At 44.6% G+C, this 72,089-nt stretch overlaps 1 protein-coding gene across 1 annotated transcript; it reads right to left on the minus strand.

Annotated features, from left to right (window-relative positions):
• Window positions 1-19,138: 19,138 nt before the first annotated feature.
• Window positions 19,139-51,899, minus strand: STARD7 (StAR related lipid transfer domain containing 7). The gene is made up of 9 exons (XM_073622058.1): window positions 51,570-51,899; window positions 46,613-46,773; window positions 40,625-40,674; window positions 40,434-40,544; window positions 39,121-39,202; window positions 38,270-38,272; window positions 34,751-34,848; window positions 32,635-32,719; window positions 19,139-26,559 (listed from the first exon to the last, which is right to left on the minus strand). Exons 1-9 carry the CDS (start codon window positions 51,794-51,796, stop codon window positions 26,384-26,386), a joined length of 993 nt encoding a protein of 330 aa, XP_073478159.1. The 5' UTR covers window positions 51,797-51,899; the 3' UTR covers window positions 19,139-26,383.
• Window positions 51,900-72,089: the final 20,190 nt, after the last annotated feature.

Below are 72,089 nucleotides of genomic sequence, written 5' to 3' on the forward strand. Positions count from 1 at the left end.
TCTATACTTCTCATGTGTGTCACTACACTACTCACAAGTTTTGTTTAATTTATCACTTTTTGATTTGAGATCTAAGGGGAAGAATTTCTCCACTCACTTCTTCACATTATTTATAGCGAGTTGATCCCACCATTGTTGACCTCTAATGCAAACTTTTTCGATCAATTTATTCACACATTTTTCAATTCATTTATATATTACTTTCATTAGTATATTACACAAGCTATTTGGTGTTTCATTAAATACACTTTATTGAGCTGTTGTCCTCACGGATTTCCATTCTGTCAGGCTTTGCCCAATAACGCACATAACTATTTAGCGCCACACTTATTTATCCTATATTCCCATCACAATTAGTCTGATTGTTGTGTCGGCAGCTCTTTTCTGTTTTAGTCGGCGCATTATTATTTTATTTTTATTGTTCTAGTTATTGTCTTGTATGGCTGCCAAATATTGGTCTTTTAAAGTATACCCGGCTGCCCCGTAGAGGATGTTGAGCGGTATAGACAATTGATGACTCAAGCCCCTGCCAGCACTGAGAAAGCAATTTCTTGTAGCTACATGCTCAATGTAAGTCGCACTTGTTTGCTTCTACCTGATGCGGTCTTTAGATACAGATGATAAGTATGTATGCATATGTATATACAACCAGTAATTCTGTTATTATTCTTTGAAATTTTAGAATGTGATGCAATCCTTCCCTGAGGAAGACTTTGCTATGACAATAAAAAGTTGAAACGCGTTGGAAATCTGCCATTGGACGCCATCGTATCAACTTGGGTGGTGGTTACAATTAGCAGTAGGATGCATCACTTATTTTCATGTTCTTTAATGCTTTTGTTTTAATTACGCGACTTTTTGTATTTTGTATATTCACTTGTATTTTTTTCTATGAATAAAAACTATTTTTTTTAAAAACATTTTTTCATTAATACATTGCCTTAAAAATCCCATACTGAGGTATATTTGGTTTTCTTAGGGTTTTTTAACAAACTGTCACGGAACGTCCCACACTCCGCTTGAGTGCTTCCGTCATATACTACTTCCTCCCAGTCTGTATACAGATATCAGATATTCCAACCTCTCTGAGCACAAAACAAGGCGACACTTGCTTGTTGCTAACATGAACTCACTTTATTCAGAACCAAAATACAGTCTTATATACAGGAGAAGATGAGGTTCCACCCTTCTGCTCATATTACTCTAACAATACAAACGTAACCTAATTAACCTAATTAACATGAGCTAATTAACTAAACCTTTATACAGCCTAGATGACTGAGACATGACCTTTTGCCCAGACTGAGTTAATTATCACAGGACATTTTCTCACAATAGCAGCAGCTCCAATAGGAGTCGTCCCGTCTCCTACATTGTATAGAGGACAATGTGATCAGCTCATTCAATTAACATAAACACAGGTAGTTGGAGTTGATGACACCAGCATCTCCTCACAGTATGTGTCCCAACAGTATAATTCAGTCTTATCAGCAGGGGGCTGCTGGAGGAATCCCCCCTCCCTCTTCAGGGACACAAATCCCAAATGACCACAGCAAGGAGTCCCCAACAGAATCAAACAACATACAATATATACATATATACACGACTGAGTCCAATTGGTACAGTTCAGACTGGATTTCTAATTCACCTCACAAAGAGTATTGTTCCATTGAAAATCCAGGGCCCATAATCAAAAGGCAAGAGGCGTGGATCAGGATGTTTGTGGCTCCAGGCTTTTGTCGTTGCTGCTGTCTTCATGCACTTGTTCTTTCTCCACCATGTGCTCTCCCACTGCGCCGAAAGAGAAGGGGCAGGGAAAATACTAGAAAGAAGGTCAGGGGTGGGCGGAGTTTAACGCATGAGCAGTGTATATAAAGCGTAACACGCGTGCGTCGTACGTATGATCTGTGAGCAGAGGAAAGAGTAGTGGAAGTGCCGATCGTCTATTTATTTACAAAAATCATTGGCTATGTGTTTTAATTAAAAAAGGACAGTTTGTTTGTGAGTAGGCAGGTACATTTCAAAAATACAATGTCAAATTAACAAGGGACACCATCACCAACCAATTTCCTTGAGGTTAAAAAATACAAGATAATAATGGTGTTGTGGTAACTTGACAAACAAAATGACAATAAATATTATGGAGATCAATAGAAAAAGAAAGGAGATCTTGATAAAAATTAATTAAAAAAAGATTACAATAAAAATAAAACCAAAACATTATTATGGAGATCTGACGAAAAAAATAAAAAATATTATTCAGGAGATCACGAGAAATAATAAAGAAATCAGTTTGTGAGAACTCTGTGTGAATATGAGCAGCAAAACAACTTCATTATTCTAGCATTATAAAGAAGAAGAGAATGCCCTGCATTAAAAGATTATTAAATTTGCAGCGTGACGAATGTGCTATCTCCATTACAAACGCTAGTTTTACCAGACCGACTGCTTCTGTCTCGTACTTGATTCAGAGCATGCATGGAATTTGGTGCCTCAAAATTGTCAACGCACGCTCGGAATTTCCAACAACGGATTTTGTTGTCGGAAAATTTGAGATCCAGCTCCCAAATTTTTGTTGTTGGAAATTCCGACAAAAAATGTCCGATGGAGCCTATACACAGTCGGAATTTCCGACAACAAGCTCCCATCGAACATTTGTTGCCGGAAATTCCGATCGTGTGAACACGGCTTTAGAGTGCAGTCAGATGTGGAGGCTCCATCCAACAGGTCTTGGCCTACAAAATATTCAGAGTGCTCCATAAACATGTAAGTTCAGCTCTGCCAGGCCTGCAAGTCTAAATTGTACCCAAAGCCTAAACTTTTTGTCTTTTTGTTTGAATACAATTTGATTTTGTCTTTTGTTTGAATATAATGTGCAAGTATAAAAGTTTTTTTTTTTATTGATGTCTGTGTCCCTACTGGGAAGATTACCCTATTTCTGGTGACCATTGACACAGGACATATACTTTACAGATATCCTGGTAACAAGAGATGAGGAAAACCTTTTGATGGGGGCACTTACAATAGCGTCTCGGGACAGGAAGTGAAGGGAAATCTTTTTATTGGGAACATTGCAGTAATACAGTTTATGGATGTGAGGCCTTCTTAAAAGGCTGTATATAGCTTAAGCTGGCCATATGTTATACAATTTTCTCATTCAATTTCCTTTAGATTTACCTTCAACTATGCAGTGCAAGGGCCTGCCTGATTGCATACAGCTTGAAAGTGTTTAGGTTTGACCTCATATTATATGGTTTTGGTAAATCTAAGACCCCTTTCACACTGAGGGTGTTTTGAAGGCGCTATAGCGTTAAAAATAGTGCCTGCAAAATGCCCTAAAACAGCTGCTCTATGCACTCCAGTGTGAAAGCCCGAGGGCTCTTACACTGGAGCGGTGCGCTGGCAGGGCGTCAGAAAAAGTCCTGCCAGCAACTTCTTGGAGCAGTGAAGGAGCGGTGAATTGAACGCTCCTCCACCGCTGCTCCCCATTGAAATCAATGGGGCAGTGCTGCGATTCTGGTGGCGTTTTGCGGGCGGACTTAACCCCTTTTGGCTGCTAGCTAAAACGAACGGAAAAGCGGCGCTAAAAATAGCGCCACTTTAACGCTGACGCCCTAGGCGGCACGGTGTGAAAGGGCTCTTAAAGTCAGTTACTTTGTACATTGATAGGAAAGAAACAGGAACATAAAACAAATATTCACAACTTTAACCACTTCAGCCCTGGAAGGATTTACCCCCTTCCTGACCAGAGCACGTTTTACAATTTGGCACTGCGTCGCTTTAACTGCTAATTGCGCGGTCATGCAATGCTGTACCCAAACGAAATTTGCGTCCTTTTCTTCCCACAAATAGAGCTTTCTTTTGATGTTATTTGATCACCTCTGCGGTTTTTATTTTTTGCGCTATAAACGGAAAAAGACCGAAAATTTTGAAAAAAATGACATTTTCTACTTTTTGTTAGAAAAAACCCCAATAAACTCAATTTTAGTCATACATTTAGGCCAAAATGTATTCGGCCACATGTCTTTGGTAAAAAAAATGTCAATAAGCGTATATTTATTGGTTTGCGCAAAAGTTATAGCGTCTACAAACTAGGGTCCATTTTCTGTAATTTACACAGCTTTTAGTTTATGACTGCCTATGTCATTTCTTGAGGTGCTAAAATGGCAGGGCAGTACAACCCCCCCCCCCCAAATGACCCCATTTTGGAAAGTAGACACCCCAAGGAAATTGCTAAGAGGCATGTTGAGCCCATTGAATATTCATTTTTTTTTGTCCCAAGTGATTGAATAATGACTAAAAAAAAAAATTACAAAAAGTTGTCACTAAATGATATATTGCTCACACAGGCCATGGGCATATGTGGAATTGCACCCCAAAATACATTCAGCTGCTTCTCCTGAGTACGGGGATACCACATGTGTGGGACTTTTTGGGAGCCTAGCCGTGTACGGGGCACCGAAAACCAATCACCGCCTTCAGGATTTCTAAGGGCGTAAATTTTTGATTTCACTCTTCACTGCCTATCACAGTTTTGAAGGCCATAAAATGCCCAGATGGCACAACCCCCCCCCCCCCCCAAATGACCCCATTTTGGAAAGTAGACACCCCAAGCTATTTGCTGAGAGGCATGGTGAGTATTTTGCAGCTCTCATTTGTTTTTGAAAATGAAGACAGACAAGAAAAAACATTTTTATTTCTTTTTTCAATTTTCAAAACTTTGTGACAAAAAGTGAGGTCTGCAAAATACTCACTATACCTCTCAGCAAATAGCTTGGGGTGTCTACTTTCCAAAATAGGGTCATTTGGGGGGTTTTGTGCCTCCTGGGCATTCCATGGCCTCCGAAACTGTGATAGGCAGTGAAGAGTGAAATCAAAAATTTACGCCCTTAGAAAGCCTGAAGGCGGTGCTTGTTTTTCAGGGTCCCGTGCGTGGCTAGGCTTCCAAAAAGTCTCACACATGTGGTATCCCCATACTCAGGAGAAGCAACAGAATGTATTTCGGGGTGTAATTTCACATATTCCCATGGCATGTTTGAGCAATATATCATTTAGTGACAACTTTGTGCAAAAAAAAAAATTTGTATTTTTCCCGCAACTTGTGTCACAATATAAAATATTCCGGGGACTCGACATGCCTCTCGCAAATAGCTTGGGGTGTCTACTTTCCAAAACGGGGTCATTTGGGGGGGTTTTGAACTGTCCTGGCATTTTATGCACAACATTTAGAAGCTTATGTCACACATTACCCACTCTTCTAACCACTTGAAGACAAAGCCCTTTCTGACACTTTTTGTTTACGTGAAAAAATTATTTTTTTTTGCAAGAAAATTACTTTGAACCCCCAAACATTATATATTTTTTAAAGCAAATGTCCTACAGATTAAAATGGTGGGTGTTTCATTTTTTTTTTTCACACAGTATTTGCACAGCGATTTTTCAAACGCATTTCTTGGGGAAAAAACACACTTTTTTCAATTTTAATGCACTAAAACACACTATATTGCCCAAATGTTTGATGAAATAAAAAAAGATGATCTTAGGCCGAGCACATGGATACCAAACATGACATGCTTTAAAATTGCGCACAAACGTGCAGTGGCAACAAAATAAATACATTTTAAAAAACGCCTTTAAAAGTCTTTACAGGTTACCACTTTAGATTTACAGAGGAGGTCTACTGCTAAAATTACTGCCCTCGATCTAACCTTCGCGGTGATACCTCACATGCATGGTGCAATTGCTGTTTACATTTGACAGCAGACTGACGCTTGCGTTCGCCTTAGCGCAAGAGCAGGGGGGGGGACAGGGGTGCTTTTTTTTTTTTTTTTTCCTTTATTATTTTTTTGCTTTTTTATCTTATTTTTAAACTATTCTTTTCATTTTTTTTTTTAATCATTTTTATTGTTATCCCAGGGAATGTAAATATCCCCTATGATAGCAATAGGTAGTGACAGGTACTCTTTTTTGAAAAAATTTATTAGATAGTATATGGGGGTCCCTGTCGCTATAAAACGCTGACGGCGAACCTAAATATTTACCTCCCTAACTAGCGTAACCAGTGACACTAATACAGCGATCAGAAAAATGATCGCTTAGCGACACTGGCGACGGGGGGTGATCAAGGGTTTAAAACTTTATTAGAGGGGGTTAGGGGGTTACCCTAGACCTAAAGGGGGCTAACACTAACTGCCCTACCATACTAACTGTCACAAACTGACACCATGCAGTAATCAGAAAAAAAACCAAAAAACTGCTTGGTGTCAGTGTGACAGGGGGGGGGAGGGGTGATCGGGGGTGATCGGGGGGTGATGGGGGGTGTAAAGTGTGCCTGGCATGTTCTACTGTGTGTGTAGTGTTTTACACTCACATTGTAGTCTTCTCTCCTCGGCGCCGGAACGGAACATACAGAGCCGAGGAGAGATGACATCATTTCCTTTGCTGCTGTTTAGCATACAGCAGCAGAGGAATGATTCTCATTGGCTGGGAGCGATCGCGAGGGGGGATGTCTCCCCCTCATCTCTCATCGCTCCCAGACCAAAGCCGACCGCCTCGGGCACCGGGGGGGTCCGATCGGACCCCCCACCCGCGGGACGCAGATCACGTACAGGTACGTGATTCTGCCTGCCCGTGCCATTCTGCTGACGTATATCAGAGTGAGGCGGTCGGCAAGTGGTTAATAAGAATAGTGTGATGAAAAAGGTAGCTTCAAATGATTCAAGGTGTAGCTCATGGCAAAAATATATATATATATATATATATATATATATATATATATATACAGTGTCTCACAAAAGTGAGTATGCCCTTCACATTTTTGTAAATATTTTATTATATCTTTTCACGTGACAACACTGAAGAAATTACACTTTGCTACAATGTAAAGTAGTGAGTGTACAGCTTGTATAACAGTGTAAATTTGTTGTCCCCTCAAAATAACTCAACTCAACACATTAATGTCTAAACCGCTGGCAACAAAAGGGAGTACACCCCTAAGGCCGGGTTCATACTGGTGCGACACGACAGGCGTCCTACTTTGGATCCGACTTTGCCCTGCGGCTAGAAGCCGACATACGTCCAACTTTCAGTGAACGGGGATCCTGCCAATACCAGGCACTGTGTTTGGTATGAATCTTGAGGGGGAACTCCACACCAAATTTTAAATTAAAAAAACGGCATGGGTTCCCCCTCCAAGAGCATACCAGGCCCTTGGGTCTGGTATGGATTTTAAGGGGAACCCCCTATACCGAAAAAACGCCTGGGCCGGTCAGGAAAGGGGGTGGGGACAAGCGAGCGCCCCCCCCTCCTGAACCGCACCAGGCTGCATGCCCTCAACATGGGGGGGTGGGTAGTTTGGGGCAGGGGGGTGCCCTGTGACCCTCCCAAAGCACCTTGTCCCCATGTTGATGACAAGGGCCTTTTCCCGACAACCCTTGCTGTTGGTTGTCGGGGTCTGTGGTTGGGGGCTTATCGGAATCCCCCTCACCCTATGTGAATGAGTATGGGGTACATCGTACCCCTACCCATTCACCTAGGAAAAAAAGTGTCAATAAAAAAAAACACACTAGACAGGTTTTTAAAGTAATTTATTAGGCAGCTCCGGGGGTCTTCTTCCGACTTCGGGGGTCTCTTCCTTCTTATCCGCGCTCTCTGGTTCATAACCAAATTAAAGTTCATCAACCCAAGTGGCATATTCCTTCTGGTGTCAAAAAGGAAGAGCATGTGTGATAGATACACTTAAATCGCATGAGTGGTCTTCATGTATTGAAAATCCACCGGAAAAATGGAAGGAGCAAATACGCTTACCAGAAAAGGTGGACACCTTCACCATATGGCTAAGTGTCATTCAGGCTTGTGGATCCACTGATCCAGATAGGTGCTTGCGGAGAAACGTTAGTAGTACCATTGGTGAGTGCACAGGGGAGACACCTAGGAGGGGAGACACTAGGAGACACTTGGGACTGTGCACTCACCAATGGCTCGGGCTCCTCAGACAGTGAAAGCTACACTCTCCAGCCATCCATATGTTGTGAAGGTGAACCTATCCATCCTTTGAAAATCAGATGTTCCCTATGCCTGTCCACGGTTGCCTTACAAGGAACCATTCAAATCTACTACTAACGTTTCTCCGCAAGCACCTATCTGGATCGGTGGATCCACAAGCCTGAATGACACTTAGCCATATGGTGAACGTGTCTGGTAAGCGTATTTGCTCCTTCCATTTTTCCGGTGGATTTTCAATACATGAAGACCACTCATGCGATTTAAGTGTATCTATCACACATGCTCTTCCTTTTTGACACCAGAAGGAATATGCCACTTGGGTTGATGAACTTTAATTTGGTTATGAACATTATTTTTAGCCAATGAGGTTTACCCCTCCCACTTTTTTTCACTGTGGTTATTATTTTTATCACGTTGAAGGATTAGTTGTCACATATATGTTACTAATATGTACCGTGTTAGTTAATTTTTGAATTTTTGTTTAGCGCTGCATATATATTTTTTCAGTATTTCAACATAATGACACCAAACATACCTCCAAGATGACCACTGTCTTGCTAAAGAAGCTGAGGGTAAAGGTGATGGACTGGCCAAGCATGTCTCCAGACCTAAACCCTATTGAGCATCTGTGGGGCATCCTCAAACGGAAGGTGGAGGAGCGCAAGGTCTCTAACATCCACCAGATCCCTGATGTCGTTATGGAGGAGTGGAAGAGGACTCCAGTGGCAACCTGTGAAGCTCTGGTGAACTCCATGCCCAAAAGGGTTAAGGCAGTGCTGGAAAATAATGGTGGCCACATAAAGTATTGACACTTTTAGCCCAATTTGGACATTTTCATTTAGGGGTGTACTCACGTTTGTTGCCAGTGGTTTAGACATTAATGGCTGTGTGTTGAGTTATTTTGAGGGGACAGTAAATTTACACTGTTATACAAGCTGTACACTCACTACTTTACATTGTAGCAAAGTGTCATTTCTTCAGTGTTGTCACATGAAAAGATACAATAAAATATTTACAAAAATGTGAGGGGTGCACTCACTTTTGTGAGATACTAATATATATATATATATATACACAAACACTGCTCAAAAAAAATTAAAGGAACACTTTTAATTCAGAGTATAGCATCAAGTCAATTAAACTTCTGTGATATTGATCTGCTCAGTTAAGTAGCAGAGAGGGTTGTTAATCAGTTTCTGCTTTGGTGTTAATGAAATTAACAATAGGTGCACTAGATGGGCAACAATGAGATGACCTCCAAAACAGGGTTGGTTTTACAGGTAGAGGCCACTGACATTTTTTTTGCCTACTCATCTTTTCTGATTGTTTTTCACTAGTTCTAGGGTCAGGGTCACTACTGGTAGCATGAGGCGATACCTGTATCCTATAGCGTTTGCACAACCAGCCCAACTCCTCCAGGATGGCACATCAATAAGTGCTATTGCCAAAAGGTTTTCTGTGTCTCCCAGCACAGTCTCAGGAGCATGGAGGAGATTCTAGGAGACAGGCAGTTACTCTAGGAGAGCTGGACTGGGATATAGAAGATCCTTAACCCATCAGCATGACCTGTATCTGCTCCTTTGTACAAGGGGGATGAGCATTGCCAGAGCCCTACAAAATAAGCAGGCCACTGGCGTGAATGAGTCTTAACAACCAATCTAGTGGGCCCTTTGCTCACTGCCCGGCACTGTGGAGCTCGTTTGGCATTTGCTATTGAACCCCAGAATTAGCAGGGCTGCTAATGGCACCATGTGCTTTTCACAGATGAGAGCAGGTTCACCCTGAGCACTTGTGACAGAGGTGAAAGGATCTAGAGAAGCCGTGAAAAACGTTATGCTGCCTGTAAAATCGTTCAGCATGACCGGTTCGGTGGTGGGTCAGTGATGGTCTGGGAAGGCATATCCATGGAGGGACACAGAGACCTCTACAGGTTAGACAATGGCACCCTGACTGCCATTCGGTATCGGGATGAAATCCTTGGACCCATTGTCAGACCCTACGCTGGTGCAGTAGGTCCTGGCTTCCTCCTGGTGCACGACCATGCCCAGCCTCATGTGGCGAGAGTATGCAGTCAGTTCCTGAAGGATTTGAAATTGATATCATTGAATGGCCCTCACGCTCGCCTGACCTAAATCCAATAGATCACCTCTGGGACATTATGTTTCGGTCCATCCGACGCCACCAGGTTGCACCTCAGTCTGTTCAGGAGCTTGGTGATACCCTGATCCAGATCTGGGAGGAAATCTGTCAGGACACCATCTGTTTTCCCATTAGGAGCATGCCCTGACATTGTCAGGTATGCATACAAGCATGTGGGGCCATACAATCTACCATGTACCATTTTACTAGCTTGCTGCATCATTTTTTTACTTTGATTTTCAGGGTGTCTTTAAATTTAGCCCTCTGTAGGTTGATAACTCCCAGGCCTGTGCCACCAAGCCAAGCTTCCTGGGCTCCGCTATCCCAACTATGGGCCTGGGACCCGCATGCTGGGCGGGGAGATTGAGATCTCCCTTAGCTACAAAGGAACCTGAAGGTCTAATTCCACAGATATGATTTAAATCTGCTCTTGTTCTTTGTGCTTGGCTTACATTGCTATAACCTTTACTAAAGGACAGTGGCTCACTTCATTTTCCTAGGAGAAAAAATCATGTGTAGCACATATGTCAAACACAAGGCCCGTGGGCCAAATTTGGACCACCAGGCTATTTCATATGGCCCTCGCACCTCTCCTGCAGCTGTGTCCCCTCCTCTGCCCCCACCTTGTCTCAGCAGTAGGCAGCAGCGAGGAGGACAGAACGTCACCAGATCCTATGCTTCTCTGTGCATTGGAGACTGCTCAGATAGAACACCATGGCAGAACTATGTTCTGTCTGAGCAGTCTCCAATAAAGTTTCTTGTGGATAATACCAGCAGTGTGTGACCTACTCTTCACAGTTTAAGGCTGGGTTCACACTTATGTGAATTGGATGTGGGTTTCCCCGCATTCAATTTGCATGACAGGAGAGTGTGACCGGCTCTCAATAAAGCCGGTTCACACATCTTCAAGGCGGCCGATTAATGCACAGCAGAAGGGTCCTGTGCGTCTTTGGCTCTGTTTCAAGTTCAAATTCAGGCAAAGAAAAAAAATCGGACCTGAAACAGTGAACAGGGACGCACCGGACCCCCTGCTGTGCCATGCACATAGTGTGAACCCAGCTCTCTATGGATCTCCGATGCAAATTTGCACAGGAGCCCTATGAGTCTTTTTGTCCATTTCAGGTCCAAATTCAGCCCAAAATTCAGGCTGAAATGGTGAACCAGAAAGCGCAGGACCCCTGCTAGGGCCTGCAATGAAATCGAGTTTGATACTCTTAATGTGTAGGGATCTGCTGTCCTCTACTGTCTGTATTTGTAAATAACTATTGCTTGTTAAAGTGGTTCTAAAGTAAGAAGTTTTTTTTTTAAATCTTATTGCATTCTATGCATTAAGATAAAAAACCTTCAGTGTGCAGCAGCTCCCCTAACACTTACCTGAGCCCATCTCGATCCAGCAATGTTCACGAGTGCCTCGGCCATCCAGGACTCTCCCTCCTGATTGGCTAAGACACAGCATTGGCGCCATCATCAAAGTCAGTTTGCCAATCGAGAGAGAGGAGGCGGGGCCAAACCGTGGCTCCATGTCTGAACGGACACACATCGAGCTGCAGTTTGCAGCTTGCTGTGGGGCCAAGAGAGCCGGTGAGGGACCCGAGAAGAGGAGGATCTGGGCTGCTCTGTGCAAAACCAAAAGTATAACATGTTTTTTTTTTTTTTTTCTTTAAAAATACCAGAGACTTTAGTATCACTTTAAGGCCTCATGCACACTGGATGTCAGGCCATCTCACCTAGACACCTTTCCTCCTGGCAGAAGCGTTTTGGCAAAAAAAAAACACCTGATGCTTGTAAACACGCCCAGTCAAGCACTTGGGCAGTAATTCATTTTATTGGACAGAGTAATCATTTATTCTGTACATTAAAAAGAATGAACACTGAAGTGCTAAACGTGCCTAGGGTTAACATATGTTTAGATGCATTTACACGTGTCAAGAGACTTTATAATTTATATTACCTATTCTGTAAAAGGAAGAGGCTTATACTTACCTATTCTGAGAGCACTCCGGTCCGGTCCCGGAGAGGACAGATCACCGACAACCGATGGAATGTCTGGGCAGTGACGTCACCGACAGGCTTGCTATGGGATATATTGCTGTCGACTGTCCCTCCTCTCCGATAAAACCGCCACTAGGAGGCGATCATGTGACCGTACCAGAGCACCCTCAGAACAGGTAAGTATACAAGTCTTCCTTTCACAGGGTAGTTAGAATGGGGGTGGGAGCAGGTTTAAACTTGGTTAAGAATAGCCTGTACCTCCACTTTAAAGCTCTCAACAGAGACTGCACATTGCTTATTCAAAGTATCTACATATTAGCCGAGTTATTTTAATATTGCTTTTGAACCATAATATATCTGCCCATACCAGCTAAGCCTGTTGCCAGTTTCACAGTTTACGCATCCAGACCTGCCCTGGGGATGAATGCAAGTGTATACTGTACTACACCAAGCCTCTAATTTTAGAAACCATTGTGTCACATGGCTACCTTTACATTCTTTTTATTCCAGATACTTTCACATGGATCAGTACTGTAATTATAAACTAAATAGAGGCTTACTGGTGTGCATTTGCTGTATTGGAATTCTGGGTTTGCTTTATGTCGGGAGGACACTATACTCAAGGTTGGAAATAACGGAATCGCACTGAAAGGGACTAGTAACCATGCATGTGATCATCAGTCCACAATGATAATCAATATGTGAATAAACACAGTGTGATAAAATAAAACACACTTAAAAATATAAAACAAATAAGCAATTGATACTCCATCATAAGTGCATTACTGGTTTACAACAGTGAAAGCAAAAATGCGTGTGTATATAGTTCATATAAATCACCCAAGTGAAAACATCAAAATAATCTGGATGTCCTGCTGTAAGAGGTAAACGTGCTCGATCCACCACCATGAATAAAGACTGGCCGCTTACCAGAAATTCATGACCCCCCACTACAGAGGGTCAAAAGAAGCTTGTTGATACATAGTGATCCGGATCACAATCAATGGATAAGAAGCCTTGCATTGGGATGAGACGTCAAAAACCTTGGTGCCGTGATGGAAATAGTCACGCTGACAGATAATAGGGCATCAGCCCACAGCAGAGCGGATATGGCAGGAAAGATAAAAAGGCTCCGATAGTGTAAAATCATTAAACTTTATTAAAATAATCAAAAGTGTGGCACTCACATGTTGGTAATCGATAATAAGCGCCTAGAAACAGTCTGGAGCACTGACCGGAGGCTCACAGACAACCCCGTCCTACTGGTAACCACATCAACCTTGATCTCTACTGTGTTTGTGTTACATAGAGGAATTGCAGCTTCATATTTCACATTGTCTTATTTCACCTATGCGCAGTTATTTTCTCCCCTTTTTTCTGGACACTATACTTAAACCCAAAAATATACAGTCTTTTTTTTTTTTTTTTTTTTAAAGATACTTCTATTTTTGGAATTAGAGTTAAAGCAGTTATAAAGGCTTTTTTTCCCCCTAAAATAACAAACATGATATACTTAAAGCCGAGTTCCACCCTAGAGTGGAACTTCCGCTCATCGGATTCCTCCCCCCCTCCGGTGCCACAATTGGCACCTTTCAGGGGGGAGGGGGGTACAGATACCTGTCTAATACAGGTATCTGCAGCCACTTCCGGTCTTAGATAGCCGCAGAATGTCCACAGATGCCCCCGCCCCGCCCCCCCCCGTTGTGTTCTGGGAAACACATAGTTCCCAGAACACAACGGGGACCAGTGCAGAGGCGCAGCGCGACTCGTGCATGCGCCGTAGGGAACCAGGCAGTGAAGCCGCAACGCTTCACTTCCCGATTCCCTGACCGGGGATGGCGGTGGGGGCAGCCGAGAGCCGAGTGATTGATCGGCTTCCGACATCGCTGCTCCCTGGGACAGGTAAGTGTCCATTTATTAACCCCTTCCCGCCGACCGTACACATATCTGCGTACTCGGCTTTCGGGGGTTATACCGGGATGATGCCTGCAGCTGCAGGCATCATCCCGGTACCGTTGTTTAGAGCGGGCGATCGGCTACCCGTATATAACAACCGATGCGGCTAAAAGCCGCTCGGCTGTTATACCGGAGGAGTGGGAGGGGACATCCCCCCCCTCCCGCCGCCCCCCGCCGCTCCCCGCCGCTCTTACCGGGCCTCCCGTGCGATCGGGAGGCCCGGTGTCCAATCGGGTACCTTCGGCAGCTGGGGGCGGGCTGGAACGAAGCTGTGGGCGGCTTCGTTCCAGCCTTCTCAATGTAAACGCGGAAGCGACGTCATGACGTCAATTCCCGTTTACTCGGCTGCCGATTGCGCCGAATTTTAAAAAATACATAGTATTCAGAATCGCCGTTTTCGGCGATCTGAATACTTTTAAGTGTAAAGGAGGGATGGGGGCCCCCGACCCTCCATAAAGAGTACCTGTCACCACCTATTACTGTCACAAGGGATGTTTACATTCCTTGTGACAGCAATAAAAGTAAAAAAAAAAACTTTTTTTTTTTAAACACCATTTATTAGTATAAAAATAAATAAAATAAATTAAAAAAAATTTTTTTTTTAAAGCGCCCCCGTCCCCGCGAGCTTGCGCAGCGAAGAAAACGCATACGGAAGTCGCGCCCGCATATGTAAACGGTGTTCACATCACACATGTGAGGTATCGCCGTAATCGTCAGAGCGAGAGCAATAATTCTAGTCCTAGACCTCCTCTGTAACTCTAACCTGGTAACCGTAAAAAAAAATTAAAGCGTCGCCTATGGAAATTCATAGCTACCATAGTTTGTCGCCATTCCACGAGTGCGTGCAATTATAAAGCGTGACATGTTTGGTATCTATTTACTCGGCGTAACATCATCTTTCACATTATACAAAAAAAATTGGGGTAACTTTACTGTTTGGATTTTTTAAAATTCATGGAAGTGTCCCTTTTCCAAAAATTTGCGTTTAAAACACTGCTGCACAAATACCGTGTGATATAAAATATTGCAACAATCTCCATTTTATTCTCTAGATTCTCTGCTAAAAAAATATATATAATGTTTGGGGGTTCTAAGTAATTTTCTAGCAAAAAATATGGATTTTAACTTGTAAACACCAAATTTCAAAAATAGGCTTAGTCATGAAAGGGTTAAAAGTCAGCAGCTGCAGTATTTGTAGCTGCTGGCTTTTAATAATTTTTTTTTTTAAGGTGGAGCTCCTCTTTAACTGTTCTGTGGTTTAAAAAAAAAAAAAAAGTGTAGCACAGAGTGGCCCTGAACCTTTTCTTGTCCGCTTCACCTCTTGTGTGTCTGCCGTCATAACAAGCTGCTTGCTATGGGACAATCATGAGGGCTCACAACCGAGCTAAGTGCATCTACAGACACACACATGGCTCAGCCCCTGCTATCTGCTCACAGGACGTGATTGACAGTAGCAGGATTTAATGGCTCCTGCTGTTGCCTCTGTCCTGTGAATGCAGGGAGAGATAAGAGAGCCACTACAGATGGTCACAGTGCTGAATAGAGTGAGGATTCACTTAAGTATTTAGGAAGGGAGAGATATTGCAACTGGGACACTTTTTTACCTTAAAGAATATGTCAACCCAGAAAATCATATTCCTGATATGCGCCTGCTGTACCATGTACTTGTATGAAAAAGTATCATTTTTGCTCATTTCTTCCTTTGTATGAAATACCTGGTGTTCCTGCCAGTTAATCTGGTTCCCTATTTAAAACTGATCCCACTAGGCAAGAGAGCACAGTACGGTCAGTTCTCTAGCTGTGCTGAGAACAAAGCCTGCTCTCCTCCAATGATCAGACTTCTGACATACCTCCAACTGCTCAGCCATTCATTGGAAAGACCAGTGTGCAGCTTCTCCTCCACCAGCTCTCTAAAAATCCTTATGCAGCTGAAAACTGAGGTTATGCGACTTATTCAAAAAAAAAAAAAAAAAAAGCGGGGGTGGAGTGTGGGGGAGAAATAGGTAACATACGTTACAAATAGGTATTTGTAACGTATGTGCACACGTTTTGGCTTTCATTTCTATTTTAAACTGAATAACTTGTTTTACAAGGTGAGGGTTTACATATGATTTAATGCAGGAAATACATTAAGATAAAATATGTATTGGCTTTAGAACCAGTTCCTGCCTGATCTTTAAAACAATGAAGGCTGGGTGGGACCACTCCAGTTATGGGTGGACATCATATGAAGTCATACCCTGAATGCACTGTGAGCTATCACCTGCTGTGTCATGACAGATCAGTGTAGCGGGCTGCTGATGATACCATGTAATCACAGCAGATCACATGAAAATTGTATACAATGGATGGCTTCCATTCATTGTGTTGATCTCTGATTGGTCACATGGTACAGAGAGGGCTAATCACAGCCCATCTGTACCATGCAATTAGCTGTGGCTTATCACAATGGAAACCACAGAATGAATCAATTTCATTCAGTAAAAATGGCCATTTATACCAGTGAATATCAGTTATAAGCAATCAGTGAGCAAAAAAAAAAAAAAAAAATTCTGGTCACCTCCCCAGAGTAGTACAGTGTTACTATGGTAACACTTGGTAAAAAGTAAAAAAAAAAAGAAAAGAAAAATATAATAAAAGACAAAAAATAAAAAAGTTAAAATGTTTTTTTTTTTTTTTTTTTTTACTTCCTTCTTTCGTTTTCCAAAAATTGTGACAAAAAAAATATTATCTCAAAAAACTCCCCATGCCTCTTACTAAATACCTTGGACTGTCCACTTTCCAAAAAGGGGCCATTTGGGGGATATTTGTACTGTCCTGGCATTTTTGTTTAAGATTTTCTTTTCCCCTTTCCTTTGGTGATCCTGCAAGTAACACCTCTAGTTCTAAAGGTGACAACCCTCACTCACTGCACTCTCTGGAGGAGTAATGTTGTCACTATAGGCAGAGCACCTCATTTTAGACTACAACAATTTTCTCCAGGAAGAGTTTTGTAGTCCATGCAAGATAGCTGGAAAATCAAGCTATCAAACATTTGACATTTGACATTTTAGACTGCATAGTTACAAGGACACTGGAATTCTGGTAAAACTGATACATATTTTAGAAAGAATTACCGTAGCCAGAAAAAAATACTAAATAAAAAAAAAAAAAACAATGCAGTCACTACATTTAATGCTGAACTCTAGTCAGTTAAAATCACCAGTTATTGCTTCTCTGTAGTCATTAATATTTCATTAAATTATTATTTTATATTGCAGTAGCCTGCAAGCAGGCAGCAAGTACCTGAACTGGAACTCTTGCAGGGCTGGGGAGTGTTAGAAAGAAGCAGCTCAAGTAGCCAATCTGAGCAGAGTGACAGAGAAATGAGCTAAATCCATAACCCCACTTAAGACTCGTTCCTCTTATCATACATGAACAATCCAGGTGCTGGCTACTGTAGCCCATCTCCACTCCCCAACAAAAAGATATGAAAAAATGTCAGCCACACTCCAAATTTAGCTCCTCTTGCCATATTATCAGCCAAATGACTGCACACATGTGTACATCCAAAAACCAACCATCCTTGATGCATTTAACCACTCCTGGCTTGTTCATATAGGATAGAGGAAGCAAGCCAGGAATGGTGAAATGCGTCAAGGAAGATTTGTTTTTGGGTGTCTCTCGCGCTACTGAGAGTAACTGGTAAAATGTAGCTAGTGACAGAACTCAGGTGATACAATAGTGTATCTGATGCAGCAAAACCTAAAAGTGTATCACAAAACACTAAAACAAATAAATCTGGATAAAGTGATCTAGCGCAAAAGATAAATATCGCTGTAAGGAGCACTGCGATAGGATAACCAGCAAGTAAACACTAAAAAAGGAAGAACATCTCCATGTGGAGTAAATATAAAAACAATGTGCAAAAATTGCAGTAAAAGTGTCCAAAATGTGCAAATAATTGAATGTAGATGTGCAAAGTAGCAATAAAGTGTCCAAAAGATTTCTACAATAAAAAGTGTAGTAATACATAACATGGATGTGAACGAATCCCAAAAAATAAGGCAAAATAGTCCTCTAGATAAGCGAATAAAGAATTTAAACTTCTGTTGTCTTCACAGCCTAATGGATCCGGTATAAGTGATGTTGGATAAATGTCAACACTTAGAAGTGTTCATGCATGTTTCCTGAATAGTCTCCAAATGCTCAAACCTCTCAAAACTCTCACCTTAATAATAGAAGTAAAAGACATCCATAAAGGATCAAAAATCTCCACTGTTGTATATGGGCACTCCTTTAGGGAGTATACACTGCAGATGGACTCTCACGTATTCATCCAATGGACAAGGTGATCCGCTCAGTTACCCCAATTAGTTCATAGAAAGTGCCTCACGCAGCAGCAATTAGCAGCCTGTAGCCTGATTTCTGGAAGCCTCTGGCACTCTCTAGCCACCCCCTGCCCTTTCCTTGACGTCACTTCCGCCTGTTGTATGCAGTCATTTTGCTGACAAACATAACAAGGAGGAGCCAAGCTTGGAGTGCGGCTGACATTTTGTCATATCTGCGATTACTGTGCTGCTTTACTTTGTTCAGCCACAGGCTGGGGGACGTGTCCAGGATTGCCTGGCCTTAGAGGAAGTGCAATAAATTTAATGGTTCATGTAACGCTAGCCAAAGGCCAGCCATAGACTGAGTAATTTTCTTTCCTGCAACCACAGGTTGCAGGAGAGAATCGCTTTATCCCCCCCCCCGCCCAGTCAGTCAGTCATCCTCCCCCCCATCTGGAGCCATTGTGTTCTCCCGGTGGGGGGGCAGGGGAAGCCGTCCCTGCCGGGAGAACACCGCAATTATCAGCCGAAATTCAGTCTATGGCTGGCTGAAGACCAGTGAGGACAGAATATCCTTGTTCGCATAAAGAAGGTTTTCCTATGCAAAACCCCCTGATGGCAACCCTGTACTTTAAACCCCTCTCTCACCACATTTTTGCCAAATATGTTTGCAATGCAGGATAATCCCTGCCAGTGCACCCTTAAAAGAAAAAAGGAATCAGACACAGGACATGCAATTTAGAACCAATTTGTACATTTAATTACATTTACTAGTTGAAAAGGAAAAAAACAAAAACAAACAAAAACAAATGTAACATCACAGCAATGGGAGCTCCCAACTCTATAGGAGCAGTGCAAATTCAAAAGAGGAAATGATTTGTAATACATCATGCTCTTGTTACCGATTTAATCCATAGAATATGTAACAGCAGATTTGCGATTAAAGTCTACGTTTTATAAAGGACACAACACATGATTATTTTTCTCTCCCAGGAAAAAAAAAAAAAAAAAAAAAAAAAAAAAAAAAAGCTGCAAACCAGTAGACGTTACAATATTAACTTATGCTGTGTAGCCAAAATTGGACATTTCTTGGTGAAGAAAGGCTGGCTGCAAAGTCTTAAGGGACTAACTAGACAGGAAGTCAGCTTTAGGTAGGAAACCCAATAGGAGTGAAATCCACACTTGTTGACTATGCTGTCCTATTCGCGTGGGCACTTTTAGAGCTACTGACCCAAAGCAATACCTTCTTATTCAGGAAAAAAACATTGCACGTCCGATTTTTGGTTATGGTGCATCGGCAGCCAAATTCAAGTACAAACACACTGCATCGGACAGGATAGCTGTGAATAAGTCCCTTAAACAGCAATATACCAGAAACATTTCAGTGCAGCCCCAAAGAGCCCTCTAGGTTTCAGCATTTAATGGTCATTACCAAAAATCTCTAAGTGTATAGATCTATTATTTCATCCAGTTTGTGTTTCAGATTAAAAACGAAACTCGGCAGAGTTTATTCTAATCGCTATTGAATAGCGGAAAAATGTTTGCAGTTGGACTGATTTCTTTTTTTTAATGCTGAACTGACTCTGGACCCATCCGCTCACCTCTACTTTTACTAGTGTAGAGATAAATGTGGTCCTAACAATCAGGATTTGCATCATTCAGATTCCAAAATACACAAGTCATAAAGCATATTTTTAAAATATTGCTCATTACCAAATTACAAGTGTCCACATGCTCAGAGCTTGATATAGGGCCTAAACCTCTAATATAGGGTACCTACCTCATATTTGTAAAAGTCATTTGAAAGTAGTTCCGAGATTTTGCTTCCCTTTAACATTCAATTTTGAAATGAATGGATGGATGGACTTCACTGAACAAAAACCATATCCAGCCCAGATTCACACTGAGCTGCGGTAATGAAGCCGTGTGAGCTCAGCTGAACTCGTACGATTTCACTCCCGCATGCAAGTTCCGATTTCAGCAGCGATTTCACAGACATCTGTGCGGGTTTCTGCACAGATGTCAATGGAAATCGCAAAAAGTAATACAGGAACGACTTTTTGAAATTGGCGTGGCGTCGCACCAATTAGGACTGTGCCATTGCTGGCAAATGCCACCGATTTGACATGTCAAATCGCACCAGTGTGAACCAGAACTCACTGTTTATTTGAAATGTGTACATTTAATGAGAAACTCCACTTTTGAGAAAAAAAAGATTTCCCTCTGGGTGATCAATGTACATTGCAAGGATTAACGTTTGTTGCAGATTCCTACCTTTTGTTATTCTGAAAGAATAGCTGTGTGTGCCATGTCCATGAGTGAAACTAATGGGAGTGGTTTCATAATTATCAGTTGCTGCACCTGCAGGGCTCCAACGAGGAAAACTGCAGGGTCTGCATCCCTTTAGACATGATTTCCCTTTGGGAGTAGCTCACTAAAAATGACATTTTTGTTGCAGGAGATGCTCAAAATCTGACTTGAATCTTAGTGCAGACTTCTGGGAAAATCAGTGAGCCAATCATACAAGCAGGAAATGACATTTCTGGGGGGTGTTCTGTACACCATCTGTCTACAGAATGCCTCCAGGTGTCCACATTGCATTTTACAGAAATTACAGATTGAAAAGGAAAGATCATTTTAATAACATTCAAATTACAATACGACTTGTGTCGCAATTGTATACCCTATTTTTTTTCCCCAACAAAAGTGGAGCCACCCTTTAAAGCGGTTGTATGCCCTGACCAGAAAAAAAAATACATCTGGAAGGCAAAGGCAAAATGAGCTAGTATGCACCGCATACTAGCTCATTATGAAAAACTTACCTTAGAACCAAGCTCCTGCACCGCCTCCCAGTCACCGCTGAGGGAGCCGACATGTTACCTTGGCGTTTCTTCAGGTTCGCGGCTTCGGCGCTGAGAGTGGTCGGAGCCGCGATGACGTCCTCAATTCCGGCAAGGAGCTGTGATTTTCCGGCAGCATCTGCCTGACCTTCAGAGGGCGTCAGCGGCTGCATGCAAGGTGAATATCTCCTAAACCATACAGGTTTAGGAGATATTCATTTTACCTTTAGGTAAGCCTTATCATAGGCTTACCTGTAGGTTAAATTTGCAAGAGGATACAACCACTTTAAGAAAAATTTTCAATCCCGCTCCTTCAAATTCTGTCACTGCAGCCAGAAATGAAATTCAATTTTATTAGAAAAAAAAATGAACTGTCTTACAATGAAAAATTACACATTTTTAGCGCATACCTAGCTTTAAGCCTAGTACACACGGGCCGAATGTCGGGCAGCATCGGCCGGTTCAATAGAAACTGGCCGATATTCAGCCGGTGGGTACGGCAGCTGGTTCAACAGAAACTGTTCGGCCAGCTTCTGTCCAAGGCTTGTGACTGGAAAAGGTCTGCCAACCGGCTCGGCTTCCTATCAGTGCTCTTAACCAATGGCTGAGAGCGCTAACCAGTGCTCTGGGGAGGGGGGCATCCCCCCATCAGAACGCAATAGAACTGCAGGGGAGATTGCTGTACTAACATTGGATTGTTAGTATAGCGGCTTTGACCTGAGCTGTCAGTTTGTACTAGGCTTTAGTCATATCAAGATAGAATAAAATTAACCTGATAGGCAGTAATAAAGTGTTAAATTGAATATTCTGATTCTTACATAACCATAAGCTGTTCTTTTGAAATAGGAACTAAGGTAAGCACTGTTTGCATGTAAACTGACATGAAAAAAAAACAAATAAAAAGGGAGCACGCAACTATACAATTTGAGGTTTTCATAGTTTTAACAGTCAGAACACACAGGGAAGCAACCATAAATATAAGAGCTGTTTGTGGTCACCCCTTCTCCTGTGCATGAATAATTTTATAGTGCACAGACTAAGCATGCCCCCCACACTGGCTCAAAAATCTTAAGTGTATTTCCACTTTTGCATTTAAATTTGAAAGAAATAAAAAATGTGTATGTATATAAAAATAAATTACCCTGAACAATTTGATTTTGTGAGCAGTGATTATGTCTCAGCACGGATTGGGGACCCTGAGCTTCTCCTCATTAACATACAATAAAAGGAGCCAAGCTTCTAGATCTTTAGCCTTTTGCTAGGACTTGAAACTGAAATCGAGTTTACAACTGATAATGAGATCTGCCAGCACAACACCGACAGGAAACATTTTCTCCCCAGCCCCCTTTAAACATTAAAAAAGGATGGAAAGCTAGGTGTGTTTTTTTTTTTTTTTTTGGTCAAGGAGTTTTCAGAAAAGAGCATTTAAAAAAAGATAAACAGCTATTTTTATTCTTTTTCAAGTTATGCTTTGTGAATGGGAACAAGTTTAAAGTATGTCTTATCCCAATTCGGCTGCAATAGCGGATACACACTTTAAAGAATAAAAAGAGACAAAATATTACAAGAGAATGGTTTAGACCAGTTGTTCTCAACCTCAGTCCTCAAGTACCCCCAACAGGCCATGTTTTAGGAATTTCTCTTAGATAAAATAGCTGTCCAAAATACGGAAGCCAATGACTCCAATTTAAAGCACCTGTGAAAGATAAAGGAAAACCTCCAAACCTGGCCTATTGGGGGTACTTGAGGACGGAGGTTGAGAACCACTGGTTTAGACCAATGTTTCTCAACTCTAGTCCTCAAGTACCCCCAACAGGTCATGTTTTCAGGCTTTTCTTCAGATGAAACGGCTGTGGTAATTACTAAGGCAGTGAAACAGATCAAATCACCTGTGCAAAATAATGGAGAGCCTGAAAACGTGACCTGTTGGGGGTACTTGAGGACTGGAGTTGAGAAACCTTGGTTTAGAGACGACCAGTTAAATTTGCATATCGGCTTCAGAAACTAAGACACAACATTTGGTAATAAGCTTTAGAGATCTAAAGAGCTCTTCCGATAGAAAATATACAAAAGCTTCTGATCAGATAAAAATTCTATGAATCCCTAATTTCTCAAAGCAAATAACTCTGAAATGGACATTCTTCTATCACCCTTGCGTGTAGGAATACCTAAAGGGGTTGTAAACCCTTGTGTTTTTTCACCTTAATACATGCTATGCATTCAGGTGAAAAAACACCTGGCAGTCACCAGGCCCCCCCAGCCCCCCATTTTACTTACCCGAGCCCCTCATCTCTTCGGCGGGGACGCGCTGTCCCTCTCTCCACTGGGTCCCGGGTCTGGATTGGATAGATTGATAGCAGCGCAGCCATTGGCTCCCACTGCCGTCATTCAAATCCAATGAGTTGGGGGGCGGTGCCGAGTCCAGCATTCATGTCTGTGGACACAAATGCTGGACTCGGGAGCGCACCCGCAAGGTAACCCCCTCGGGAGACTGCTTTTCCTAGGGGGGTTATCTGATGCGGGGGAGGAGCCGCCGAGGGACCCCAGAAGATGATGTTCGGGGCCACGCTGTGCAAAACAAGCTGCACAGTGGAGGCAAGTATGACATGTTAGTTATTTTAAAAAAAATAAAAAACGATCCATTGCAATCACTTTAACATTCGTTTTACACTGGCCTGTGAGCTACACTGCGACAGTCAACCACACATCTAAACAGAGGGGTGCAAAAAGTGGAACACCCCCTTAAACATAACCTGGAACACTCACGTAAGTGTATGCTCCTTTAGGTTGGTCCATTACAAATTATTACTGGCTGTGCAGGAAGTAAGTGGCTTACCTGTCTTAGAATGTACTTTTAATAATTTGAAACTTATAGAGTGAGAGAGCTAAAAGCCTGAATTTAAGTGCTGTGATTTCCCATGTTTTCTGTCTTCTTGAATTATTATTATTATTGTGTTCTCTTAAAATGCTTTTTGGAAGAAAATTGCACCTTTTAGTAAAATTGTTTTACTCGCTGCCTGAAAGTGATGCTCCCCTGGTTCTGGCAGATACAGCTGGAGAAAGTGCTAAGTTTCAGCGGAGCCTCTGGAGAAAATCTTTCATTTTGGAGTGATTTGAAAATCAAGTCGTGTTTTAGGAAGAACACCATCTCCACTGCACCAGCTCTGCGGCTCAGGGGGTTAGGATGTAAACTGACTACCCTTTACCCAAGGATTATTAGTTCTCTACCTACTGTGCAGGCAGAATAAGTGCCTTCTGCAAATCCACCCACTGATACAAAAAAGACAATTCAGGCAGCTATGGTATAGAAAAAAGCCCTTTGTACGGCACTATCAGCTGTCATGTATATCAGCTCAACACATGGCTTAGCTTACAGGACAACAGACTGACTAGTTCCTCCCTTCTAAGCATCAACTACATTCTTTAGAACATAGGTCTGTTACAGATATGACTACAGGGTGGGAATGCCACCATTATCTGAATTTGGAGTGCATGTTTTTACTTATTTGCAAGGTAAGACACCAATAGGAGTAGGAAAAAAAAAAAAGGGTGACACCGATACTGAGTATTTTTAAAAGTACTCATGAAAACGCTCTCAATACCCAAAACTGATACTTTGCACATAGAAATGCATGGATTACTGTATAAATGGCACTGGCAGGGAAGGGGTGAACACTAGGGGGCGATCAAGGGGTCCTTACCTGAAAAAAAAAAAAAAAAAAAAAAAAAGCGCATTTAGAAAAGCATCCAAAAGGGATCTGGATGACTTTTGTGGTGTGAACTAGCCCTGAGGGAATTGTGTGGAACTGTGGGAAACATTTTTGTTAGAGCTGGAGACCCCTCAGCAAATTGCTGCAATACATTGCAGTAAATAATAAGAACATCTTTCAGACTGCTTGCTGTCATTTCTGCTTCTTTCAGTGCCATACTAATACATGTAACAGAAAAATGTCACAAAGACTTCTATGGGTGCTGGCCTACAGTCCTACTGCCATGGGGCAACCCTGGTTGTTTACAACCAAAGGGATTGCTCTGTGTGTTGACTTTACTGAACGATTCCGTAAGGGTCAACGTGCTGCTGTCCAGGACCCCAAATGAACACAGTGGATCAAAAGGTCACTGGACCATCCAGCCAGCAACTGCAGCCTATAAAAACGTGTCCCAGTCATTCAATAGCTACCAGTCAGGTCACGCAGAAAGGCCTGGATAAGTCCAGTAAGGCAGCGTGTTCACAGCGTAATCATCAAGTGTCAGCAAATGAGGGTGCAGCTATTCCACTATTTGCATTAGAGACCTATACTTCTTAGCCAGGTAGAAAAAGCCCCAAAAAACAAAAACGTGACAAAATTTCCTGTTTCACAAATTAATTTTAAGCAAAGATTTTTTTTTTTTTTTAAAAGCATTAAGCAAATTTTACCAACAAAAATCTGAAATCCTCATCTGTTTTTGTGAATGCAGAAAAAAAAAAAAAAAATGTGGGTGATCAACAGCACTTAAACTTTGCCTTGCACCATAAAACCAAAAGATCACAAAGTACTTTATCCATGTTAATTAAAACATGCAAGTGGAAATAGTCACATTCCCTGCAGAATCTGGAAATCAAAGCAATGGGATTCCTTCATATCAACACAGGGTGGGAGCTCAGCCAAGGTCTCTCTCACACACTGATCAGAGAGGCGGATAATGAAATGTCCAGCCAAAAGACCCGATGAAGCAATATCCTGGTTCTCCATAACAAAGTATAAATCCATTCCCAAGGCTAAACGCGCTAGACTCTGCTGCTGGAGATGCCAACTGTTAGACAGGAATCCAATGCTGGGGACAAACATGCAGTTGGAGAACTGATAACCAATGTCACATAGCTTTCTAACAAGATGGACACGATCAAAAAAGTTTAATTTGCATTCTGTAATGCCCACTATCTCATCACCTCATAAAAGTTCTTAAAGTAGCAACTCTGAAGGAAACGCCTGGCATGAGCAGAGCGTCCACTGATCTTTTAAACTGGCTGGCAGAAATTCAGTACTGATTGGCAGTTATCACTTATTCAGGATCTGCACAGCTGGTCTTCACTCATTGTTCGAGCAGCTCTTGCCCCTCATGCTAGCCTGTACAAGTAACTTGGTTTTCTTGCTACTCCTATTACGCATAATCCATTTGTTGTGTACTGTGCGCAGCTGCAGGTTTCCGCTCAGGGCTGGCACGTCCTTCGCTGCTGCAGTCTTGAGGACGGGCAGATATGTAATCTCGCACTTTGATCTCCATGTTCTTGGCACGGAGTGTCGCTAAATGAAGCTTGTCCAGGAAATCAGGCATCCCTGTAACAATAAACATGTGTTAATATTAGCAAATATCTCTCAGTAGAGAAAGTGGCACAAAGCAAAAAGATACAAAAATAGCATTGGCAATGCTAGGACTGGTGAACATTAGATTTTTTGTTTTTGGGTTTAGATATCTTTAACCACTTCTGTTCCGCCCACCGTGGATTAACGTTGCTACTTTGATATTAAATACCGAAGTTATGGAAGCAGCTAGCTGCCATAACCTCAGTATATTGTTACACAGTGGGCGATCTGCTTTCACATAAAAGTAGTCCCAGCAGCGGATTCACCACGGGATTACTTTTATGGGCGGCCCCCCGCAGCTTCCTGGAGAGATCAGCAGCGGCGGAAATTATCTGATCCCAGAGACTGATGGGCAGGAAGTCAAGTGAGGGCAAGGTTTTAAAGAAAGAAGAAAGTTCCCCGTGGTGTGTTAAAGCAGCAATTGAGAGTCACAAAGAGTATGTTGTAAAAAATATGGGTATTTTTATTAACAAGGGACAATACTATACAAAAGCTAAAACATGAGCTCTGGTTTACACTGTGCAATACTACTAGATTGGGGGAAAAAAGGGTAGACAATACCAAGAGAGTAAAAATACAAAATAGTTGACTTGCAATGGTGAAATTATGGTTGTGCTGTCCAATGTACAGGAGAAAAAAAAAAAAAAGACTTTTCTCCTGTACATTGGACAGCACAATCATAATTTCACCACTACAAGTCAACTATTTTGTATTTTTACTCTCTTGGTATTGTCTACCCTTTTTTCCCCCCAATCTAGTAGTATTGCACAGTGTAAAGCAGAGCTCATGTTTTTTTTTTTTTTTTCAAATATAAAGTTTATTAAACTCCATACATGGGCGGGAAAAAAAAAACCCCACCAATACAGACAGTCACATTTGAGAAAAACCGTGTTACAGTTGTAATACATGGAGAAAAGGTATACAGTGTAAAAGAGTACCGGTTTGTACCCGTAAAGTTTACAGACATATGCATTAATTAACATCAAAGTATATTCTATGGCAATCCTCATCTCGTATTGAAAATATCTATTCCCGGTGGTCCCCACCCGATTTTCCATTTTACTTAAAAAGAAAAAAAAAAAAAAAAAAAAGGGAAAAACCGTAGGTATCTATAAGGTGGTTGAGAGATGTAGAAAAAAGAGGGAAGAGGAAATGGGAGAGGAAACAGAAAGAAAAGAGATGAGTGGGAAAAGGGTAGGGGGGGGCAGAAGGTACGCAAGGAGAAGAGGGAAGAAGATAAAGAGGGATGGGGGGGGGAAGGAAGACACGGTGGCGGATGGATATCCTCACTATTGCCGCCCAAATGGTCACATCCAACCGAGTCAGGTCAAAAGGCGTTGACCCTCATCAGAAAATATAAACATATTCCAATTGTCCCAAGTCTGCTTAAACATCTCTTGCTTATGTTGCGCTGTCAGTATCAAATCCTCCATCCGCTTAATTTCCTCCACTCTTTGAAGCCAGAATTTTATAGGAGGAGGGAGGGTCTGTTTCCAAAAAAATGGGGATGCAACCCTTCGCTGCATTAAGAAGATGTCGAACCAGTGACTTTTTATATGTCTTAATGGGCACTGAGGAGAGGTGGAGAAGGAAAAACGCAGGATCCTCTGGTACCACGTAATCCGTGAATTTTTGTGTAATTCGCCTAACTTCGTCCCAGAAGGTCTGTATCTTAGGGCATGTCCAAAAGACATGGAAGAGAGTTCCCTCCTCCTCCTCGCACCGCCAGCACAACCCGGAGGAGTCCGGGTAACATTTTTTTAGTCTAGAGGGTGTCATGTACCACCTAGTGAGGAGTTTAAAATTAGATTCTTCTATTTTAGCGCAGAGCGAGGATTTGAGGGAGAGGGAAATGATCCGAGCCTTCTGTGAGGGAGAAAAGGTGCAGTGTAGATCTTTTTCCCAACTGGCTAGACAAGCCAGATGAGGTTGCGTCGTTGGTGTATTCAGTAAGAGGTACATTTGTGATAAGATATGGGCCATCGGGGTGTCTTCAGAGCAGAGTGTTTCGAATGGCGTTAGTTCCCTAGTAAAATTGTGTGGTTCTGGAAGTGAGTGAAGAAAGTGATGTAATTGTAATGCATTCCAGAAGGTTAGACGGTAAGGACCTGCTGGGTTACAAAGATCCTCCAATGTTGGCCACCTTCCCCCACTGACGAACTTAATTGCACAGTCCCTTCCCGTTTCTCTAAGGGATGTTAAATTCGGTGCTTCCATGCCTGGTTCAAATTTTGGGTTGCCCAGAATGGGGAATAGGGGAGATACCTTTGAGGTAAGATTTGTGTGGAAGGTGGTTTGGTGGCTATTCCTCAGGGTGGTACCTATGAGGGTGATTTTTCAGGGGACTTGGGAGATCGTTAACACACCACAGCGCCCCCCCCAGCGGTACACCCGACTGAGATTGTTCCAGTTTTATCCACAGTTTGGATGAGCTATTTCTTCTCCAATCGAGTATACGCCCTAGGTGTGAGGCCATATAGTATGAGCAAATATCGGGCATTGCCAGTCCCCCACAATGTTTGGGTAGGGTCAGCTGTGAGCGTCGTAATCGCGGCCTTTTATGTGCCCAGATGAATCTGGTAAAGAGTGCTTGGGTCTGCCTAAAAAAGGAGGGTGGGATATGGATCGGTAGAGCTTGGATCAGGTAGATAAATTTCGGTAGAATACTCATTTTAAGCAGGTTGCATCTCCCGAACCAGGAATGAAAGCCCGAGTGCCATCTGCCTAACAATGCCCTGGTCTTCGTCAACAGTGGGGGGAAGTTTAGGTCAAATGTCTGCGTTATATCTGGGGGGATAAACGTGCCTAAGTATTTAAGTGCTGATGAGGGCCATTTAAATTTAAAGTTTGATTGGAGATCAGTTAAAATATTAGGGGGGACCGAAACTCCCATTGCTTCGGACTTAGTGAAGTTTATTTTCAGATTCGAGATTTCTCCATAGATTTTGAACTCTCGCATTAGATTAGGGAGGGAAATTTTGGGGTTTGTTAGGGAGAACAGAAGATCGTCAGCATATGCTGAAATTTTGCAGTGCGTGTTACCTACTTGAAGGCCTGTTATGTCCGGATGCGACCTGATCTTACAAAGGAAGGGTTCTAGGGAAAGGGCAAAGAGCAGGGGGGACAGAGGGCACCCCTGTCTCGTACCATTCCTGATGGGAAAGGGACTTGAGAGTATACCATTGACCTTTACTTGTGCTGAAGGAGACGAGTAAATGCTACCAATCCATTTCAGCATCCTGTCACCTAGGCCGACATGGCGGAGTACCGAGAACATATAGTTCCAATGCACCCTATCGAAGGCCTTCTCCGCGTCTGTACTAACAAAAATGTTGGGGATTTTCTTAGTCTTTGCTACATGGACGAGGTTAAGGACTTTAATGGTATTGTCCCTGGCTTCTCTAGAGGGGATGAACCCCACTTGATCTAGGTGGATCAGGGAATCGAGGTGTGTTACTAATCTAGTTGCTATAATTTTAGAGAATATTTTAAGATCGACATTTAAAAGAGATATGGGACGATAGCTCCCGCATGAGGATGGGTCTTTCCCCTCCTTGTGGATTAAGGAGATATGAGCTTTGAGAGTTTCATTGGGGAAGCTGGAAACTGTTCCTAGTGTGTTAAAAAAAAAGTCACGAGTCTTGGGCCTAAAATCGGTAGGAAAGTCCTATAATACTGGACTGTATAGCCATCTGGGCCTGGTGCCTTGCCAATTTTCATGGATTTTACAGCGATTTGTAGTTCTTCTAATGTGATCAGAGCTCATGTTTTAACTTTTGTATAGTATTGTCCAATTGTCCCTGGTTAATAAAAAATACTCATATTTTTTTACAACATATTCTTTGCTCAGGCACTTTTCTCCCAATACTCCAACTTCTACCATTCTTTTATTGTTGTTTGTCTTTGTTTTATGTAGCTTTTGGGAAATAATTCTTCTCTTTGGGATTGGATATTGTGTAGTACTATTTTAGGCCCTTCCAGGCTTACCATTGCTCACTAGTTATCTGCTGCCATATTTTTTCCGCTCAAGAATAATATGCAAGTTTTCCAACTCTGCCCATACACATGTATGAAGATACTGACATTCCATTCTGCTGTTATGCTTATAAATGCATATGTTTGATGCTGTCTCCCAAGATCTGCCCTGAAATGTTGCCTCCAAGAGACAGAAGTAAAATCGCTACGTATGTGGCTCCACCCCCTTCTTAAGCTGCCCAATCATTGGCTGGTGTTGATAGCCGCTTGGTCCCGCCCATTCCAGACATCGCGCCTGAGTTGCGACAGCTCCTCTCTCTCCCTGCAAGTACCGTATTTATCGGCGTATAACACGCACCCCAAGTTTAGGAGAGAATTTTAAGGAAAAAAAAACTTTTAGGAGGGAAGTTTAAGGAAAAAAAAAAAACAAAAAAAAAAAAAAAAAAAAACTTACATTAAAATGCCCATCAATGCAGCCTCATCAGTGTTCATCTGCAGCCTTGTCAGTGCAGCTTTGCCCCAGTGCAGCCTTGTCAGTGCAGCTTTGCCCTAGTGGTCAGTGCAACCTTGTCAGTGCAGCTTTGCCCTAGTGGTCAGTGCAGCCTTGCCCCCAGTGTCCATGCTCACCGCTGACATACACATAGCTGCATTTAGTTTTAAATATGGCGCCGTGGAGTTCGGAGAGACTCGGCGGAGCTGAACGAGCGCCGCCGAAATCACAGTGAGCCGAGATACACAGTCGAGTGTATTCGGCTCTTTCCGGCGCCGCTCACAGTCTCGCCCAGTCCCGCCCTATGATGGGCATAACACAGGTCCAATGGCGGGACTGGGCGTGACTGTGAGCGGCGCTGGAAAGAGCCGAATACACTCGACTATGTATCTCGGCTCACTGTGATTTCGGCGGCGCTCGTTCAGCTCCGCCGAGTCCCTCCAAACTCCGCGGCGCCATATTTAAAACTACTCGCCATGTGAATGTCGGCGGCTATCGCCGCCGATAGTTCACGATTAGCAGGGATCGGCGTATAACACGCACCCACGATTTCCCCCTGATTTTAAGGGGAAAAAAGTGCGTGTTATACGCCGATAAATACGGTAGTTACATTAGCTGATAGTTTCACACACCGAGCGGCTCTGGCAAGTCTCTCTGCTGCGTGTGAAACTCCTCCTCTCCCCTGCCAGTGCAAATCAATGCCGCCCATGAGTGTCAAATGGGGGCAGCTATTAGTGCACATCATTGCTGCCAGTGCCACCTATCAGTGCTGCCAATCAGTGCACCAAGTGCAGGAACAGGGAAATGAACTCCGCAGCCAGGCACATTGTTCATGGGGGGGGCCTTGTGGGGCACAACTGAAATCCATTGATGTTTATTAATGTCACACGCTGATCTTTTGTATAATAGATAATCACCACACTACTATTTACAATAAACCAGCGAACATTTACAACAGTCACAACAACAATAGACAAACACAATGTGCTTAAGCTAATAACACAAACAATTCTAATTTCTCACATCTTTATTAAAAACACCCATTAAACATTCTGGTGGAAGTAGTAAGTGAACCCATAGACTAATTACTTCAACGAAAGCTTGAGGTCAGTCATTTGCATATCTGTAGTCCAATTGATGAAATGAGTTTGGAGGTGTGGTTTAGAGCTACTTTGATTGATAAAAGGCACTTAAACATTTTAAGATTGATGTTCATAAGAAATAGTAGCTGATGTGAACCATGCCTCGCAAAAAAGAGCTCTATGAACACGTATGATCAAAAAAAAGTTGATCTGCATAAGGCTGGAAAGGGATACAAAGCAATTTACTGCAGAAAAACAGTTAATTCTAAGGGGTTCACATACTTGTTCTTGCCACTGTACAGATCCTACTTAGTAGGTGATGCCCCTGAATCACTTTATCAATTCTGGCTATTTATAAAATGTTGTGGCTCAAAAAAAAGTTTTGGAATTTGAATCGGGAAATGTTTGAGATGATCAGGTAGTATAAGCCAAACATAAGGGGGGGGGGGGGGGAATCTGGTATGTGGGTTAATACATGATAAAATATCTAAATTAACTTACCACTGGATACCATCCAATTTACACAATAGCGAGGAAACACAGTCTGTGGGTTGTCGCTATATGTCAACAAGTAATCAAAGCCATTCTAAAAGAAAAATTAGAAACAACTATTAGCAACACAAAAATGAATACTCTGAGTACTTCCCCACATTTACGGCTATGGGTATCCTTTACACAACACAGCAAAATCCCAGAACAAAAACATCCAACCCCAATGGGCTTTAAAAGGTATGACAACTGGATTATGGAGTATGCTCAAGGCCTTGCTACTAAAATGTGCCTATGAATGTTACCAGTTGTCATGTGGTTTAACAGTATACGTACTTATTTGAAATTAAATAATTTTTTACATAAATTATTACAATATTTTATTAATAAGTGAGGGTTGTGTTTTTTTTTTTTTTTTTTTGTTTCTTTTTTAATACGAAAAAAAAATACACAATAAAAAAGAAAAAACACAACAACTAAACGGGAGGGGGGGTTGTTTGGATTACCCAAAGTTTTTTTAATTTTGTTATTGTAAGTCTTTAACTGACTAAGTGCCAATATTTGCACAAAACGCGTCTACCTCTTTGTCCCCTGCTCCATCTGTTAACCACCTGTCACATGAAGCTTCAATAAAGAGGATTTTTGGAAGTGCAGCCATCCAGAGTCTTTGCTTTACGATACTTCCAAAAAACTGATGTCATATGCAGATCTATACATGAAATGATTAGTAAATACAATGAAACCACACACTGTATTTACTAAATTACACTTGCTGACTGTCATTTTAAACTGCTGTGCGATGCAAAGCAATTCCCAGCTGTCATTTGGGCAGCCAGTAATAGCGGCAGCAGGAGAAGTGCTCAACGCAAGATCTAAAACAAATTGCTGCGCTATACAATATTTACCTTTTAGATATCTTTACACCATTTGTTCTGTTGTGGTATTGCCAGGAGCCTTTTTTTGTTGCATATTTATTTACTCTAATAATTTTCTCTCACCTGCGAAATAATTTCTTCTATACACACACACACCTCAATGTAGAAGATGCATCCTAGAAACTTTGCTGGAAGCTTTCTTTAGGATGTAACCCTTATGCTTTAACTACCCAAATGGCTGAGGTAGATCTGAACTAAAAGTGAGGATCGTCTATATTCTAGGAACATTTAGAAATGTTAATTATGCCTACAAACATACCCCTGAAAAAAAAAAAAAAAAAAAAAAAAAAAAAAAAACACACCCTTTGTCTTGAATTCTTCCTGCAAAACAGCAATGTACTTCCAGGTATGTGAGTATACCTGTAGCCTGAAAGCTGTAGTATATCTGCAGTGTAAGATTTAAAGCAGCCTTAGACTGCTAGACTTAGAACATTTGCTGATGTCACTACAGTTCTGCTCAAAGTTTTCCTTTTGAAGAGGCTCTGACATGATGAAACAAAAACCGTCTCTACCAATATGACCACCTCAACACAGACACAGTGCAGAATAAGGCATGGCAAGCACTCAGATGCACAGAAAATACTGATAACTAGAGCTTTTCCCTCTGCTTTTGCACACTAATTTTTTAGCTTTTTACCTTAATGCATTCTCTGCATTAAGTTAAAATACCTTCAGGGTGCAGTCCCCCCCATCCCTTACACATACCTCGATCAATGGCTCTATCACTCCTCATTGACTCAAAGACAGCAGAGGTTTGTCAATCATAGCCAGTGAGGAGGGGAGCAGGGGCAGGGCCGAACCACGCTCTGTGTGTCAATGGGCACACAGAGCCTGCTCAGCAGTGAGCCCGCACGAGTGTCCTTATAGCAAGCCCCTTGCTATCGTGGACACTCAAAGGAGGGAAGGAGCCAGGAGCGCTGGTGAGGGACCTGAGAAGAGGAGGATTGGGGCTGCTCTGTGCAAAAGAGAGAAGTATGTTATATTTAAAATATATATATATATATATATATATATATATATATATATATATATATATATATATATATATATATATATATATATATATATATATATATTTTCATATATATATATATATTCAAGGATTTACAATCACTTTAAATTTATAACGTCCTACCACTCACAATTGATACGTCACTCAACCACCACTAGTGTATCTGATACTAAAGCCATACCTCATCAAATGTTGTATGAGGTCTGATCACCATCTCAGACTGGTAGTTATGCACTCGCACAAAGTCAGGAGATTCTGGTACCTCTGGGTGCTCCACTGCTCTGTAAGTCAAGAAAAAGAAAGCTCAAACACCATCAATGAAACAGCTCTCCAAATGTCTGCAGTGACTTTGGTTTGTGTTCCTGTACAGTTTATTTTGGGACTCAACAGTATAAAGTCAATCAGCCATCTGATTCATACTGGACCTGAAGTCCAGTATATACATTATTTGATAACACACATAATTGCAGAACTTCCTTTTAGCAACAGCTGCTCTACTGAATGCAGGAAAATACAATGAAATAAAAATATTAAAATGCGCATTAAATAAAAATACAGTGCATTGAAAAAGTATTCATACCCCTTGAAATTTTTTACGTAACAACCAAAAACGTAAATGTATTTTATTGGGATTTTATGTGATAGACCAACACAAAGTGGCACATAATAGTGAAGTGAAAGGAAAATGATAAAATGGTTTTCAAATTTGTTTACAAATAAATGTGAAAAGTATGGCGTGCATTTGTATTCAGCTCCCCTGAGTCAATACTTTGTAGAACCACCTTTCACTGCAATTACAGCTGCAAATCTTTTTGGAGATGTCTCTACCAGCTTTGCACATCTAGAGAGCAACATTTTTGCCCATTCTTCTATGCAAAGTAGCTCAAGCTCTGTCAGATTGGATGGAGAGCGTATGAACAGCAATTTTCAAGTCTTGCCACAGATTCTCAATTGGATTTAGGTCTGGACTTTTGACTAGGCCATTCTAACACATGAATATGCTTTGTTCTAAACCATTCCATTGTAGCTCTGGCTGTATGTTTAGGGTCTTTGTCCTGCTGGAAGGTGAACCTCCCTCCCAGTCTCAAGTCTTTTGCAGACTCTAACAGGGTTTCTTCTAAGATTGTCCTGTATTTGGCTCCATCCATCTTCCCATCAACTCTGACCAGCTTCCCTGTCCCTGCTGAAGAAAAGCATCCCCACAACATGATGCTGCCACCACCATGTTTCACGGTGGGAATGGTGTGCTCAGGGTGATGTGCAGTGTTAGTTTTCCGCCACACATAGCGTTTTGCTTTTAGGCCAAAAAGTTAAATTTTGGTCTCATCTGACCAGAGCACCTTCTTCCACATGTTTGCTGTGTCCCCCACATGGCTTCTCACAAACTGCAAAGGGGATTTCTTATCCCGTTATGGCTTTCTTTTGTCACTCTTCCATAAAGATAACACAAAGGAAAGATAAACTCTCCAAGTGGCACACTGAGTAAAACGCACATTGCTTTATTGAAAAAAATGTTCAATTAAATTGGCAAATCCAATCTCTTCACCAACACTTGTTAAAATAAAAAGACAACGTTTTCTTACTAACAGGAAGCAGCTGCACACTCACCCATCCAAACCACCACTCACTCACAGTAGAATCCAGTTAATGAGTCCCAGGAGACAGCGGGGGGGGGGGGGGGGGGGGGGGGTGTTTGCGGGAAGGGGCGTGACTCCCAAGGAGTCTATTTCAGGAAGTGGGTGCAAATACCTGTATTAGACAGGTATCTTCACCCCCCTTCCCCCTGAAAAGGTGCCAATTGTAGCACCGGGGGAGGAATCAGATGAGCTTCCACTTTTTTGTGGAACTCCGCTTTAAGTTATGACCATAGTGGTGGTGGTGGTGGGGGGGGGGGATGTTGGAGATAATCAGCCAGGTAAGCTTGGGTCCGCTGGTTAGTTCCACAATGAACTGGGAAGGTGCTCGTGCAAATGCAAGTCAATACTCCTCCTATGCATGAAGAACCTGCAAACTAAATCGCTCATCAGGTGCTGTGAGTGGATTTCTGAAGGTAAGCCCACAACTAAAAGATACGCTTGGGCAAGGTGGCTGCACAACAGAGGGCCAGTATAGACAAAATAGGGGGATCTCACCACCGTTATCTTCCATCTAGTCCATCCATCCAGTGATCTGCATCCAAATAGCTATTCAGTACCTCCAAGTGGTTCCTTCAAGTCCAATAGCAAGGTAAAAAACGTTGCAGATAAAATCACCAAACACTCACCATTAAGGCTGACCCGCTAGCTGCTTGCCCGCCAGAAGCATCACCTGTGGGATGTTAACACACTGACATGTTTCGTCAGCCTATCGCTAACTTCCTTTCGCACTGAGGAAGTTAGTGATAGAAAGTTAGCGATAACATGTCAGTGTGTTAACATCACGCAGGTGATGCTTCTGGCTGGCAAGCAGCTAGATTTTAGTTAGGGGTATCAGGGTAAAGGGGGCTGAATACAAACGCACGCCACACTTTTCAGATATTTGTAAAAAATTTTGAAAACCATTTAATCATTTTCCTTCCATTTTACAATTATGTGCCACTTTGAGTTGGTCTATCACATAAAAGCCCAATAAAATACATTCACTTCTTTGGTTGTAACATGGCAAAATTTGGAAAATTTCAAGGGGTATGAATATTTTTTCAAGGCACTGTATGTACGCTTCTTTACCTGCCAATAACTTGAAATTAGGTTAAATCGACCTATTTCCACATCTCTGCAATACTACAGCCTGTGAAGACGACAACACCCCCTTCTGGTTCAGCTTTACATCTTCCAATGAAACCTCTCTGACCTTTAAACTGGACACTGCATCACCACCTTTGTCCAACGATAAAGTGACCCAAGAAGTTGTAAAGCTGAACCAGGAAGATACATCTAGCTGTGCAGTGTGGCATAGGTGTGGAAACCACAAGACTGGCTGAGCAAAATTACATTTTGCAGGCAACAGTACATATATTTTATTTGAGCTGTGTATTTAGAGGTTTGTCTGGAGTTCTACTTTATATCATAATGCTGCAGGATTATTCATGGAAAATTTTCTGTGCCTCTTAAAATAAAATTTATTTAAAAGTGGAGTTCCACCCACATTTCCATGTTTGCACTATCCACTTCATAGCGGCAAGTTAAAACCACATTGGACATTTCTTTTTGGCTTGATTTACCTTGTTTCCATGGGGTAATCAGTTTTCTTCCTGTTTAGCACCGCGGCAGCAAGTAAGGGTTTCCCTTACTAGCAATGCCAGGACCTGCATCCGAAGCCGATGGGACAGATCAGCTTGAGGTGCCGGCATCGCGGGGACCCTGGACAGGCAAGTGTCCTTATATTAAAAAAGTCAGCAGCTACAGCATTTGTAGCTGCTGACTTTTTTTTGTCCCCCAGGCTGGAACCCCGCTTTAATGCGAGTATAATTCAAGCTTGATCAAGGTTTTTTGCCTTCATGCATTCTATGCACAACTGTGAAAACACTTCTGTGTGCAGCAACCTCCCCAAATACCTACCTGAGTCCCATCTTAATCCAGCAATCTGCATGAGAGCACCAGCTCTCCTGGGTCTCTTCCTCCTCATTGTCTGAGAGCAGTAGGAGCCATTGACTCCAGCTACTGTCAATCACCTATGAGTAAGCACTTGGTGTAAGTGCGAAACGCATCAGCTATTTTTGTACCACCTCACACTCGTGTTTTGTGTACTCCATGATCCTGTATTTTGAATAAAAGATGGATATATCCATTCCGGTGTGCAGCTGTCCAGGTCTTCTTGTCCTCTTCTACTTGCACCAGCATTTAGCCAGCACCTGGGGCTCTTCTCTTCCTGGAGGTAATGAGACACTAGTACTCTGGTTTAAGCCCCTCTTTAAGTGGAGGATCCCACATCACTGTCAATCACAGCCAGTGAGTGGGGGCAGGGCCGAGCAACACTCCATGTGTGAATGGACAAAGAGCAGTGGCTCGGGGGCGAGCCTGCGTGGGTGCCCTCATTGCAAGCTGCTTGCTCTGAGGGCTCTCAGCAGGAGGGAGGGTACAGGAGCACCAGCAAATAACGCGAGAAGAGGAGGATCTGGGCTTTTTTAAATAACAAACAAGATCTTCCTTTAATAGCACTTTGAAGGAAAAAAAAGAAGCCAAATGAGCTCAGCCTCCAGCACTACTGTGCATGTGTGTACCTTTTCTAAGTCTCATTCAGATCCTTAAGACTGGGCTCTACAAAACTGACAAGTGCAGCCTGACATGGGGGATTAAAAGGAACTTCCTTTATTGTACAACTAATTTTACTAGAGTTTTCATAAATTCATCGTTTTACTTTTAAGTTCCAGATCTTCTGCAAACCACTTTATATCCTCAGTTAAGAGTATTTTCTATTTGTGGTTATCTTCAGAACATTAAAAATGGCTGCACACACAACTCTAGCAGCATAAAAAACAAACTAAAAAAGAAAAAAAGTGGACATTATTAAGCTAAACTGCAAGCCACATAAACTGAGCCATCACAAGAAAAGACACTACAAAGTATATATTACGAGAGACCAACACCATGAGGTTACTCTCCTGATCCACGTGATACTTCCTGATGTACACATAGTCCCGAGAGTACATTGGATACTGCATGGAAAAAGAGTAAAGAAAACAATATGCAATATGAATTTTAATATTTTTGACAATGACTCTAAAATTCAGGGCAATGGGCCAAGCTAAACAATTTGGTTAAAAAGGTGTAGAATGGCTTTAATAATCCAAACTTTCCTTAGCAAAAACCTTTAAAAACAAATTATTTCAGCACACTAAAAACTGTGTGGAGGCTACAGCAGTGAGATTGCTGCTTGTTTGAGGCTTCTAGGAATAAAGCAGTTGTAAATCTTATTGGACATTTAACCACTTCAGCCCCAGAAGGTTTTACCCCCTTAATAACAAGGCCATTTTTTGTGATACGGCACTGCGTTACTTTAACGGACAATTGCGTGGTCGTGCGATGCTGTACCCAAATAAAATTGATGTCCTTTTTCTCCCACAAATACAGCTTTCTTTTGGTGGAATTTGATCACCTCCACTGTAAAAATCTAAATTTCTTCATCAATTTAGGCCAATGTGTATTCTGCTACATATTTCTGGTAAAGAAAAAAATCCCAATAAGCGTATATTGATTGGTTTGCGCAAAAGTTATAGCATCTACAAAAAAAAAAAAAAAAAAAAAAAAAAAAAAAGGGGAATTTATGGCATTTTTACTTAGTTTTTACTTGTAATGACGGTGATCAGTGATTTTTAGCGGGACTGCGACATTGCGGCAGACAGATCGGACACCTATCTGACAAGTGACACATTTTTGGGAACCAGTGACATTATTACAGTGATCAGTTCTAAAAATATGCACCGACACTGTATAAATGACACTGGCAGGGAAGGGGTTAACATCAGGGGTGATTAAAGAGTTAAGTGTATTCCCCAATTGTGCTTTCTTACTGCATAAACATTGATCCGTGTTCCTGATTAGCAGAAACACTAGAACAGTGTCAATGCCTGACAGCACGATGTAAACAAGCAGTCCGCCGTTCTGCTGCTGTGGGGAGCCGGCGGACGTCACGTCCGCTAATTGGCTCCCCCTGTGGCCAATCAGCCAAAGGTGGTGGCTCTGGCTGGGCGCGCGCCTGCCCCAGTGGCGATTGACAAAATATTTTGCACAATAGAGCCATCTTGCTGCAGCATATTTATGGAAGGTGGTTGGGAAGTGGTTAACAACCAGGGACATTAAATACAGCTTCTGTTAGTAGTATCTACAATGCAATATCTTAAATAAACATGCATGGACTGTATTTACGACCAACAAACCAGTACTTACTGGGAAATGAGTGACCCAGTGAACAACTTCTGATCCAGAGACCACATCTCTCTCAATCACTTCCAGTTTAATCACCAATGCATCCCACTTTTTGCGGTACTCTGTATCTAACTGTGGGCAAGATGAAGACAAATCAGCAACAAAGCAACATGAACTCTGCAATGCAACATACAAATGGAGGAGATTCATACCTGCACATTAAAGAACTGGCGAGGTGTCACATCTTTATACGAGCCAAATACTGTTGAGAAACAAAACAGTCACATTGAGCTACAAACTTTTACACAGCCTCTATCACAATAAAATGGGGGATTAAACAGTGGAGGTGTTGAAGGTAGCGGCCAATCAAAAAATGACAGGATTTGTTTCTAGAACAATTTATAGTCAAACTTTGTTACCCCAAATCAATTACTGGATCAAAAATCATTGCCTATCAGGATTGATTAGTGCTTAGGTTTACTAGACTGATCACACAGGTCTCTGGGGGCAGGCCCCTTCTAGTGCTGGAAGCAGGGAGAAGCATCACTTGAACAGTACTGTTTGGCTTGGATGGGCGATTATGGACCCTTTAAAGTAATTGCCTTTGTTCGATGACTGGAATCACGGAGCAGTCACCTAGATCATCCGAGACACTGAATGGTGTTGGGGGAGGGTGAGGTAATCACAGGTAAAATTCTTGCTTTCATTTAGGGACAAACCTTCCCATCCGTCAGTTAAAGTGATAGTAAACTCTCAGTTTTTTTTTCTCATTTAAAAAGAACAAACATGTCATACTTACCTGCACTGTGCATTGGTTTTGCACAGAGCATTCCAGATCCTCCCTCTTCTTGTCCCTCACTGGCGCTTCTGGCTCCTTCCCCACAGTGAACAGCTTGCTATGGGGGTAGCCGAGCTGCTGCTGTGGGTCCATTCAGACATGGAGCTGTGGCTTGGCCCCGCCCGCTCTCTCTCTTTATTGGCTCACTCACTTTGACAGCAGCGGGAGCCAATGCTCAGGTAAGTATTGGGGGGCAGAGGGGGCACTGCTGCGCACACAGAATGCATCAAGATAGAAAAAAAAAAAAAAAATCTTCTGACTTTATAGCCACGTTAAATGAAAGTGGTTGTAAATCCCAGAAATGAAATATTAACAAAGTGTAATCCTCTATAGTGTGTACCTGTCTCAATCCAGAGCACTATGTGTAATTTCTGTCTGCTGCTTTGTTCCTCTGCTATCAGCATGAATTACTTCTTACAAGTTTTCCTGACACCAGGAGAAAAAATGGTGACAGGGGAGGGACATCCAGCAGATTGACAGCCTCAGCTCGGTTCCTGTGAGCTGTGTGGAGGGAGGGGGGGGTGCGCTCTCCAATCAGCTCTCAGAGCTCTACTCACTGAGCTTTGCAGAGGGACATTGTAGCTCAAGACCCTTTTTTCTGAACACTCTCACAAGCTTTATACATTCTGGACATTATGGATGTAGAGGCCAGAGGACTGCAGATAAACAGATACAACTTACGTAGAAGGATTTGTTTCATCTCTGTATCTATCACCTGGGTATATGGAAGGGTTTACAACCACTTTAAAGTAAGCCTGCTGTTGCTGACCACCTCCTGCAAATGCTAGATGACTGGCTGTTAAGTTGACCCACAGCATTCCCTGTCCCGAGTCAGTGATTCAAAGTACTGAAGCCAGGAGGTCAGAATGGGAGTCATACTATTAGCACTTTGGAATAGGAGGGAGTCAGCACTGGAAGCCCCCCGTGTTGACCTCAATGCACAGTTGTAAACTTTCATTTGGTGACACAATCTGGCATATTTCAAACACAATTTTATACAGGATACACATACAAATATACAGACTTTTGATGGTAGGTTGTCATGATCTGTTTGATCATTTTGGTGATCAAAGTTTTGCTAAAATCAGTTGAAATTGACAAAAAAAAAAGTCATGTGTATGGCAAGAATGGTAAATCTAAGGGATTATACAATCAGATTTTGTATGATCAGCTTTACTTTTATAGACAAACTGAAAAAAAAAAAAAAAATTTATATATATATACACACACACACACACATACATATATATATATATATATATATATATATATATATATATATATATATATATATATATATATATATATATATATATATATACACACACACACACGTCACAAATGAAAAAGAAAAAAAAGCCACAATCTTCACACTCCTCCAGAAAGGATTTTTCAAAAGCAGATGATGCACAAAGAAATTAAGTATTCTAAATTGAATTTATAAATATATTCCTTTTCAGTGTTAGCAGAACTCAAGCTATTTCCTGCTGCTTTTATTGTGTCTCAAGTTCTACCACATCCTGGGAGGGACTAATAAACCACCCACATATCTACAGAGTAGACAGAAGACTAACTGACATTTTCTTTTCAATAAGGCAGTGTGATGTGCCAACAAGATTTCTCCTAACAAGGGTCGAGGTGAGAAGTTCACATCATCTGATGTTACGGGTTAATGTACTGTGCACATTGTCACTGCACTCCCGTGTCACTTTAATACGCCATAGAAAAAACTGATCTTTAACATTATTGATACATACAATGAGAAATAAATAATAAGTAAATCTTAAAAGAGAAAGTTCACCTTTTCAGAGAAAAAAAAAAAAAAAAAAAAATAGAAAAGGTGAACACCATACACCAGTGATGGCGAACCTTGGCACCCCAGATGTTTTAGAACTACATTTCCCATGATGCTAATGCACTCTGCAGTGTAGTTGAGCATCATGGAAAATGTAGTTCCAAAACATCTGGGGTGCCAAGGTTCGCCATCACTGCCCTACACCCTCCCTTCTGCACTTACCACCATAAATGATTACTGTTCAATCATTCAAGTGCAGCTGGGGCCATTGGGGTGGGGGGGTGTTAGTTCTCCTTTGCATTATTTGTGAAGAGGTAAACTTACACTTAAAGCCCAACAATTTAATCACCAACCCTTACTCTGTGTCCCCACTGCTGCGATCCAAAGTTATCTGCATTAAATCAGACCTTCATGACATCATGGTAGCGTATGAACTGTCTTGTGATCATAGTTGGGAAAAAGTCATTAAGTCATCTTGTATGTTCTGGCTGATGTGGGGCCTCTCTGCCATAGTATGACTTCCAAGGGCCCTCAGGAGCAACGCTCCTGTCTGGACCGCCGGACTGTCAGTGTAAAGTCTTGCCTATTTGGCGGTGTGCAGAGACGCAGTGTGTAAATATGTCACCATCTTCACAGCATAAGAAAACAGTGATCACCCTGAGAGGGGAGAGTTGTAGGAACAGTGACCACTGTGGAGGAGGTCGTAAGCAGCAATCACTGCTGCTGATTGATGGGAGATCGCTGTCTAAAGCCTTCATCTGGTGTCTGCTCTGTGGGATTAAAAGCTGCAGGAGGCTTTGAAAAAGATCAGAATGAATTGTCAGCTTGCTGTAGTGCTGTTTATCTCTTCTCTTTATCTTAAGTGCCACATCTCTGCTCCACAGTCATTGGTTGCTGCCCCTTATTTTATTAAGGTTCACACGGATGGGCATATTTTATGTTAAAATGTGCACATCAGCGTCCCCCTTATTTTAAGGGGCACTCTGATGGGCACAACAAAATGTGTCCATCAGAGTGCTTCTTAAGATAAAATGTACCCATTAGCATGCCCCTTAACATAAAATATACCCATCAGTGTGCCTCCACTAACATAATGTGCCCAGAGTGCCCCTTAACATAAATAAGGGGCACGCTGATGGGCACATTTTATGTTAAGGGGACACCTGATGTAAGGGGGCCTTCTAATGAAGAAACCTGGTGTAAGTAGGCAATCTCAAGGGAATACCTGATGTTAGGGGGTACCCTAACAGTGGCAACCAATTTATGAGGGCACCCAATGTAATGAATTACTCTGGTAGGGACACCTGATGTAAGGGGGAACATTATTGGGGACATTTACAGAGAATTACCAGAGTGCGTGGAGGAAGCGGTAAGAAAAGCGCCAGAGCGTGGCGTTGCCAAAAAGAGGAAAGTAGACTTGTACAATCTTTCATGGCACAGACTTGTGATGCAGACCTCAGTCAGAAGAAAAATTTTAGTGACGGACCTCCTTAAATTTTAATTCACTACCCCGGTTTACAATGACTTCATTAACTAACCTATTAGCAAAGAACATGCTAGTCTGGTAGCATTCGTGAGCTGCTAGGTGTCATTTAAAAGGTAATGGTCATTACTGGACAGAATGTATTAGTATGCAGACCACTCACTGCATCACTTGACAGCCAAGAATTTATAACTTTAAAGCGGGGTTCCACCCAAATTTTGAACATTATCTCTATGCATTCTCTTCCTTGCCTAGATGCTGACATGCTGTGTAAAAAATTTAAATCGCCGTAATTACCTTTTTTTTTCCCTAATCTTCTTAGCACTTCCTGGTTTTCCTCCATGGGAGTAGGCGTGTTTCTAGCCTCTCCCAGACCTCCCACAGTCCCCTGGGAGCTAGTCACAGGCTTCCCAGCATGCATTGTGCAACAGCGTCATCACAACATCTCAGTGAATGCTGGGAGCACAGCATTCACCGCATCCAGGAAATACATGCTTGTGGGCTTCAAATGCCCACAATGAAGATGGAAACCGCCTTCAGTGAATTTTATAAGTTATTCTTTACAACGAAATCGGACACAGGCGGACTTATTACACAGAACATGTGAGTAGATAATCATGAGAAGAAAAGTTTGTGAATGAACTCCAAAAAAAAAAAATAAAACGATAGATAGGTGGACCCCCGCTTTAAATGAAGGTAAAATTGTGGCTTTAGAAAAAGCTGCTTTATGATGAATTCTAGGTATGGATATTTCATATAAATTTACATTGGTCTAGCTTGGACCAATGTACTCTACTCCAGTGATCTCCACTTACTTCCATGTCCTGTGTTGAGCAGCTGCCTGGCTGCATTCTGAACTCAGGTCAGCTGCTCGGCATGGGTGTCATTCGAAAAAATGCAGTGACCGGTTTATCACTGCAAGCTCCTGCACAGAGGCCAAGTTTCACACCAGATCAATTAAAGGAGAAGTACAGCCAAAGCTTGTTTGGCTGTACTTCTGCTGTGGATCACAGGAGTGCAGTTTGTTCTGCACTCCTGTGACCCATTTTCAACAGACAGTGGGCTGGAGCTAGCTGTTGGCTGGCGTCACCGAGTCGATCCAGCCTGGGGCAAGATTGCAACAATAAAGTCAGGATCCACCCACAACTGTGGACTGGCACCTGGCTCAGGCTCTCAGCGAGCTGCTGAGAGCCTGAGCCCACCCCCTTCACAGCCCAGCACGGGAGGATAGATCAGATTGAGCAATCATCTGTGTTTGATCGCTCAGTTCTCAGTCTTAGAGCCCTCAGGGGACAGGTGCAGCACAGGACCGATGCAGCATCCACCAAGGTATGATTTTGAAAAAGAAGCAAAAAACCTGAACTTCTCTTTTAACGTTTTAATTGAAAACAAACAAAGCACACCAAGAGTACAGGTCTCTTGTATTTAGATCATTTGCTTATCCTTAAATGCTCAGCCTTAATACAATAATCGATCTTAGTAATATTAAATTAACAAGCTAACTTTAAGTATGAAAGTTACAGCAGTTTTAAGTGCATGTCCAGCCAAACTTTGTCTTAAAAACGTTGGATAGAAATGGGAAGAGCTGGAACCCTGGCTGATTTCTCTGCCATTCAAGACTCCATTAGAGAGATTCACCCTCACGTCCTGTACTGCTGGCAAGGTTTTTAACAGACAGGAAGTAAGGGGGGGGCTCTCAGCAACACAGACAAAAATAAGCAGATGTAGCCGATTTCCTCCCACTTCCAGTCAAGTGAGACATGTTAACAGAACAGGAAGGTAAATCTCTCTAGGAGTCAACATACATGTTACTATCTGGCAGTACAATCAATGTAATATAAGGGCCAACCTAAACCATCCAATCAACTTGTATCCAATCAGGCGGCCCTTGCCAAACAAATATTTGTCGGTAGAGCTAAAGAAGATTGTACAATCAGACTGTAAAGTAAATTTTGGCCTGACATACACTTTAAATCCTTTACAGCAAGCACTTGTAAGGTTAAAGCTGCTCCTGGTAGAAAGATTAACGTTTTCCAGGATAATGTCTGGACTGCATAATTGATAAGCCAATAAGTAGATCTTACCTCTGTACTGATACAGATGGGTCCCTTCTATTGGTCTGCGCCACAGCCTGAAGTCTTTTTTATCCATGACAAGTTCCCATCCTTCATCGTCCTCACACTTTGAACTGTAACAGTGAGCTTTGTGCGCTGCAAACTGTGCCTTCTTCATCTCTTCAGCGGGCCTGCAAAGACACAAAGACTTTATATGAATCAAAGCAGGAGGGCCTGAGACATCCCGTTCATCTTAGGCGGTCATTCTCCCCTGCCCTTGGCTGAAGGGTGCGGCATGATCCTTAATCATTCATTATATAAAATTATCAGCACTATCCAAACATGCCATATTTAGTCTGCCACACAAAGCATACTGTTACATAATGTACAGTTTTTTTATTCATAGGAGGCAAAGAGGTTGGCACTACATAGGACATAACTAAATCCCTGTCTGTAAGACATTTATATATTCACTCTGCCTATATATATATATATATATCCCCTCTAATGTTAAAAAAAAAAAAAACCTGGCTGATCCGGCCACTTCCTCTATCCCTCTCGCTGCGCTGACCACGATAGACCGGTCTGCCGAGCCCTGACCACTGTGGTCAGCATACGTCCCTCCATCAGCCCCTCTATTATAGTTAGGCATACCACACTGTATAAGTCTTTTATTCAAACGAGGGATGTAAATATCTTTTTTAGAGCGATCTTTAGGCCGGTCACGTGACTCTCAGGCAGTCTCCAGAGCTACTGCAGGAGGGGCTGAGTGGTCATGTGACCTCCCCGGCTGATGTCAGAGGGAGATCTCGCCCCCCCCACCTGGAAGTAGCCATGTATTGGAGGTGTACAGTGGTCTCATGACCGGTCTGAAGATCGCTCTAAAAAGGTATTTACATGCCTTGTTTTGATAAAAGACTTAGGGCTCTTTCACACGGGGCGGATCAGTGATGATCCACCCCGTGAACACCCGCTTGCTCAGCGGGGATCGCTCCGCCAATCCCCGCTGAACAGGAAGATGACAGGTCCGTCGCGGACCTGTCAGAGCGCCGCTCTCCCCTATGGGGGATCGGATGATGACGGACCGTAGTGTCCGTCGTCACCCGATCCGAAAACGGGTGGAAAAGTAGGGTTTTCCTCCGTTACCCTTTTCGGATCGGAGCGGGTCGGATGTCAGCGGACATGTCACCGCTGACATCCGATGCTCCATAGGGATACATGTATGTCTGTTTTTCATCCCAAAAACGGAAGGATGAAAAACGGACATACAGACTCCCTGTGTGAAAGAGCCCTTACAGTGTGGTATACCCAATTATACTAGAGGGGCTGCCAGTGATTTATACTTTTGGGTTCACAAACTTCAGAGTGCTCAAAAGCACCATTGTAGTTCATTGAGAGATACAAACTGACAGCCACAAACGCTGTCGGACCTTGTAGTTTTCCAATTCACAGAACACTGAGAATGGATGACGTGGCTGGACGTGCAGAGCCCCGCAGGGCCAGGTTTGTTTCAGATTGTGACAGCTAGTGCGGGGTGAAGATCTCACGCTAGCTGTCAGAACTGGGGATCGGAGGGCCAGTGCATCTGTAACATGTTACACAAGGTGAATTTATCCTTTAACTTAACATGCCCTTTCCCTTCCACAATGATAAAAGCACATGAGTGGCTTAACCCCTTCATGCCTAAGGGTAAAACAAATCTTAATGCCAAAGCACAATTTTGCAACTTTGACGTATGTGTATGTTATTTGTGCCCGTAGTACAACCCAGAAGCAGTAGGGCGCTTTTTTTTTTGTCCTCCCTAAAGCACAATGACGCCAATTTAAAAAAAAAAAAAAAAAAATCCTGCCCAAAATATACTGACTCTGATCTTTGACCCTTACTTTACCCAAACACTAACCCTGGCACTGACCTAGATCAAACCTTGATCTTGGTATTTTTTCTTTATTTTGTAATATTCATTATTTAATTTTTTTCACACACACTTTTTTTCTTCTCTGCAAGGAAAGAGAAAGGTACATTGTATCTTTTCTCTCCGTTCACAGAGACGGGCTTCACAGTGACTGAACACTCTGGTAGCCAATCAGAGGCTACCACAGCGATCAGGTGACTTGAAAGTGTGAGTTCCAGGTCCTGATCGTTAGTACGGGGCCCAGGGCTCTCGGTGAAAACCCCGGTCTCTGTTCTGGGAGCACGCTGTGCAGCACACTCCCATCACATAGGGAGATACGCACATATGCGGCCCCACAGAAAAAAGCCCAGTGCAGTGGGGCTCCATATATGTGTTACATCAGCAGGAAGGAGTTAAACAGCTTGTACCCAACCTGGCCCTAGATTTTCTCTCTGTGCAGATAACAGACAAATTTTAAAGCGTCGCCTATGGAGATTTTTAGGTACTGAAGTTTGGCACCATTCCATGAGTGTGCACAATTTGAAAGCGTGACATGTTGGGTATCTATTTACTCGGCGTAACAACCTTTCACATTATACAAGAAAAAAAATTGGGATAAATTTACTGTTTTGATATATTTTAACTCATGAAAAGCATTTGAAAAATCGTTGCGCAAATACCTTGCGACATAAAAAGTTGCAAGGACCGCCATTTTATTCCCTAGGGTGTCTAATGGAAAACAATGTTTGGGGGTTCTGAGTAATTTTCTAGCAAAAAAAAAAAAAAAAAAAAAAAAGATGATTTTTACATGTAGGAGAGGAGTGCCAAAATAGGCCGGGTATGGAAGTGGTTAAAGCAGAACTAAAGTTTAAGGCTGGGTTCACACTATTTTGCGAATTGGATGTGGGTTTCACCGCATCCAATTTGCATGTCAGTAGATTGTGACTGTCTCTCTATGGAGCTGATTCACACATCTCCGGAGTAGTTCCGGTGCGAATTGCACAGGGGTCCTGTGCGTCTTCTGTTCTGTTTCAGGTCCGAATTCAGACAAAAATTTGTGCTGAAGTCGGACCTGAAACGGTGAACAGGAATGCACCGCACCCCTGCTGTGAGCCGCTCCGTGCTGCGGTGTGAACCCAGCTTAAATGTTAAAGACTGTGAGTAGGCAGGCCCTTTATTCTGCAATAAAATAAACCAACCTACTTCCCACTTGGAGTCTTCACAAGCACAGCTCAGTTTACATTCTGGGACAGATCCTGTGTGCAGGGATAACTGATCTCCCGGGCATGCACAGGAGTGATATCATCCCTTACCAGTCAGTGGAAGCCGCCACAGCCCAGCAACCTGGAAGAAGCTGGCAATGAACATCAGACCAATTGAGGAAAGGTAAGTATTGTGGACTTAAGTTCTGCTATAAGGGCTCATTCACGCTCACCAGCACAAAAACAGAAACAATCCACTCCGTCTGTTCTTTACACATAGGGGGTTGTTTCCTGCATTCTCAATGGATAAGCCACTATTTACCTTTTTTTATTCAAGTTTATTGATATGTCACAATGTGAAATTTCATTAACCCTTCTGCTGTGATTCATAGTAATGCACAGACAGATGGAGAGTCCCAGTGCTGTGTGGAAGTACCATCTACCATCCTCACCGAAAGAAAATCCCAAATTGTGGGTTGTCCCCAGCGACCTTCCAATGGGGGCACTAGTTCTGGTGACAACCAGCGATTCCTCCACTTTGCAGGAATTTCCTGCATAGACAATGGACTCTGATTGGGGGGGTGTGCAAGCTGCATGGATTGACTTATTTGGGGGTTGGAGGGGTGCAGGCTGCATGGAGGATGGACTCCGATGGGGGGGGTGGAAGCTGCATGGACAATGGACTCCGATGGGGGGGGGGTGCAGGCTGCATGGACGATGGGCTCCGATTGAGGGGGGGAGCAGGCTGCATGGACGATGGGCTCCGATGGGGGGAGGGGGTGCAGGCTGCATGGACGATGGGCTCCGATGGGGGGAGGGGGTGCAGGCTGCATGGACGATGGGCTCCGATGGGGGGAGGGGGTGCAGGCTGCATGGACGATGGGCTCCGATGGGGGGAGGGGGTGCAGGCTGCATGGACGATGGGCTCCGATGGGGGGAGGGGGTGCAGGCTGCATGGACGATGAGCTCCGATGGGGGGAGGGGGTGCAGGCTGCATGGACGATGGGCTCCGATGGGGGGAGGGGGTGCAGGCTGCATGGACGATGGGCTCCGATTGGGGGGGGGTGCAGGCTGCATGGAGACTGGGCTCCAATGGGGTGGGGGGTGCAGGCTGCATTGAGGCTGGACTCCGATTTGGGGGGGGGGGGGGGTGCAAGCTGCATGGAGACTGTACCCTGATTGAGGGGGGGCTGGAAGCTGCATGAACTCTGATTGGGGGGCGTGCAAGCTGCATGGATGATGGGCTCCGATGGGGGGAGGGGGTGCAGGCTGCATGGACGATGGGTTCCGATTGGGGGGATGCAGGCTGCATGGAGACTGGGCTCCAATGGGGGGGGGGGGGGTGCAGGCTGCATTGAGGCTGGACCCTGATTGGGGGGGGGGGGAGCTGGAAGCTGCATGAACTCTGATTGGGGGGGCGTGCAGGCTGCATGGAGGATAGACTCTTATGGGGGGAGGGGTGTGCAGGCTGCATGGAGGATAGACTTATGGGGGGGGGGGCAGGCTGCAGCATGGAGGATGGACTCTTATTGGGGGAGGGGGGTGCAGGCTGCATAGAGCAATGGTCCCCAATCTGCGGCCTAAGGTGGGGGGGAATGTGGCCCTTTACTTTTAACTGGCCCTTGAGGAACTATTTCATCCACTGACACCAACGAAGGGGCAGACTTCCTCCAATGACAGGACACGGTTTATTTCACTGACACCAATGATGTGCCATTATTTACCCCCCACTGATGTTGGGCCATTTTCTGCCCCTGATGGGCACAGTCCTGCCCCTATAGTCTGGTATTGCCCCTGTCATAGAGGATGCATAGTCCTCAGGTCCAGGCAGACACACTGCCCTCTAGTGTACACACACAGGTCATGCTGGGAGTTGCAGTCCTCCAGAGCTCACCTCAGGATCTCCTCCTCTCTCACTCGCTCTTCTTCCCATAGGAAGGCCCCAGTAAATGCGGCCAGCAGCCTCCCTGTCCTCCCCGGCCTGTTCCTGTAGAAGACACCCCGGAGGAGGCTCCTGCTCTCCCTCTGCTGGCCGCTCCCATAGTGACACACCGGAGGCCGGCAGGAGCGCAGACACCCGGCCAGACCCGCCGACACACCGCGTACCACCCGCTGCCACATCCCGGAGCCACAGCAACCAGCCTGCAGCACGCCTGCGACAGCGAGGCCCGAGACACGCCCACCGCCTCTAGAGACTGGGCGAGGGCGCCGCAGCGGGAGCGCCGATTGGTGGACTGTCGTGCCTGTCAGGGAATCAACTTCCAGGCTTGAAGCGCGGCCCTGTTCAAGGGCAACTGCGATGGAGCGGATAACGTGACCCGGCCATGTGACGGGCAGGCTGCTCATCGGACACGGATCGGTTCATCGTTGTCCTCCTCTGTGCCATTCACAGTGCTAAAGTGTCCATGGCAACCAATCAGAACCCTTCTTTTATTGTCTGACAATGACATCTAATATAATAAAGGGAACTATGCCCAAGGAAGTATGGGGGCTGCCATTCCTAATGGCCCGTATACACGATCCAAATAGACGACAGATCGTCTGTTTTTTTTTTACATGTTGCATATCGAGATGGAGAATTTACTAAAGTGATAAAAATTCTGATACGACGGAATAAAAAATCAGAAGTGATGTCATGTGGTGTAATGTATTTTCGGATGACAACTATACTGATTACACCAAAATCGTATGACCTAGTATCGTATGAGAATATTTTTCGTGTTTGATCGGATGAACTGTCATGATCGGCTCTCGTATGCTGTGTACAAACGATCTGATTATCGTACGATCACTTTGAAAGCGCTATTTTTTTTCGTCCGATTTCCAGATCGTTGTGTACGGGCCCATAAGACTCTTCATGTGAATATCTCAGTTCCCTGGCTGTCATGTTCATCTGATGGTTTCAGTACATCACATATATCCAGATGGTGGGGGCACATGGTTGTCAGATTTTTTTCAACTGCCAAAATTTTAAATTTTACTCCCTTGCAACCGTGGCAGCAATACTATGTGTAAAGGACCGCCCATCCCCCAGCTCGTTGGGTTGACACAGGGCTGGTGCAAAGATTTTCGACACCCTAGGCAAAACCTAATTTTGCCTCCCACCCGGCTCCACCCCTGACTCCACCCCCTTTGCCCTGCCCATGTACACCCCACCTTTTTAAAGCAGCGCCCATCAAATGCAGCCTCACCAGCGCCCATCAATGCAGCCTCACCAGCGCCCATCAATGCAGCCTCACCAGCGCTCATCAATGCAGCCTCACCAGCGCCCATCAATGCAGCCTCACCAATGCTCATCAATGCAGCCTCACCAGCGCCCATCAATGCAGCCTCACCAGCGCTCATCAATGCAGCCTCACTAGCGCCCATCAATGCAGCCTCATCAGCGCCCATCAATGCAGCTTCACCAGCGCCCATCAATGCAGCCTCACCAGCGCTCATCAATGCAGCCTCACCAGCGCCCATCAGTGCAGCCTCACCAGCACCAGCACCCATCAATGCAGCCTCACCAGCGCTCATCAATGCAGCCTCACCAGCGCCCATCAATGCAGCCTCACCAGCGCTCATCAATGCAGCCTCACCAGCGCTCATCAATGCAGCCTCACCAGCGCCCATCAATGCAGCCTCAACAACGCTCATCAATGCAGCCTCACCAGCGCCCATCAATGCAGCCTCACCAGCGTTCATCAATGCAGCCTCACCAGCACCAGCGCTCATCAATGCAGCCTCACCAGCGCCCATCAATGCAGCCTCACCAGCGCCCATCAATGCAGCCTCACCAGCACCAGTGCCCATTAATGCAGCCTCACCAGCGCTCATCAATGCAGCCTCACCAGCGCCCATCAATGCAGCCTCACCAATGCCCATCAATGCAGCCTCACCAGCGCTCATCAATGCAGCCTCACCAGCACCAGCGCCCATTAATGCAGCCTCACCAGCGCTCATCAATGCAGCCTCACCAGCGCCCATCAATGCAGCCTCACCAGCACCAGTGCCCATTAATGCAGCCTCACCAGCGCCCATCAATGCAGCCTCACCAGCGCCCATCAATGCAGCCTCACCAGCGCCCATCAGTGCAGCCTCACCAGCACCAGCGCCCATCAATGCAGCCTCACCAGCGCCCATCAATGCAGCCTCACCAGCGCTCATCAATGCAGCCTCACTAGCGCTCATCAATGCAGCCTCACCAGCGCCCATCAATGCAGCCTCACCAGTGCTCATCAATGCAGCCTCACCAGCGCCCATCAATGCAGCCTCACCAGCGCTCATCAATGCAGCCTCACCAGCGCCCATCAATGCAGCCTCACCAGCGCCCATCAATGCAGCCTCACCAGCGCTCATCAATGCAGCCTCACCAGCGCCCATCAATGCAGCCTCACCAATGCTCATCAATGCAGCCTCACCAACGCTCATCAATGCAGCCTCACCAGCACCCATCAATGCAGCCTCACCAGCACCAGCGCCCATTAATGCAGCCTCACCAGCGCTCATCAATGCAGCCTCACCAGCGCCCATCAATGCAGCCTCACCAGCACCAGTGCCCATTAATGCAGCCTCACCAGCGCCCATCAATGCAGCCTCACCAGCGCCCATCAATGCAGCCTCACCAGCGCCCATCAGTGCAGCCTCACCAGCACCAGCGCCCATCAATGCAGCCTCATCAGCGCCCATCAATGCAGCCTCACCAGCGCTCATCAATGCAGCCTCACTAGCGCTCATCAATGCAGCCTCACCAGCGCCCATCAATGCAGCCTCACCAGTGCTCATCAATGCAGCCTCACCAGCGCCCATCAATGCAGCCTCACCAGCGCTCATCAATGCAGCCTCACCAGCGCCCATCAATGCAGCCTCACCAGCGCCCATCAATGCAGCCTCACCAGCGCCCATCAATGCAGCCTCACCAGCGCTCATCAATGCAGCCTCACCAGCGCCCATCAATGCAGCCTCACCAATGCTCATCAATGCAGCCTCACCAACGCTCATCAATGCAGCCTCACCAGCACCCATCAATGCAGCCTCACCAGCGCTCATCAATGCAGCCTCACCAGCGCCCATCAATGCAGCCTCACCAGCGCCCATCAATGCAGCCTCACCAGCGCCCATCAATGCAGCCTCACCAGCGCCCATCAATGCAGCCTCACCAATGCTCATCAATGCAGCCTCACCAGCACCCATCAATGCAGCCTCACCAGCGCTCATCAATGCAGCCTCACCAGTGCCCATCAATGCAGCCTCACCAGCACCAGCGCCCATCAATGCAGCCTCACCAGCGCTCATCAATGCAGCCTCACCAGTGCCCATCAATGCAGCCTCACCAGTGCCCATCAATGCAGCCTCACCAGCGCCCATCAATGCAGCCTCACCAACGCTCATCAATGCAGCCTACCAGGGCCCATCGATGAATGTTCGCTTGCTTCCATTAATTCAGGAGTCGGGACACAGACACAGTCCTCAGTCCTGCTAAGACTTAGTTGCTTGCTGCAGAGAGAAGAGGGTAGAAACACCAGTGCCCAGGCACCCTAGGCAGCAGTACGCCCTAAGCGGCTGCCTAGTTTGCCTAGTGGTAGCACCAGCCCTGGGTTGACGCACCGTTTTCCCATGTGCCTGCTTAGAACTTAGAGCTTAAAGTCATATCCCAGTCCCAGCATCCCCAGTCAGGTCCTGCACCAGGGATCTCTGCAGGATGTTGAGGTGGAATGGTGTATATGGGAGGGATGAAATGTCTCTTATTAAAACCTCGGGACTGATTATGTGATTGTGGAAGGCGAGATCCCCCCCCCACCCCTTGTACTCACTTTTACCAAATGCAGGCGAGGATCTGAAATAAAGCTTTGTACAGATCTTTGAAAGCGGGATTCACTCCAAAAAAGGGAAATTTTACTTTAACACCTCCTTTACCAGGTCAAATCGCATGACAAGTTGCACCCTATTGTCGGCAATGGGAGTGTTCAAATTGGTGTGACGCCGACTTTGCTGTGCTGCATCGATTTAAAAAAGCAGTTCCTGCACTACTTTTGGTGATTTCATGTGCGACTTGCATAGACATCTATGCATGAAGCCGCACAGATGTCTTCCAAGTCGCACCTGAAATCGCATTGACTTCAAAGCTACATTCAATCTCAATGTGCAGGAGGGCTTCAATTAGTTGTGTAAATAAATGCACACAGACATATGAAACGGAAAACTTTCTAGCAACCAACTTCTGGTGAAATGCTACAATTTTTTTCATTCCTGAGCTCAGGGCAGAACATTTCCACACTGATACATTGTATACTTTTACTGGCCAGTGCAGAGTTCCCTCGTTGTTATTTTGTACTTTGCTATAATACTGACTGCCTACTGGCAGGTGATAAATAACATGTGTGTGTGCTCTTTAGCCCCCGTTCACACTGGTGCGACTTTGAAATTGCACTACTTCAGCGCGATTTCAAAGCCGCACATCAGTGAAATTTGAACTGCTGATTTCATTGCGGCTTGCGATTTCATTTAACAGAATCACATGCCTGACAAAGGGATCCTGCATGGCTCTGAAACGTGGCACTTATCCCAGTGATGTGATCTATCTGCAATTGTTGATCCAATGGTGTGCTGGCGAATATGTACACTTCTTTTAACAGAAGTCTATGCAAGTCGCAATAAACATCAGTAAATATTAGTACGGGGACCTTTTTCATAATCGTTGTGATGCGAACGGCGCCATTGCCGGCAATGAGGTGCAACTTGTCATGCAATTCGAACTGTCAAATCGCATGACAAGTCGCACTGCTGTAAACAGCAGTTTAGTGAATTGACTTTAATGAGTTATCTCTTTTTTTTGTGATATTTACCTCACAGTCGATATTTTACTTTGATGAATAGACTCTCTTATTATCTCATGCAATGTTTCCGAAAAAATGAGTTACGTGACCTTCATATCGCATGTAGAATCCGTTAGTGAATTGATCCCAAAGTAATATGTAAGGCTAGGTTCACACTATTGCCGGTGGGAATCACACTGATTCTCGCACTGGCAGTCAAAATGCTCTGCTCTTTAAAAACGTGCAAGGCTGCCATTTATTCTTAAAGGCACCCCCATGCATATAAAGATGCAGCGTATTTGTGGGTGTGGGAACCGCAGGAAAATCACACGGGGTAAAAGCTGACAGCTTGCCAGGAGGAGAGTATAGCCAAGTACACACCTTAAGTTTTCCCAGCCGCAGAGTTCTTTTAACCACTTGCTGACCGCCTTCGTACATCAGTTGGGGTCAGCTTTGTCCGCCACAATGTCGCAGTCACGCAAAAAAAATTTTTTTTTTTAAAGTCCCTAAATCTATCCCCTATTTTGTAGATGCTAGAACTTTTGTGCAAACCAATTAATATACGCTTATTGCAATTTTCTTTTACCAAAAATTTGTAGCAGAATACATATTGGCCTAAATTTATGAGGAAATGTGTGTATATATATATATATATATATACACAGTATCTCACAAAAGCGAGTACACCCCTCACATTTTTGTAAATATTTTATTATATCTTTTCATATGACAACACTGAAGAAATGACACTTTGCTACAATGTAAAGTAATGAGTGTACAGCTTGTATAACAGTGTAAATTTGCTGTCTCAAAATAACTCAACACACAGCCATTAATGTCTAAACCGCTGGTAACAAAAGTGAGTACACCCCTAAGTGAAAATGTCCAAATTGGGCCCAAAGTGTCAATATTTTGTGTGGCCACCATTATTTTCCAGCACTGCCTTAACCCTCTTGGGCATGGAGTTCACCAGAACTTCACAGGTTGCCACTGGAGTCCTCTTCCACTCCTCCATGACGACATCACGGAGCTGGTGGGTGTTAGAGACCTTCCGCTCCTCCAACTTCTGTTTGAGGATGCCGCACAGATGCTCAATAGAGTTTAGGTCTGGAGACATGCTTGGCCAGTCCATTACCTTTACCCTCAACTTCTTTAGCAGGGCAGTGGTCGTCTTGGAGGTGTGTTTGGGAAAGTTATAATGTTGGAATACTGCCCTGCAGCCCAGTCTCCGAAGGGAGGGGATCATGCTGTGCTTCAGTATGTCACAGTACATGTTGGCATTCATGGTTCCCTCAATGAACTGTAGCTCCCCATTGCCGGCAGCACTCATGCAGCCCCAGACCATGACACTCCCACCACCATGCTTGACTTCAGGCAATACACACTTGTCTTTGTACTACTCACCTGGTTGCCACGACACACACGCTTGACACCATCTGAACCAAATAAGTTTCTTTATTTCCTTAGTCTGCTTGTCTTCAGCATGCTGTTTGTGGGGTTTCTTGTGCATCATCTTTAGAAGAGGCTTCCTTCTGGGACAACAGCCATGCAGACCAATTTGATGCAGTGTGTGGCGTATGGTCTGAGCACTGACAGGCTGACCACCACCCCTTCAACAAAGACAACCTCTGGATATGACGCTGAGCAAGTGCACTCAACTTCTTTGGTCGACCATGGTGAGGCCTGTTCTGAGTGGAACCTGTGCTGTTAAACCGAGGTATGGTCTTGGCCACCATTAGTTTTTTGCCAGTGTCTTGAAGGTGATGGTCACGGCTGTGGAAGCTCTTCAAATTTTCTTCAATAATGTCCCAGTGAGGATGTTATATCGGATCCATTCGGATGGCCTTTCAAGAACAAGGTTTTGCTTGTAATGTGTCCTTTTTTAGGCGCTGGACCCTTGTTACATGGTATCCCTGGTCTTTATTTGCCCAAGGGAACCAAAAGGGTGCTTTACAGGTCCAGGGGTGTGGACGTCGTACAATGGGGGACCCGGTCCCTGAAGGTCCTCAGAGGCGCTACCCACCGTGATGGGGAATGTCACGGAACGTCCCACACTCCGCTTGAGTGCTTCCGTCATATACCACTTCCTCCCAGTCTGTATACAGATATCCCAACCTCTCTGAGCACAAACAAGGCGACACTTGCTTGTTGCTACCAAGAACTGACTTTATTCAGAACCAGAATACAGTCTTATATACACAGGAGAAGATTACTCTAACAATACAAATGTAACCTAATTAACATGAGCTAATTATCTAATCCTTTATACAGCCTAGGTGACTGAGACATGACCTTTCGCCCAGACTTGTGGTCACCGAGCTTCATACAGTTAATTAACACAATAGCAGTCGTCCCGTCTCCTACATTGTATAGAGGACAATGTCATTAGCTCATTCAATTAACATAAACACAGGTTGATGACACCAGCATCTCCTCACAGGATGTGTCCCAACAGAATGAATCCATTGAAAATCCAAGGCCCATAATCAAAAGGCAACAGGCTTGCATACAGTCCTCTCCAACAGCCTCTGTCCCGGCTAGGTCTGTGACATTTCTCCCCTTTCGGCAGGAGACTAACACAGGAGGAGACCCCAGACGGGTTGACTCCGAAGTTAGTCCATAGTTCCAGTCCTCTACTGCCTGTACCCACACAGTACCCCAAACAAATTGTTCCAAACAGAGTATTACTCACCCAGCCAACCTCTGCCTCTCTCAGAGAACATATCTGCCGCTGGGGAGAGGCCTGGACTGGCTCTTCTCCCTGGAATCCTTTCTGCCGCTGGAGAGAAGACAGGGTGTCTGGGCTCACTCTGTCATGCTGTTGGGGATCGGGGCCCACTGCCCAGCATCCCTGGGGTATACAGGTGGAGACTGAAGTCCCATCCACCTTCACAGGAAATCCATCCTCTGTTAGTTGAGGGCAGAGTCCAGCAGTCCTCGGCCCTGTTGCCAGCCCTTCTGCTGGAAACCCCACACCATCTGTTCCGGCTAACTGTTGGAGAGGGAGGCCGACTGCCCCGCCTCCCTGGAACTCTGTAGTTGTTGCCGGTGCTGGGCAGAGGTTGGTAGCACTCTGCCCTGTTGCCAGCACTTCTGCTGGGGACTCCGCATCCTCCGCTCCGGCTAACTGTTGGGGCAGGAGGCTGGCTTCCTCCACTCCCAAACTGTGTAGCTGCCATTGGGGAGGTGAGCCGGCTGCTTCCTTTTCCATTCCCTCATCTGGCTGCTGGGACGACATATCGATGGTACTGTCTCCCAGGTACACGGATCTTTGCTGAGGAGGAAAGCCCACTTCCTCCACCCTGGCCAACTGTTGGGGAGGGACAACACACACCTCCTCTTCCTTCTCCCCGTGTATCTGCTGCTGGGAAGTGATTGCCATCTTCTCAGCCTGAGCCTCCACAATTGCTGCAGGTGTGGGGCAGAGGTCTTGGACCCTCTGTCCGGTTGCCAGCACTTCTGCTGGGGGTTTGCCAGGTGGTTCCTCCTCTACAGAAACGTCTATTAAATCCCCAGTCTCTGGAATTGGTAAAAGTGTGGGACAGAGGTCTTGGACCCTCTGTTCAGTTACCAGATCTTCAGCTGGAGAAGTTTGTTTTAACTCCATAGATGCTGCTGGCAGAAAATCACATGTCCCTGTCAGTGTTGTGGGAGAAAGGCCGACTACCTCTTCTCTCAGGAAGGCTGAAGCCACTGTTGGTGCTGGGCAGAACACAGTGAACTTTGGCCCTGATAGCAGCTCTTCTGCTGGAGGCTCATCAGGTTGTTCTTCCTCAGCAGAAAAGTCTATCAAATCCCATGTCTCTGCAACTGATGTCTGGGGATAGAGGTTCACCATCTCCTGTCCATGGAACCCAGAAGATGCTATCATTTCTGGGCAGAGCTCTGCCCTGTTGTCAGCACTTCAGGTTTGGGGACGGCAATCTCCGGATTTTCCACTGCCGATTCTCTGGCATGCTGCTGAACTTGTTCTAGCAGTTTCCTGTATGCCCTTTCCAGATGCTGTTCCTTCCTTAGCAAATGGTCCAGATCAGGTTTGAGCTCTGAGACCCCTGCAAGACCGAGCATAGACTCTCTATAGTCTCTCAGGTCCTCAAGGTCAGGTTCCCCTTCATCGCCAAACATAAAAAGATCTGTAAGGCTCTCCCACAGCAATCCAGGGCCGCCAAAGTCATATCCCTCCGGAGAGCATTCTGTTGTCTCCCCTAAATATCCCTCCTCTGCGTGCCATTGCAGAGCCCGATAACGATTGTCCAGCTCTATCTCCTGCTGGACCAACCTGTCCAACTCAGTCACCCATTGCTCCTGGGGCTGCTCTCCCAGGAATGCCATCCGCAATGCCCGTTGGTCACTGGCCCGTTGCTCTTGGGTTGGAAAGCACTTGCCCTGTTTTATACCAGCGAGACAGAGGGCTGCAATCCAGAGCTCCACCCGAATTTGCTGCCTAAGCTCCAGGTATTCATCCTCAGACACAGTCCTGGTGTATGTTGAAAGGATGATCCGCAGCAGCCCCGGGAATTCTGATGCCAGGTCCATATCTCCGCTGGGGTGACTGAAGTCTGCTATGCTGATCTTGGATCCAGTTGGAGGTTTGGATGTCCCAGACTTCAGGAAGCTTTCCCGCTGCTTGCCACCAATGTCACGGAACGTCCCACACTCCGCTTGAGTGCTTCCGTCATATACCACTTCCTCCCAATCTGTATACAGATATCCCAACCTCTCTGAGTACAAACAAGGCGACACTTGCTTGTTGCTACCAAGAACTGACTTTATTCAGAACCAGAATACAGTCTTATATACACAGGAGAAGATTACTCTAACAATACAAATGTAACCTAATTAACATGAGCTAATTATCTAATCCTTTATACAGCCTAGGTGACTGAGACATGACCTTTCGCCCAGACTTGTGGTCACCGAGCTTCATACAGTTAATTAACACAATAGCAGTCGTCCCGTCTCCTACATTGTATAGAGGACAATGTCATTAGCTCATTCAATTAACATAAACAAAGGTTGATGACACCAGCATCTCCTCACAGGATGTGTCCCAACAGAATGAATCCATTGAAAATCCAGGGCCCATAATCAAAAGGCAACAGGCTTGCATACAGTCCTCTCCAACAGCCTCTGTCCCGGCTAGGTCTGTGACAGTATCCCTGGTCTTTATTTGCCCAAGGGAACCAAAAGGGTGCTTTACAGGTCCAGGGGTGTGGACGTCGTACAATGGGGGACCCGGTCCCTGAAGGTCCTCAGAGGCGCTACCCACCGTGATGGGGGAAGATTGGGCCTGTATCGGGTCCTGCAGCGAGGACTGGTGAGTACTTCCTCTGGGAGGCCTATCAATTTTCTGTTGTTTCCAGTATAAAGTGCCTTATGTAAGCCCTGTGTCTCATTACACGTAGTTCTGTTACAGAGCAAGCTGACAGATGCAGCTTATGTTTGTATCTCCCGCACATGGCAGCGGATGCGGCGCGCGCATGCATCGAGAGCGCGCGCCGCGTGCAGGATGCCTGTGTGTGTATGTGCATCTTACAGGGTGCGCATGCGCGGTAGAAGCATGGCCGCATGAGCGTCACTGGGCGGCGCACGAAATAAAGGGAGGTACTCTCCGACATGTCATTGCTGCTAGTCAGTTAATCTCAGCAGGGCCTCGTGTGCGGTGGGACGCAGAGGTCTGGGACTTTGAGATTGGACATTTGCAACAAGTTGGAGGCTGTTAAAGCTGTGGTGGCGGCTGTGTGCTGGGCCCAGCTAGATAACTCAGAGGGAGTGCCTTTTTTTCCTCAAACTTGTAAGCGATGTCTTCCAGGAAACGAGGTGTGGGGAGCAGGGCAAGTCCTGGGGTTAAAAGTACTCCTTCAAAAACAGGAGATCAACCCCAGGTTGCTGCAGCATCAGTCTCCCCTGAAAGACCTGCGGCATTTGGCCTGGCTGAGCCATTGCAGTTGTCAGGCATAGTGGCCACTACCAATATCCCTGCTTCAGCCTATGTTACTAAGGATGATTTAGCATCAGCCCTTGCTGGCCTTGAAGGCAAAATAGCAGGTATGATTGCCACAGTAACACAGGGAGGGAAGAAACGTCATAGATCTCCCTCTCCTGAGCCTGGTCCCAGTGATGAAACACTTGAGCACCAGGACCCGGTTGGTATGGGTCTCTGTGATTTAGATCCAGAATGGGCAGAGGATTTGGAGGAGGAGGCCGGTAAAGACAAAGAGGAAGGGGAGGCTGATCACTCCTCAGCTGAGGATTCATGTTCTGAAGAACCAATTTCAGCTTCCCAATCCCAAAAGTTGTTTATCCAATCCTTGACCGAGATGGTGAGACCTGGATTTAAATTACCTCCGGTACAGGGACCAGGACCCTCCTATTCTACATTAGGGTCCTTGCGTCCTCAACCAGGTCCCCAGGCGTTTCCTTTGCATCCTTTATTGGAACAGGTAATTTACGCTGACTGGGACCACCCGGACAGGACATACTTGCCTCCTAAAAGGTTTTCCTTTTTTATATCCTATGGAGGAAAAATTCAGGAAGAAGTGGGATACACCGTTGGTTGATGCGGCCATTTCTTCAGTGAATAAGAGTCTGACCTGCCCAGTGGATAATGCCCAGGGGTTTAAGGATCCGGCAGATAAAAAGCTGGAATCCTTACTAAAGGCTTCTTTTTCAGTAGCTGGGTCAGCAGTACAACCGGCAGTGGCAGCTATCGGTATTTGTCAGGCAGTGAAGGACCGATTTAAGAAATTGGTCAGGAACCTGCCTGTTCCAGAGGAAGTTTCTGACGAGCTATCAGAACTTCCTTATGCCTTATGTTTTGCGGTAGATGCGTTAAAAGACTCAATTCAGCAGATGTCTCATTTTGCGCTACTCTCATTTCATATGCGCAGGGTATTGTGGTTAAAGAATTGGTCGGCCGAGACACCATGCAAAAGGCTACTGGCGGCTTTTCCTTTTCACAGTGAGTGTCTTTTTGGGGAAGATTTGGATAAATATATCCAAAAAATCTCAGGCGGGAAAAGCTCCTTGCTTCCAGTTAAAAAATGGGGTAAGCATCCTTGCTTTAAAATTCCTAACGCTCCTGGGCCGAGTGCCTCTTTCCCTAAGAGGTATCGACGGCCTCAGCCACCTACCTTTAAGAAGCCTCAAGGTCAAAAAAGACCTTGGACCTAGAAATCAGCCAAGACTAATTCCAAGACTTCCCTCTGAAGGTGCGTCCCCACTCCTGTTAGTGGGGGGGCAGGCTGCGGTGGTTCGCAGATGCTTGGGGAAAATTGGTTCAGGACAGGTGGGTCATTTCAACCATTTCTCAAGGTTACAAAATAGAGTTTCGGGATTTTCCCCCAACTCGGTATTTGGTATCCAGGGTTCCATCAGACCCAGTTAAAAAGAGGAGTCTATTCCTGGCTTTAGAACAACTGGAACGGCAGAAAGTAATCATCAAAGTTTCACAAAGGGAAAGATTCAAGGGGTTCTACTTGAACCTATTTACAGTGCCAAAGCCAAACGGAGAGGTAAGGCCCATCTTGGACCTCAAATCCCTCAATTCCTTTTTAAACGTCCGAACCTTCCGCATGGAGTCAGTTCGTTCAGTAATCACTTCCTTGAGAAAAGGAGACTTTTTTTGTGTCCATAGACATCAAGGACGCATACCTGCACGTACCGATTTTTGGCCCACATCAAAGATTCCTGCTGTTTGCAGTAGAGGGGTATCATTTCCAGTTTGTGGCACTTGCATTCGGTCTAGCCACAGCCCCTCGAGTCTTCACAAAGGTTTTGGCCCCAGTGTTGGCTTTCCTAAGGTCCCAGAGTATCGCGGTGGTAGGATACCTGGACGATCTTTTGCTGAGGGATCAAGCTTACTCCACCTTAGTAGGAAACATTGCGACTACAGTCCGTTGCCTAAGGTTGTTAGGCTGGATTCTAAATTTGAACAAATCGGCCTTTCATCCAGCTCAGTCCTTAACATTTATGGGTCTGGTCTTGGACACAACCCAAGAAAAAGTATTTCTACCTCCCTTAAGAGTCAGTTCTATAATGAAGCTGGTTTGGAAGGTCAAGGGGACAAAAGGTCCTTCGATCTGTCTATGCATGAGGCTTTTAGGCAAGATGGTGTCATCTTTCAGCGCGGTTCCTTATGCGCAGTTTCACTCCAGGATGTTCCAAAGAGCTATCCTGGAAGCTTGGGACAGGTTGATTCAATCCTTGGATCATCCCATGTATCTATCCCTACAGGTAAAAAGGGAACTCTCTTGGTGGTCAAAGACCAGCAACTTGGACGGCGGGAAATCTTTTCCGCCAGTAACTTGGAAAGTAATAACCACGGACGCCAGTCGTCTGGGCTGGGGAGCAGTCCTGGAGGAGGCTTCTGTTCAGGGATTGTGGTCTCAGGTAGAGAAGGCCTTACCCATCAATCTGCTAGAAATTCGGGCAGCTCGCTTAGCTCTACTATTTTGGACATCCAGACTGCAGGGGTTCCCTGTCCAAATCCAATCCGACAACTCCACAGTGGTGGCGTACATCAACCACCAAGGGGGCACCCGGAGCCGGGCGGCCCAAAGGGAAGTGGATCACGTATTAACTTGGGCAAAGAGACATGTACCATTTCCAGTGTTCATTCCAGGGGTGGACAATTGGCAAGCAGACTTTCTAAGTCGCCAGCAGTTACTTCCAGGAGAGTGGTCTCTTCATCCCGAAGTTTTCCTTCAGATTTGCCAGCATTGGGGGGTGCCAGATGTGGATCTTCTAGCATCCAGATTCAATGCCAAGGTAGACAGGTTTGTGTCCAGGACCAGGGATCCACTTGCTATCGGAACGGATGCACTGGTGGTTCCCTGGGACAGGTTTTCCCTTGATCTATGCGTTCCCTCCGATCCAATTGCTGCCACACTTGTTGCGCAGGATACAGAGAGAGCAGAATACAGTGATCCTGGTGGCCCCGAAGTGGCCCAGGAGGTCCTGGTATTCAGAGATGGTGAGGATGGCAGGGGAGGACCCACTGTGTCTCCCAGACCGTCCAGATCTGTTATCTCAAGGTCCCATATACCATCCTTCTTTACGGTCGCTAAATTTGATGGAATGGCTGTTGAGACCAGGGTACTAAGGGACCGTGGTATCAGGGGTTCAGTCTTATCCACTCTTTTTTTTTTTTTTGCCACTTCAGCGAAGTATTTTCAGGGACTATGTTTTCAACTTAACAGTTCAATCTCGTCCCAGTATATATTCACATCATTGTGGCTTTATTTATTTATTTATTTATTATTATTTTTTTTTCCCACAAAATTCATGAGCCATTTACTCCTAATTATACAAATATCAAAAAGAAAACAAGGCAGTCCCCTTACAAAAGAAAAAGAAAATTTTTACCCGAATGACCCCCCTAGGCCAACCAAGGCCATCCCTCCCCCTTCCACCCCTATCCCCCCCGTTATCACCCTCATATATCGATTTCCTTCCCAGCTCCTCCTCCCGCTACCATTTCTCCAGTCTAATCCGAACCCTATGTCTCACATGTACACCTATTGATGTAGCTCATCTAGGTAAACTATTTGTAGTAAGGGCAGCTATCTATGTTAATAAAAACAAAAAGTGTAGCACTAAATGAAAATACACCCTTAGTGTATAGATGTGAAAAATAGTGAATAATATATGATTGTCCAATATTTTCAATAAAGGCAAAAGTCCATCCAAAACAATATAAATGTCATTCGGTGAACTGATAATAAACAATAAGGACCTCAAAGGTCACCGCTGGTGAAAAGGTGTGCACAATGCCGTCAACAACGTGTAATTCTGTACGAATAGTTATGTAAAAAAATTTATTATAACAAGTTTCTTTCACAGCTGGTTGCTATTATGTCCATAGTATGTACACATTGGATCTTATTGGATGGTGAATATATAAAGATCGATTCCATACACCGCACCACAGTGTCCTCACAAGAAACGTGCAATGCCCACTCCCAGTAAAGATGGAGGCTTACCGGAGGGTTTGAACCCAGATCAGCATATACTGTCGGGGTCAAACCAGCTTGTATTGCACACCGGCAATGAGAGGAAGACCTTGGCAACCTGGAGATGGAAAAGTCCCAGGGGGCTTCATGGAAGGGTCTTCTCCAAAAGTAGCGTTAACTATCCCAACGTATGGCTCATAGGAGATAGAAAAGGGGCCACATAGTGTAAATCCGTAAACAAATACTTTTATTGTATAAAAGAAATACACTTACATTTTAAGAAGATAAAAAAGCGATTGTAAGTAAAATAAAGGCGGCAGTGGAGTCCTCCCGACGCGTTTCGTCTAACAAGACTTCGTCTAGGGGTGTCCATCCACAGGCAGTGGATGGACACCCCTAGACGAAGTCTTGTTAGACGATGGGGGCCTCTAATATATTTTTATCATTCTCGGTTATCTTGGGTAGCCCCGCCTCCCTTAGAAACTTTTTAGTTTTCTCTCTTTTACTTTCTTGACTCTCTTGTGCGTTTTTAATATTGATAGCATACAGTCCCCCATAAAAGTCCTGGAAGATTTTCGCAATATCACATGTTCTTTGCTTAATCTCCCCAGACTTTGTCCTAATTTTCTCAATAAAGTTAGTGTTCTTTTTTTTTTAGGGCCCTTGCTAGTGCTTTCCCCGGTTTATTGCCATTCATGTATCTGTCTTTTTTCACTAAGTTAAAGGTCCTGCATGTTTCCTGCTCCGTTAATTCCCTCAACTCTTCCCTTCTCCTGTATAGTCTAGCCAGAACCTTATCTTGTGTTGTTGCTCCAACTCATGGATGCTTTTTAACAGGGCATTCATCTCATTAGCCCTTCTCTTTTTTTTTTCTGATCCGACCATAATTAGTATGCCCCTGATGAAAGCTTTGTGAGCCTCCCATATTATGGCCTCAGATGTCTCCCCCGGCAAATTTTTTTTAAATTACAGGTCTAGTTCTTCTTTGATCCTCTTTACGACCCCTTTGTCTTGGAGGAGTTCCTCATTCAGTCTCCAACCCGTACTCTGTGATTGAGGTGTTCCTATTTTCCATTGGAGGCTCACCGGGGCATGATCCTGAAAAAGTAATACTCCCTATATCTGAATCGGATATTGCCTCCAGTAACCTATGTTCAACCAGAAAAAAATTGATTCGTGAGTACGTCCCGTGCACGTGGGAGTGGAAAGTATAGTCTCTAAGACTATTATGCTGTATCCTCCAAACATACACGAGCTGGAGCTGGTGTAGCTTCTTTTTTAACTTGTTCACCCAGACTCCGCTTGACCCCCGTGCCCGGGACGTACTGTCTTTCACTGGGTCCAAACACAGATTAAAATCCCCAGCTATTATGGCTCCCCTCTTCTTAAATTCTTCGAACTTGGCCAAAACCCCCATTACATATTTGGTTGTATTCTTGTTTGGACCATAGATGTTTGCCAGAGAGCAGGCTGCTCCATTTATTTTACCTCTCAGGAAGATAGAGTCCTTCCGAGTCGGTCCTTCTCTCCTCCAGCTCAAACTTTACCCCTCTGGCAAACCCAATGACAACACCTTTTGCTCCCTTGATCGGGGAGTCTCCGTAAAACCATACTGGGAAATCTCTGGAGTAAATTTTTTGGCAGTTCCTAATGCATAGATGTGTCTCCTGGAGCATGGCCACCTCTGCTTTCAGGAATTTCAACTCACTTAATATATTGGCTCGTTTTATGGGGGAGCTCAAGCCCCTTACATTGTAAGATATAATATTTAAACTAGACATCCTTACTTACTCTCGGACTGCTTAATCAAGGAGCGGGCAGGAGCCGTTAGCTTGGGAACTCTTCCTGTTCTTATTCTGGTGCACCTCCCCCCCCGTACCCCCCCCACCTCACCCTCCCAGACCCTCACCCTAACCCAAACCCCCCCAACCCTCCCTACCCTCCCCCCAGTCCCACTCGCCCGGGGTGGGCTAGCATTCCTCTAGCCCCAAATAAGAAAAAAAAAACCCGCAGCCCTCCTCCCGCCACCTGGCTACACGGTTAACCCCTTCGAGGTTGGACTCTGATGTTGACACTCGGCAAAGCCCGTTCACCCCCCAAGTTGTATTTTTGGGGGGTGTCCGCCACAGCCCGAGTCCCCCCGTCAACCCCCGTCCCGCCCACACACCGCCCCTGACCGCTAATCAACATACAGTGATCTGATTTCTTCAATTACATATTTCCACGCCTTAGTATTTTAATTTATCGTCGTCTGGATTGGTTAACTGGTTGCCACGTCTGCATTTCTTCTGCGTTTTTTCCGGTTGCCAGTTTTTCCCACCATCCTGGGATTTCTATTATTGGTAGCTCGAAATGTTTACAAAAGTATCTTCTGGGAACCTTAAGGATGCCGTTTTTCCCTCTTTGCGTCCCGTTAGAAATGCTGGGAAACCCCATGAATATTGAATATTATGCATCTTCATCTGTTCTAGCAGTGGTTTTAACGTTCTGCTCCTAGCTAAGGTCTCTACTGCCAGATCAGGAAAGATTTGGAGGGTGGACTCCCCATATTTAACAGGTTGGTTAGTTTTCATGTATATCCTAATCTGTTCTTTATCCTGGAAATTATGGAATCTGGCAATGACATCTCTTGGAACTTCTCCTGAAATTTCAGCGGGCTTCCTCACCCTGTGGATTCTTTCAAACTTAATTTTTTTGTCTGATCCTGTTTTGTTTACCATATGACCAAAAATGCTATTCATTTTTTTTTGTAGATCGTCATTTTCCCCTCTTATCGCCAGTAGACCTCTAATCCTCAGGTTTTTTCTTCGACTTCGATTTTCTTGGTCCTCAATTTTATACAATAGGTTTCCTAGGTCCTTTTGCATCTCGGCCATCTGTGCTTTAAGCCTTTTGATCTCCTCTCCCTGTGTAGCCAAGCTATCTTCTGTGACCTCCACCCTTTGCAGTAGATGATTCATACCTTCGTGCAATGTTGCGATTTCGCCTTTTATTGATGCTTCCAGTTTCGCAAACATTTCCGCCATTTCGTCCTTAGTTGGTAGCTGTTTTTTTTGTCGAGTATCCATTATGGATTCGTCTAGTGGCGTCAGACTTCCTCCTGCGTTGTCTGAGACTACCAATTGTTTCTTTGATCCGTTCTTCTGTGGGCTCTCAGTTACTTTGTTTTTTGTTCCTGATGATGTCCCCGGGCTTTCTTTGACCCCTTCTTGGGTCATATATTTTTTTATGGTCCCTGGGCTGGCGCTTACTCTGGGTGGATTCCCTGAAGCCCCTCTCCCAGCTTTACCCCTCATTTCCCCCTATTTCCTAACTGGTGGGGTTTCTGCAGTCCAGTGCACTATTAATCGCAGCCACCTATACATCCACTAATCATCTGATGGTTATTATGAGGGGGGAGAAGAGGGGGTGAAGATCTACCCGAATGAGTTGTCAGCCAATGTGTATTATCTACTGCCCTCTCACTCATTGAAGCTGGCATAAAATCCATCTAATATACACACAGTCCCGTCCCTCTCATCAAACAATTCCAGACTTCCACTACAGAAACCCAATTTGCCCTCCTTTACCACCTCTTTATAGTAGAACAAAAGTGAGAAGATACAGATTGATACGATGAGGTTTGTGCAGGGGGGTTAATACAACCTAGAGTCCTTCCAATTACATAGCAGTCTGCACTATGTTTCAGCACCCGTTCTAATACTACTACAGTCCCTGTAATCCCTGTATGTTACACAGTATACTTATGTTCTGTGTGCTGCGTGTTCCCGTATCACCAGTTACAGCCACGCATTCCTCAGGGCCTTATGCTCGTTATTCAGATGGAGACAACCAGACTCACCTGGGGTAAAGCCACCACTTCCTCCGCATGACAAAAACTGGCAACTATTAGGGAAATCGGATGTCTTTTACCTCAACAGCGGTTCTCCAGCCACACTCCAGGAGTCCGGGGTAAGCGTTTGCCGCATTCCTCACTCACAGCTGCTGTCTTCCTACTTACTGCCGCTCTGCTCTCCTTCCTGCAGCTCTGCCTATCCGTTTCTCGGCTATCCGGTCCTATGTCCTCGTCGGCCAGGGGCTCGGAGGTGTGCCGTCACTTACAGGGGGCCTTAGGGATGCGGGCAGGGGGGCTATGCAGCCTTATCCCTGACCGGCAGCATGTCGGGAGAACTCGCGCTGCATGGACACAGGACGAGCTCGGCGTCCGCTCTATCCCAGCACCAACATCCGGCCCCTCCCTCCCCCGTACCCACCTCCCTGGGACAGGTTTTCCCTGATCTATGCGTTCCCTCCGCTCCGACCACACTTGTTGCGCAGGATACAGAGGGAGCAGAATACAGTGATCCTGGTGGCCCCGAAGTGGCCCAGGAGGTCCTGGTATTCAGAGATGGTGAGGATGGCGGTGGAGGACCCACTGTGTCTCCCAGACCGTCCAGATCTGTTATCTCAAGGTCCCATATACCATCCTTCTTTACGGTCGCTAAATTTGATGGAATGGCCGTTGAGACCAGGGTACTAAGGGACCGTGGTATCAGGGGTTCAGTCTTATCCACTCTGATCAATGCTAGAAAACCATTTTCTAGAAGTATCTACTATAAGGTATGGAAATCGTATATTTTCTGGTGCGAGGAAAAGCAATGGCATCCTCGCAGGTATGCGATTAGGAGGATCCTTGCCTTTCTTCAATCAGGAATTGATTTAGGCTTATCTTTAGGAACCATTAAAGGGCAGATTTCGGCCTTATCAGTTTTTTTTCGAGAGGCCAATTGCATCCCATTCTTTAGTGCGAACCTTCGTCAAGGGGGTACTGCACTTAAAACCGCTGGTTAAACCTCCCTTAAGCCCTTGGGACATAAACTTGGTGCTATTAGCTCTGCAGGTTCAGCCCTTTGAACCGATTAGGCATATTCCTTTAATCCTGTTGACCAGGAAATTGGTCTTTCTGGTAGCCATAACATCAGCTAGAAGGGTGTCTGAATTGGTCGCCCTTTCATGTAAAGAACCGTTTCTTTTCCTACATCAGGACAAGGTGGTGATGCGCCCCCGTCCAGATTTTTTACCAAAGGTGGTTTCCAGATTCCATTTAAATCAGGATATCATTTTACCCTCCTTTTTTCCAAATCCTAGGTCTAAAGAGGAAAAGTCGCTTCACTCACTGGATGTGGTGAGAGCGGTCGAGGTTTACTTAAACATGTCAGCTCCTTTTCGGAAAACTGACTCCCTTTTTGTCCTGCCAGACGGTCCTAAGAGGGGACAGGCAGCGACTAGTTCATCTATTTCTAGGTGGATTCGTCAGCTCGTTATTCAGGCTTATGAGTTAAAACGCAGGGTTCCACCTCAATATTTCAAAGCTCTCTCTACCAGAGCAGTTAGTACATCATGAGCAGTGCGCCAGCAGGTGTCTATGGCTCAGGTTTGCAAAGCGGCCGCTTGGTCTTCAGTTCATACGTTCACCAGGTTTTACCAGCTGGACGTCAGATCTCAAAGGGAGACTATTTTTGGCCACAGCATGCTGCAGGCAGCCTTATAAGTCCTGGGCCGGAAGGGGATCTAGGAATACTGTGTTCCCTCCCCTCAAATGCATTGCTTTAGGACATCCCAGATAGTCATTACTATGGTGCTCTGTGTCCCGTGATGTACAATAAAGAAAAATGGATTTTTAAA

Source organism: Aquarana catesbeiana, linkage group LG03 (genome assembly GCF_042186555.1).
Source record: "Aquarana catesbeiana isolate 2022-GZ linkage group LG03, ASM4218655v1, whole genome shotgun sequence".
In the NCBI taxonomy this organism is placed as follows: domain Eukaryota; kingdom Metazoa; phylum Chordata; class Amphibia; order Anura; family Ranidae; genus Aquarana; species Aquarana catesbeiana.

Excerpts from the sequence above, each read along its gene's own strand:
- STARD7 (XM_073622058.1), bottom strand. The coding sequence starts at position 51,796 with ATGTGGCAGCGGGTGGTACGCGGTGTGTCGGCGGGTCTGGCCGGGTGT. Across the intron at positions 39,203-40,433 it reads ACTGGGTCACTCATTTCCCA|TATCCAATGTACTCTCGGGA; the intron begins GTAAGTACTGGT and ends TTTTCCATGCAG. Across the intron at positions 32,720-34,750 it reads CTCATACAACATTTGATGAG|AATGGCTTTGATTACTTGTT; the intron begins GTATGGCTTTAG and ends TTTTTCTTTTAG.